At 48.1% G+C, this 70,447-nt stretch overlaps 2 protein-coding genes across 3 annotated transcripts in view; one reads left to right on the top strand and one right to left on the bottom strand.

The window, feature by feature from the left end:
- Hsph1 (heat shock protein family H (Hsp110) member 1) overlaps positions 1 to 10,954 on the top strand; it is an 18,955-nt gene extending 8,001 nt beyond the window's left edge. The window contains exons 9-18 of one of the 2 annotated variants that reach the window (XM_041678100.1): positions 801 to 907; positions 1,079 to 1,212; positions 3,078 to 3,286; positions 4,664 to 4,795; positions 7,036 to 7,173; positions 7,742 to 7,867; positions 8,675 to 8,782; positions 8,882 to 9,001; positions 9,188 to 9,349; positions 10,085 to 10,954. In XM_041678100.1, the coding sequence (XP_041534034.1) occupies positions 801 to 907; positions 1,079 to 1,212; positions 3,078 to 3,286; positions 4,664 to 4,795; positions 7,036 to 7,173; positions 7,742 to 7,867; positions 8,675 to 8,782; positions 8,882 to 9,001; positions 9,188 to 9,349; positions 10,085 to 10,288 (1,440 nt within the window). In that variant the 3' untranslated portion in view covers positions 10,289 to 10,954. The remainder of the gene's footprint in view (positions 1 to 800; positions 908 to 1,078; positions 1,213 to 3,077; positions 3,287 to 4,663; positions 4,796 to 7,035; positions 7,174 to 7,741; positions 7,868 to 8,674; positions 8,783 to 8,881; positions 9,002 to 9,187; positions 9,350 to 10,084) is intronic. The other variant, XM_041678101.1, reaches the window with a different exon arrangement.
- A 4,092-nt stretch (positions 10,955 to 15,046) lies between these two features.
- Positions 15,047 to 63,503, bottom strand: LOC121464663 (WD repeat-containing protein 49-like). The gene is made up of 21 exons (XM_041677687.1): positions 63,409 to 63,503; positions 62,701 to 62,833; positions 61,038 to 61,104; positions 60,290 to 60,533; positions 57,457 to 57,562; positions 49,110 to 49,261; positions 44,162 to 44,264; positions 42,321 to 42,427; positions 42,160 to 42,239; positions 41,382 to 41,436; positions 39,557 to 39,602; positions 38,056 to 38,115; positions 35,018 to 35,183; positions 28,751 to 28,846; positions 26,933 to 26,991; positions 26,610 to 26,751; positions 25,657 to 25,696; positions 24,812 to 24,900; positions 23,318 to 23,511; positions 20,172 to 20,269; positions 15,047 to 15,382 (listed from the first exon to the last, which is right to left on the bottom strand). The coding sequence occupies exons 1-21, from the start codon at positions 63,501 to 63,503 to the stop codon at positions 15,145 to 15,147; spliced, it is 2,370 nt and encodes a 789-aa protein (XP_041533621.1). The 3' UTR covers positions 15,047 to 15,144.
- Between the last annotated feature and the right edge of the window lie 6,944 nt (positions 63,504 to 70,447).

Here is a 70,447-nt window from a genome sequence, read left to right as displayed (position 1 = left end):
GTGAACGAAGGTCTCTAGAGAACTCACCTTGTATGACACAGAAGAGAGAGGGCAGCCTTGCCCGCTGTCTTGTCATGGCCTAGGCTGGCTTTGATTTATTAATGTTGGTTAATTGTACAGGATAGTGGGCTTCCTTACAATGTTGTCGCATGTCTATAGGTACATGTAGAGTGTTTGACCCCTGTTGCCCAAGCTAACCCCTTGCCATGGGTCATTTACTCCATAGTAGCCCTTTGCAGGGAGGAGTGTGCACCTTTGTCTCTGCTTCCCCCGGTAGGTGGAAATTAGAGCTCCTGAAAAGGAGCGCATTTCTGGCCTCTGCTTTGAGGGAGACCACTGATGAGATGTTCTCCTGGTGGGTGGGTGTGCTTTCTTCATTTGTTTAGTTAGTTTTGTGTGTCCTGTGTAGACAGGCTGTCCTGTCCCAGTTTTGACTTTACAGATTATATTGAGAATGCACACATTTTGAGTTTCATCCCTTTTGGTGCTTTGACATGTGAAAGCAATAAAGCAGAACTTGTGGGTGTCTGCATCTCAGAGAGAATCAGCTTGTAATTGAAAATGCCACCAGCAAGGCATTTCTGGGAAAGCCTGTGCTTTCAGTCTGTGGAACTTGGAATTAAGGATTTCTGGCCCCAAGATTCGTGATTTGTCCTTGTGTCTGGTGATTAGCGTACTGCTAGGATGACACATTCTGCAAGCAGTGTAGATCTGCCCATCCCAGTAGAACCGTCATAGTGAAAGGTGTATGGGAATACTGCGCTGATATTTCTAACCTTTAAATACCTTGTCTTTTCAAGTGTGCGATTCTCTCTCCGGCATTTAAAGTTCGAGAGTTCTCTGTCACAGATGCCGTTCCTTTTCCAATTTCTCTGGTCTGGAACCACGACTCAGAAGAGACCGAAGGGTATGTAGCCACAGATAGCTTTCCGATGCTGTCTTCAAATAAAAGTTGAGTGTCCAGGGAATTTTCGGGGGCCAAACCTATCCTCCTCTGCATTTGGTTACTGTGAACAACAGGCAGAATTAGTAAGGTTGTCAAGTTGAGCTGTGGATGTCTTTGCTGCCTTCCTCCTAGTGTTCATGAGGTGTTCAGTCGGAACCATGCTGCTCCTTTCTCCAAAGTTCTCACCTTCTTGAGAAGGGGACCTTTCGAGCTGGAAGCGTTCTATTCGGACCCTCAAGGAGTTCCATATCCAGAAGCCAAAATAGGTAAGCAAGTCATGTGTGCACCAGCCCTGGGACTTAGAGCTGCAGCTTGTCGTTAGCGTAGAAACTACTTCTACGCTGGAACTACTTCTGTAGAAGAGTCCTGAGGAGTCTTTCTTTCATTGGACGCTTTGACCTGGACTTGCTAGCCTAGCTGCTTTGTTGCGATAGAGTCTGTATTTGCAGAATACTGGCCACTGACCTTCCTGCAGGATTAAGTGTTGTTGGCGAGGTGTTACTTCAGATCCCACAGCAGGTCGGCACTTGGCAGGTCTTCTTGTATACTTCATCCTCTCTGAAGGGGCGTCTCTTCAGGTGCATTTTCCACTGGGAGGCTTGCCATTGTCCCTCTGCTTTTAGTGTTACTAACTTCATGTTTTTTATATTGGAAAAGCTGCTGCTATTGCCAGGCCTCTAAGAGAAAGCATTGGGAGGACTCGAGTCTGGCCAGCTGCCTTTTCTTCTGCAGACTAAGGTGTTGTGGCCTGTCACCTGTTCACAGTGTGGCAGGATAGCAGCTGGAGAAGCTGTTGACTGCAGGCCTGAAGTTGTCAGGGTTGGACTCTGCACATCTGTCCCCTTCCCAGAGATGAGCTGTTGCTTAAGTGTTGGTGTTCTGCTCACCGATGACCAGCTGTCCGTCAGGCGCACTTTCACATTCTGTACTCATGAGTGGCGTGCCCAGAAGGGTTTCTGTAAAGGACCATTTGGCAGTTACTTCCTGACTTAGTGGTTTGTGCCAGCCGCTGTGCTTGACTGGCCTAGAAGTTAAATCTAGCAGTGTGCTGTGCAGACGGCTCCTAGGTTAACGTTGCCTTCCACGTATCTCTTGAATATAACTGGTTCACTTGTGGAGACTGGGTCTGTCTCTAGTCCTGGTTATCCTGGTGCTTCCTATGTATTCCTGAGTGCTGGTACTAAAGGCATGTGCCATGCCCAGAAAAGTGCACGTTTTATTATTTGTATGAGAGTGCAGGTATGGAGGTCACGGGAATTTGGGGAGTTGGTTTTCTTCTTGTGATGTGGGTCTAGGTTTGAACTTGGGTCACCACGCTTGCACAGCAAGCCCTGAGCTGCCCTCGAGAGGCTGGTGACTTAGTGGGGGATAAGTGTCAACACTCAACTCTGCAGTAAGTGCTCATTCAAAGAGGCCCTCCAAAGCAGTGCCTCATCCTTCCTAACTCTGACCCTTTAATACAGCTTCTGACATTGTGCTGACCCCAGCCATAAAATTATTTTTGTTGTTACTTCATATCTGTAATTTTACTATTGTTGTGAACCATAATGTAAATATCTGTTTCCCAATATTTTTAGGCCACCCCTATGAAAGGGTTGTTTGACCCCAGAGGGAGTAGCAGTCTACAGGTTGAGAACGTTGCTCTAGACCAGTTCACAGCAGCATTCAGATGACATTCTCTGTGTTACTCTGCAAGGCTGTGGGACTACCCTAGCAGTGCAGGCTTTGATGTGTGCTGCTATTCATGTCCCCTGTGTAAAACATGACTTAAATTTTCATTATTCTATCAGAAGATTAGTATTTCCTTAAAAGACTAAAAATTTAGCATGTGCTTGGTCCTCATGATCTGGTGTGTGCTCATCCACCTGGAGATGAGGAGGAGGCAAAACTGTTTTGCAGGAGGAGTTCCTGCCCCTGGTGTCTGCCCAGTGGGTATTACCACAAGAGTGTGCTTCCTTCAGTTTAATGGCATGAGTTGTAATAGACTCCTAAGAGCCTGCTTAAGGGACTTGAAGTTGGTTGGGGTGGAGAAACAAACAGTTTCGGCTTGATCTCTTAGCCTTATGTTTTCTTGGCTGTCTTTGTAGATATAGAAGTTCATCTCTAAACTGGCAGTTTCTTTTTGCTCTAGGCCGTTTTGTTGTTCAGAATGTTTCTGCACAAAAAGATGGAGAAAAGTCTAAAGTGAAAGTCAAAGTGCGTGTGAACACACATGGCATCTTCACCATCTCCACGGCATCCATGGTGGAAAAGGTCCCAACTGAGGAGGACGACGGGTCTTCTGTCGAGGCAGACATGGAGTGTCCAAACCAGAAACCAGCAGAAAGCTCGGATGTGGATGTAAGTGGTTGGAGTGACTGTCAGTTCAGAAGTAAAATGGACTTCATTCTGAGCTATGGAGGGGGGGAGGTTAAATATGTTTTAGTAACAAAGCATTGATCAGAAGTTGTGTAATGATAATCGGTCCTGCCAGTTAATGGCAGGATATTAGAACATGCTACATTGTGACTGAAGTGCATGACCTCTTGGAGAAACTGGTCTATAACTGAGACAAGCTGCTTTTTCTTTTCTTGCTATGTTAAATCAGATGTTGACTGGCTAAAAACAACTATAAAAATTGAAATGGGAAATGGTTTTGTTTCGTTTTCATTGTATGGCAAAATTGGTGTTGGTATTCCAGGCCCCATTTTTATTAGCATGACTTTGTGGGTTGGGGGAGTCAAGAAGAACAATGTCACAGATAATGGTGGCGTTGAGACTGCTTAGCTTAGCCTTGCAGTTGATTTCTGGGAGCAAGGAGAAGTGGCTTACAAGAAGAGGCAGGCAGACAGTGCAGTGTTGGTGTAAGACTTTGGTATCCACTGGTCTCAAACACTGAAGGACTATTAGAATCACAGGAACCTTAGCTTGTTCTCATCTGGACACTGTCACAGAGTGAGTGTGGCTAGTGCTTCATCCTCTCGGGGTCATAGTGCCTTAGATGTGAGTAATGCCTTACCTCAGTGCTTGCCTTCAGTTCTAGAAGCTGTAGGTGGAAAATGTGGAAGACCTGAGAGGGTTGGGCAGGGAATAGAGTAGTTGAGCCTTGGTTCTCTAGCCATGGGGAAAGGTCATAGCAGCACAGACTTGCCAGGAACTGGGGGCTACCAAAGAGCTTCAGGGGTCATTTCCTTCCCCTTTTGTCTTGAAGCCGTATTTTTAGGCAGGGTTGCTAGTTGACGTGCACTAGTTATTCTTTGTTCTGAGATCCCTTGAGGTAAGATAGCTGAGTCCTGAAGCAGGGGTGAGAAGCCCTGGGATAAACCATAGTTGTCCTTTCTGTAACTCTTGAGTGATGCCATCGAGGTACGTGCTGCCGCTGCCGCTCGAGTTCAGACACTTGGTTTTGGAAAGAGCCTGGGCTAGTAGCCGGCCCATTTCCTGTGCTGACGAGAGTCAGATCTGTACAGAGCTGGAGAAAGGCTCTTCAGGGGACTCTGGATTGTCACCATCGGTCAGAGCCCCTGTGGATTATGTAACTGGTTATAACACTGTCATTCATAAAATTTCTTACAGGTTTGAAATGTTTCACGAACTTGTTTTATTTTTATCTAGTACCTTTTCTGCCCACCTACTAAAATTTCAGAAATTGAGAGTACTGTCTTTGGTGCCCTGTAACTTTCAATTCATACAGTACACCTGCTTTCTACATCCTTTGTGCCTGGGCTTTCATTTCAGAAAAATAGCCAGCAAGACAACAGTGAAGCTGGAACACAGCCCCAGGTACAAACTGATGCTCAGCAAACCTCACAGTCTCCCCCTTCACCTGAACTTACCTCAGAAGAAAACAAAATCCCAGATGCTGACAAAGTGAGTGACTCTTCCAGTTCCTTCCATTAGACAATGTTGCAGCATGTGATGGTTAACGGTGTAGACCTGGGGTTTCGAGAGGAGTCCAGGCGACTGCGGGCTGTAGGGTTTGTTCTCTGTTCGTTTTCTACACAGTACTTGGCTAAAGAGCCGCGAAAAGGAGTGCTCGGACTTACGCTGGGAACCAATGTTTTCCTTTAGATCTCAAAGCCTCTGATAATTCCACTCTAAGATGAGCCCAAACTAAAGCAAAAGTCTGCTGAAGGCAGAAGTACCTGCTGATGCCAGAAGCAGAAAGATGCATCCCAGCACTGCAAGAGTTACTAAAGAGTTGGTTGATTAATTAGCTAATTCATGGATTTTAGGAGTCTGGTCAGCTTTTTCTCCTTTCAACTTATTATCAATTTTGAGTTAATTTGATGGTCTGCTAATAATAGCTGGTTATATTTCCAAGTGATTGTTCCTTTATCTTGCTTCCAGAATTGGAAGCTAAATAAAACTAATGTGTCCCTTGAAAAATGGCAGCTTGTAATCAGACCTTTCAAACTAGTGATCCTGTTGGTAGTGAGGAGCCCTCATTGTTTCCAGCGCAAGCTGTGCTTTGGTGTTCACATCTCTGCAGGCTTCCTGTAAGTGATTAACTGTCCATTGCAGTCTGGTTTCCTCTCGCCTTCTGAGGATACCTTCCCCCACTCAGGCAAGTTTCAGAAGGGAAGGGCTGCTGGAGGCCACAAGAGATTCTTTACTGGGTTTTCGTTTGCCTCTGTCCTGATTAATCCTGCAACCCTTAGCATTAACTCTGGGTCCTGACGAGTTTTGAAAGCTGCTTTTGTTTTTCCCCCTTACTAGAAAAGAGTTGAGGTGGTAACAGTTATTTAAAAAACGGGTCCTCACGTTTCAATATCTTCCCCTTGATTTAGAGGTACATGTCAGCAGACTTGTGCAGATACCTCAGTGCCTTTCTAGAAAATGACATTGGGTTGGCTCTCAGCCCTTGAACATGTCTTGGAGGGTTTCTCATCTGGGTTGGAATGCCACTTTGTGGTTGTGTTGGTTTGGCCAGGGGTTGGTTGAATTTTGTGCTCCTTTTGTTTCTGTTAACTGCCGTAGACTACAGTTTAATCTGATCCTGGAATATCAATTGCACTTCTGTGTTTTGTCAGCGATAAGCAGTGGGTTGGTTTTTCTCTGTTGGGGTTCAGGGCATGATGCATTGGCACTGCAGGTCGACTGCATGGGCCACAACACTTAGCCGAGGTACGGTCTCTAGGGAACGTGTGTGTGCAGCCGTCAAGCAAGCCCTAAGGCTTGTAGCTCAGGTGCCCAGGACAGTGATGCAGTGGATTGGTAGTTCCACCTTGACATGTTAGCCTACGCGATCCTGCTAGGTTCTGCACACCTAGCTTAAGGCTACCCTGTCACTGCGTCTCCTCAGCAGTGAGTCATTTGGGGCAGAAAGCATGGTAAGAATCTGAGGGCAGGGAGTGGACGGTGTTTGGAAAATTGAAGGCTACCTCTAGAATTGTATTCCTGTCATGTAAGTAATCTAGAGTAAATACACTATGACTAGCTAGCCTTTCTCCAAAGCATTTGCTGGTAATGTTTGAGTTAATTTTCCTTTTAGTAGTCACATACACATAGTGACATATCTTCAGGTTAGGGTGTCAAACGCTTGTTTTTCCTTGCATAGTCCAAAGCCAGTTTTCTGTAGTGTTTTTATGTTTGTAAGACCCTTTCATCTCTTTGTGGCCCAAGCTGGCCTCAAAGACATAGCTACAGGCTCCTGAGTGCTGAGGTGACAGGTATGACCACTGTGCCTGGCTGTCCTGAGAGTTCCAAATGAGAAGTGACACGGCGGAAAGGCAGGTAGTACCTCTGCACGTGATACACAGACTTGTAGGGACGCTCTGGGCACTAATTCTGATAGGAACAGGTACTGTGCTGGGCTGGAGAGAGTAAGATAGTCATTCCAGCACTGACTGAAGCCTAGAATCTCCAGTGGTGTTCTGAGTGTATGTGACGATTTGGAGACTTACAGACTGGTCTAAATAGAGAAGGTGGTGGTGATGCAGGAAGATGGTGCACGTAGCTGCTGCCATAATCCGAAGTGGGCGGTGGGCGCAGATGCTCTTCTACACACCTCCAGCGTGAGAATTAGAGATCTGTACATGAAGCATCAGTCAATGTGGTAAGTGTTTGATTTCCAAGGATTAAGAGTTTTTATTTTTCTTACCCTCAAGGCAAATGAAAAGAAAGTTGATCAGCCTCCAGAAGCCAAAAAACCTAAAATAAAAGTGGTAAACGTTGAGCTGCCTGTAGAAGCCAACTTGGTCTGGCAGCTAGGGAGAGACCTTCTTAACATGTACATTGAGACTGAGGTAAGTGTTTTTATTGGGTGTTTCTGTTTGGTTGGTTGTGCATACTGCAAGGGATGAGTGACTAATTCCTCACCAGGACTGAAGTTTAACTGAGTTCCGAGAGCAGAGAGAGGCAAAGATGAAGGAAGCTACAGGGAGTTTGTTGGGTATGGATGCTGTGCAGGTCTGTGTTTGGTTGAGAATAGCTCTGTTCTTTGACATAATGGGAACAATCTGAGCACAGGCACTGTAGGAAGCAGGCCATAGAATTGCCCTCTTAAAGTACCTGTGCATCACAGATGTGCCTTCATAGTCTCAAAGTCAGGAAACTGAGGGGAATCGCTGCATTTAGAAATTGTAAAAAATACCCTTTTGTAAATTGAAGAGTATATTGAAAAACGGGATAGCCTAATGTTACATTAGAAAACAACCTCTCCATGTGTGTTTCTAAGTCGAAGGAACATGACATTTTGTAGAAATGTTTCATGAGGTGCAGATTAGAAAGAAAAGGTTTTATGTGGTCATCGTGCCAACACGTTGAGGTGTGGCTTGAGCCGCTGGGAGTTGGCTAACCTCTGCTTCCTGACAGGGGAAGATGATAATGCAGGACAAACTGGAGAAGGAGAGAAACGACGCTAAAAACGCAGTGGAGGAGTGTGTGTACGAGTTCAGGGACAAGCTGTCTGGACCCTATGAGAAATTCATATGCGAGCAGGTAGGCCCAGGATGTTTAACACTCACCCGTCTGTGCTTGTGGTCACTTGAGTGTTCCAAAAACAAAAGTTGGAGAGCAGAACTGAGCAGGCCCTGGACAGGGGCTCAGCTGCCCTGGGTGTCGCCTGTCACTCGAGTAGGTCTTCACCATGCAAACGTCTGCTCTTGTCAGACGCATGACATGAAGGCTGCGAAGATGAATAGGAACCCGTAGCTTCTATGTTGGTGTTCCCTGGGCAGCCGTCTGCTGCTGTCACCCGTGAGGCATGTTCAGCACTGTTAGTAAGCGTCACTGGCCTGTCGCCCTTTCTTTCCTAACTGAAGCTCTGGGTAGATCCAGAAGCACAGCTGCGTGTCAGGTGGAACTTGGGAAAAGACGGGCCGGGCCGGACTGGTGTGGGGACCATCATAAAGATGGTTACACTTGGGGTAGAACCCCCGCCCCAATCCTCGTCCTCTGAGCTGCCCTACAATGTGCTTTGATTACTATCTGTGCCAGGCATAATTGAGACAGTTGCTTTGGAGAGTAGGGACATAAATTGCTCTTCCGTGACCCAAGCATGACTCTGGAGCTGGGTTTCTCCGGTACAGCCTTGTGAAGCAGAAGTGTTGTTAAAATCATTGTAGTAAGACAGAAGCCCCAGTTGCCTGTGCCTCACGTGACACCATAGGACTCTAGTTAATGTGAGGGGAACCCAGTGTGTCCGGTCCCTCTTGGGTGAGCTGCTGGGGTCATTGCCTAAGATGCCTACTTGGGTTAAGAACCTCTGAGGTAAGACTGCCACTAACCTTTATCTTTCATGTAAAGGAACATGAGAAGTTCCTGAGGCTTCTCACAGAGACAGAAGACTGGCTGTATGAGGAAGGAGAGGACCAGGCCAAGCAAGCATATATTGACAAGCTGGAAGAGCTGATGGTAAGCTCTTTGCCCTGACAGGTGCAGCTTGCACTGTACACCGTAGAGGGTTACTGAAGTGTAAGGTTGGCAGTTGTTAACCCCTCTCCTACACTTTAGAAAATGGGTACTCCTGTTAAAGTCCGGTTTCAAGAAGCCGAGGAACGGCCGAAAGTATTGGAGGAGCTGGGGCAGCGGCTGCAGCACTATGCCAAGATTGCAGCGGACTTCAGAGGCAAGGTAGGCGCTGCTGTTACCCCATGAGTGACCTGGACTTGGCCAACACGTGACCTCAGCATCTCTAGCCTAATAAATGTTGAGTGAGGAGTATTGGCGTTTCACACCAAGGTGGATTTGAACTTAGGGAAAGTGGGGAGAGTAGATGTGTCTGTTCAGAACCCTCTAGTGTCTCTGTTTTCTGTCCAGGATGAGAAATACAACCACATTGATGAATCTGAAATGAAGAAGGTTGAGAAGTCTGTTAATGAGGTGATGGAGTGGATGAATAATGTCATGAATGCTCAGGCTAAAAGGAGTCTTGACCAGGACCCTGTTGTGCGCACTCAGGAGATAAGAGCGAAAGTCAAGGTGAGTGTGTCATCTTTTGTCTGGATGGTCAGCGTGACACATGGCGTTTCCCTATAAATCTTTGACCTCATCTGGATCGGTACTGGCTTCCCTAATGCATTATTGCCAGTACATAAATTTTCCCTAGTTGGCTGCATGCAGTGCATTGAACCCCTACATGTCCCAGCAGGTGCTGTTTGTCCTTCTTTTGAGGAAACAGACACCATTGAGAGCAGTCAGTCCTGCCCCCGTGGAGGGGAGACCAGCATGCTTCAGGTGTCAGCATTAATCCTGTGGGAGAAAAGGAAAATGGGCGAAGTGGGTCAGGATGCTCAGCTGTGCAGAGCAGCAGGTTGGGCATTGACCAGGGGCGCCTTTCACTGAGAAGAAAACAAAGGACTTGTCTGGATCACATGTGAGGAAGTCCAGGGAAAATCGGCTATTTTAGCTACTTTGAAGTTCTGAGCTATAGACCGCATCTTGAAGTGACTTAACCTCGAGTCCCTTCCATATTATGGAATTCATGATTCCCACATTTTATGTTGCAGCCATAAGGTAGCATTTATAGCTACCTAGCAAGTCCCCAAGAAACCCTAGGAGGTAGTCACTTTGATCAGGCTTGTCACTATGATTTGCACAGGTTTGATGAGACAAATGGAATTGGGTAAGAAAATCCTGAATCGGGAGTGTGGGGAAGTAGTTGAGTGAACTGGGTGGATCGGAGCTAAAATCATATGGCTAATTTTGTCTTCTTAGGAACTGAACAGCGTTTGTGAGCCTGTTGTAACTCAACCCAAACCAAAAATTGAATCACCTAAACTGGAGAGAACTCCCAATGGCCCAAATCTTGACAAGAAAGATGATTTAGAAGGCAAAGATAATTTTGGTGCTGAAGCCCCGCATCAGAATGGTGAATGCCACCCTAACGAAAAGAGCTCTGTCAACATGGACCTGGACTAGGCTCTGCGCCAGCTTCCCCTCCAAGTCATGAAATGTTTGCCATAGTATGTGACTCTGTACAACAGACTTGAGTATTTATATTTTCTTTCTTTTTTTTTAAGACTGTCTAGAAATTTTGTGTATTATATGGGGGAAAAGAAAAGCTTGAGTCTGTAGTCTTTGACCCTAAGGGAGAATGACCTTGGTGACAGAGTCCTGTAGCAGTGTGACCCACTGAACGCTGTGCAGTATTGCTGCTAGGACCGCTGAGGAGTTGAGTTTCTTTTGAGGAGACAGACTCTGCCTGCTTTTCAAGTGCTCTGTGATTGGAATCTCGGAGCAGTGCTTCTCACCAAGGTGGTTTTTTTTTTTTTCTTTTGCATTTTTCTCTCCATTTCCGCATGTGTGTGGCTGTGGGTGTTTATAAATGAGATTAAGTCTGATTTGTAAGGGCTTTCAAAAATTAAGTCTGCCCCATAGAGTGATTTTGCTTCCATTATTACACATTCAGCGAGTGCAACGCAGCTAGTGACCTGTAGCAGCATGCAGAGCAGGCTGTAACCATCACCACAGTGCACTGTCCCGTGGAGGTGCGACAGACACGGGAGATGTATGGATCATGTGATCATTGTGACCACCTCATGAGCTTTAGAATAAAGTTCACCCTGTGGTGTCATTTCTAAACGGCTCACTTTGTCACTGACTCAGAATGGTATTGGGGGACAAGTACATCTTAAAACATGGCACCTGCTGGAAACCCCACCCTGGAAGACCCTGCTGGCGTCCATGACCGTCCCCTTATTCTCTGATGACTGACCAGCTGTGGTCGGCTAGTCATTACCCACCCGGGGTCTCTCTACAACTATAAGCCCAAAAGGTTCCTGTAAGTGTTGCCCAATACTGAAAATTCACATCTACGGTGGATTCTGGTCTGAAGCCAGCTTCAAATATTTTAGCCAGATTCCACCTTGGGTGGGTTTGAGTGTTCTTTAGGTGTTCTGTGTCCTTCAAGGTTTTGCTACGTAGAGTTTTTTGAGTTTAGCGTGGCGTGGCTCCCTAAGGCAGGGAATCATGGTTGTCAGCAAGTGACAGAGGAAAATTCTTCACCTGGTGTCAACTGGTAAGCCCAGAAAAAGCAGATTTGGTCAGTATCGCCTTCAATGGCACACCTTCCAGCAAGGTCCTATCCTGTCTCCTCAGCCAGCGTGCCACAGCTAGAGACGTCACTCAAATGCAAGGCTGTGTATTTTGTGTGTCTGAATGAACTCTGGTCCTCTGCAAGAGCAGCAAATGGTCTTAATTGCTGAGCCGTCTCGCCAGCCCATAGGTTCTGTTTCTGTCACTTAGCATCTCCAACATCTGTACTCCAACTATTTGTTGCTTGTGGCTTGACACAATTCCTTTTGGATTCTGACAGCTTTCACACAATTGTAAGAAAACCTCCCTTAAATATCAAATTAGCGCTTATTATTACTGTAAGGCTCTTCTCATCTTTATATATGGGTAGTGAACACTGCAGTGGCCAGTCACTCTCAGGCTCAACACATCTTCCCATGCACTTCTCACAGGGGCCTCTTCGTCCTGACACAGTTGTATCATCGGGTCCCATTCTCACAAAATATCATTTACAACTATTCCTTGGATTTGAGATCCATTCAGAGGGTTAGCCCCATCAACCTAATATTTTGTGATCTAAGTTTTGCTTGAGAATTTTGAATGCTTTCCTCCTACCAGACTAGTGTTTAGCCAGGTGTGTGTGTGGGGGGGGGGAGTGGCTTTAAAAGAAATTAGCAGATGGATTACTTCAGAGCCACTGAGCAATTAAACGTAGCCCACTGAAAAAGTCAGACATATTATGTAGAAGGCTTTTGGCCACCTGACTGTTGAAGCTACTGGGGCAACCTGATTAAAGTCCTGTTTGCCTCTTTTGAATGGCACGTATCTCTAATCGAATGATTGCCGATCTTAACCGCCCTGAGAATAAAGCCTGTGGTGGACCCTCTCAGCGGCACACGCACTGACAGCAAAGTGTGTCCATTCTGCAGTCCTGAGCTGGTGTGTTTCTCGAGGGCCCCTAGCCGTTTGCGATTTGTGTGTAGGTTTGAAACCTGGCCCTCAGGGAGGAGGTGGCAGCTTACTCTACTGTGAAATGAAAGAAAACCCAGCCGAAAGCGTGTGGTCTGAAGAGTGGACCATGGTTCGGTCAGCAGGTGCGGATGCTCAGATGCGTTCCACAGGAACCCAGGAGGAACCTGGGTTACACAGACTCAAGTGGAGGAGTACGGCAGCCTTCGTTGTGGTAGGGTCATTATTTGTTGAGTGACTAATTGAATGAGTCTGTGCAAACAGCTTCAGAAGGCTAGTAGTGAGGATGTCAGAAGACAGCAAAGGACCGGCCAGACTAGAAGGGGGAGCAGCCTGTGAGGACACACAGGGCACGGGTCGGAAAGGCCATAGAACATGCCCTGATGATCTGCAGACGGTTGCAGTGTCGGGCACTGCTGCATTCCAAAAGCACACTGTACAGGCAGAATTCGGAAAGCAAGCGGTCACCCGGGTGCAGTAAATGACCTCCAGAGACCATGTGGAGCCTGGAGTGGGGATGGAAGGCTAGGTCTGATGATTTCTCTTAGCTCAATTTATCAAGGAATTGTACTTGCCTTTTGCCCATTGAATCAGCAAGACCTGGATGTCAGAGACATTAACACCGCAAACTCAAGGGGCCTTTGAGTGCCCTGTGTCTCTTTGTCCCTCTGGCTTCCCCCAGGTCTCACCTTCCGCTTGTTTCCTGCGTGGTACTTTCTGGAAGGATCAGTGTCAGCCAATAGCTGACGTCATCCCTGATGCATTTACTAAACAGCTGTCTCTTCACAAGCCATTTCAAACTCCATTCCTCAGAGAAACAGTAAAATTGTGTGATTAAGATAAGACCTAATGGGTTGGCCTGGAGAGATGGTTCAGCGGGTAAGGGCTGCTCTTCCAGAGGTCCTGAGTTCAATTCCCAGCAACCACATGGTGACTCACAACCGTCTGTAATGAGATCTGGTGGCCTCTTCAGTCTAATACTCTCTTCCATCATGCAGGCATACAAGCATGCACATACGTAAAATACATAAATAAATTTTAAAAAAGACCAAACTGAAGTCTGTGCCAGCCCAGCCACCAGTATGGTAGGTGGCATTTTGGTTGCTTCCAGGAGATGGGGAGGGCACAGCCAGGACTGGGGCCGCCTCTGGTGAGTAAGCGCACACCTGTGGGCCAAGGCTTTGCAGAATCGCTCTTGCTGTGGTACCATTTCCTTCCTGAGTTAGTACTGCCCCCTCCACCCCCGCTGCCCTGGTTTAAGAGAAGTGGCTGGGTACTCTTCTCTTACAATTGGTAACAAGAGGCCTGGGCTGGCTGAAGAGGGTCCTGAAAATGAAGAAGGGGATGAGGAGACATTAAGGCAGGGCTGAGGCTTTGGTGAGGAGGGCTGTAGTGCAGCCCAAATTCTATTTCCTTGGCATGGTGGCCCTGCCTGTCCCCACTTGCCCTCCTACCTCTCACATACGTATATCCTACCCCCCCCCCGCACATGCACACACACACACACACACACACACACACTAGTTTATGGATGTGTAGCTCCACACAAGATGGCCCAGGAGTGATCAGCATTATGGGAGAACAACCTTTACCTCTTTATCACCCCCCTTCTCAGGATCCCCTTTCCCAGCTGCCATCTCCTGTTCTGCCCCCCACCCCTTGTTCACAGTGATGTGTGTCTCTATGCCATCAGGCTGCATGCTCTTCTGTTTGTGTCCCCAGACACATACATTTGTGACATACACGTGAACTATGAACCGCTTGGGAGTAAAATGCAGTTGCACACTGGCCGCTCTCCTTGTGTCGGGGAAATCTGCCTTCCTTCTAGAAAGTATGGTATCTGTGTTAGGTTTCTGGGCCTGTCGCTGGTGCACAGTAGCCATAGGCTGCCTTCAAACACACGTTTATTCTCCCACAACTCTGGAGACCAGAAGTATGAGGCCAAGGTGTGGGCAGAACATGCTCCCGAGGTATCTCTGAGTATCCTGTCTGCCTCTTCCAGCCTCTGGGGGCCACCCTACCTCCCTTCTCCTCCTCTCCCACCTCTTTCCCATGTATCTCTTTTTGTCTTTTCTAAGGACCTCAGAAATATCCACAGTGACCTATCATGTCAGGACGAGGAGCATGATTTAGTCTGCAGAACTCTCACTGGTAGCCCAGGTGTGGTCAGGGTTGAAGAGGACAGAATAGCCCCCAGCGCCTTTGATCTGCCACCTGTACTGGTCCAAGGGACCCGTCCCCCCTCCCCCAGCTCTTAGGAGCCACACCTTGCCTGAGTATTGGGGTGGAGAAAAAGCCAAGCCCCTCTTGATAGAGCTCATCTCTTATAGCAATGGACTTCGGGAAGCCTCCATTTCCTCCTTGGTAAGGCGGCTGCTAACAGTGTCTATTCCTGGGAACTGTTAGGAATGGATGGGAGACCACATATCTGTCCGAAAGCAGGCCTCCCTGCAAAAAGCACACTAGCAAACTACCATCTGTTTCCCAGCAACTCCCTGCTCTGCCCTATCCTCGGCCTCCTCAGAGGTGGTCGGTGGGGGAGCTGTTTGGGGGCCACTGGCTGTGACCACCTGCTTTGTCTTTTCTCCACACAGTGAGACAATGACTTCCCAGAAAAACACTGTGATGACTTATTCTCTGAGATTTCAGCTCTAATTGCTTCGGGAGGAGCCCACCTGGGCTGAGATCACTTCTTCATTTTGTCCTTTATTGATCCCACAGGACAGAGCTTAATCTGTTAGACCTTTTCCATCACACAGGAAAGAACTGGCCAAGCAAGGAAGGCAGGGTCCTTAGCACTCAGGAAAGAATCTGCCCCAGGCTGAGTGTTCCTTCCTTTCCTGCAGCTCTGCTTTTCTCTCCTGGCCGCTGAAACTGTCAGTGAACATGTCGGAGCCAAGGAGGGACAGATCTGGCTTCTCCCCGAGGGCAGACACACAGGGGACCTCGTGGCACTGGAGGGCCTGGTAAATGCTGGGCCATTTGAGCTCGGGTACCTTCCAGCGAGGCTTTCTTTGTGCTGGTAGCAGTCTGGAGGAAAGAGGATAAGTGTGAGGATTCTTTGGGTGTCTGGAGACTGGCCACTACAAGAGCCCCCAGCTGAGCACGCCAGCATCCCTTCCCCTTGGCAGTTGGTCACCAGCTCTTTGCTTCTGGTCATTTCTAGTACCATGGAAGGCCAACTGCTCCCACCTGTTACGATTCTTCTCTGGTTTCAGCCGCTCCCCCACCCACCCTGACACCATTTCAGTCACACTGAACTCAAGTGCAGGACTTGTCCCTTGGCTCTTCCTTTAGGGCTTTGCGCCTTTATATTCTTATGGCTTCTCTTTTTAATTTCTTGAAAAATATTTTTGTTTTATGCATATGGGTGTTTTGCCTGCATGTGTGCCTGTGCACCATGTATGTGCAGTGCCTGTGGAGGCCAGGAGAGGGCGTCATATCCCTGGAACTGGAGTCACAGATAGCTGTGAGCTGCTGTGTGGGTGCTGGGAACTGAACCTGGGTCCTCTGGAAGAACAGCGAGTGCTTTTAGCCAGAGTCATCTTTCCGGTCCCCTGGTCCTTTATTTTTAATTGTGGTATAAAACACATTGTATAAGTTGGCCACCTGAACCAAATACACATTTAGTACATGCACACTGCTGTACGGTGGGCTACTGTCAGCATCCATTTCCAGAACTTTGTTTTTCTTTTAGTTTTCTAAGACAGGGTCCCTATACAGCCCAATGCTGGTCCCTGGCCTTTTAAACTCCCTATAGCTGAGGGTGACCTTGAACTCCCGATTTTCCTGCATCCACCTCCCAAGTGCCAGGACTGTATCTACGTTCCACCATATTTAGTTCCCAAACTCTTCCACCTTACAAAACGGAACACACACACATGAAACAACATCCCGCATCCTCTGGCCCGAACAGCAGCCGTTCTGCTCTGACTCTAACGAGTCTGATTGTTCTGCTTGCCCCGGGCCTAGGAATCAAGCAGTGTCTGTGATGTTGTGGCCGGCTGTTTCATTCAGCACAGTATCCTTAGGTTCATCCACGTGGTAACGCCTCTTCTCTTGTTAAGCTCCTTTCAAGTGGCCATATCCTAGTGTTCACGCTAATATCTCTTGGGCATCAGCATGAATTCTCTCTCTCCCAGCATCCCATGTACCAGTGCTCCCACAGTGCTTCACGCTCCTCCCATCATGCAAGAGCCAAACGACAAAGCCACGGAGGCTGGAGACCTGTCTTTCCCTCTTCAGGACAGACTCCTCTTTGCTTGTGGATGTGTCCCCTGTGTTGGAGTACAGTACAGTGTAGGCACAGAGGGGTGCCCAACAAATATGGTGAAGCCAATGTCTGACAGGCTTTCCTCAAAGGCGCTCAGGGATGACTTAATAAATACAAACCTGAATGCTCAGGGAAATGAGGGGTATGGAACTCTGCTTCCTGCAACACGGTTTGTGTCTGAGCTCTGCTGCCATCTTGGTCCCTTGTTCTCTGGCCTGCCCTATAGTCTGTCCAAAGCGAGTCTATTCCTCCCTGCACTCCGTGCGTGCACGTCCTCTCGGGCCATCTGGTCCTGGTACCATCCCTTTGGAAAGGGTTCCCAGTCATTGTCTCGTGCCTCGCCTCACACTGTTGAGCCCGGGAAGCACCCTCCCCCAGACATCTTCCCACCATTCTGTTTCAGCTTTAAAGGGACCCCAGGCAGAGGTTGCCCGAGTGCCACTGCTGGGACTGTGGTCTGTAGGCTATGGATGCTTGATTCGTAATCCTCCGCCACTTACCCAAGGCATCCCCATGTTTAGAGCAGGTGCGGTCTCTGTCTTGCCTTTTAAGGCTTGGTCTCAGAGGAGAGCTCTAGGGGAGCTGAAGAGCAGTGAGGAGGCCCTACCTGTGCCTGGCCAGCTACCAGTGATTTAACTTCAGCTAAAAAGCACAACCTCCCCAAGCCTCGGTTTCCTCTTCTGTGGAGATCACCAATTGGGTGTCCTCCAGGGAGGGATATCATGAGGGCTGAACAAAGTCCGTGTGGAATATTCCTTTACACTGTGTGAAGATGTGTCACTGTGAGTGGTTTGATAAAATGCTAAGTGGCCAATGGCTAGGCAGGATTTTCAGGGCAGAGAGAAGGCTGGTAAGAAGAAGGGCAGAGACGCCAGGAGTTGAGAGCCAGATTCAAAGGAAGCTCGGCAGGTCGGCGACGCCAGGAACGTAGAGCAAACAGCGTGGGGATCACAAAGTAAAGGAAACCGAGCCGTGTGAAAGAGCGTAGATGAAAAGATACGGGTTAATTTCAGTTAGAACAGCTAGTTAAATCAAGCCTAAGTGATCACCCAAGCTCTCACTTAACTAATAATAAGTCTCTGTGTTGTTTTTTCGAGAGCTGGCGACCCAAAGAAAAATCCATCTATAAGTCCTATTGAATTTAACGTCTGAGATGGCCTCGGGTGGGCAATCCTCCACACGTGGGCCTCATTAAGTCAGTTGTGAGAGGAGCACCTTGTCCTATGAGCTATAGATGAAGTCCTCTCACCCCACCCCCTGGAAAACTTGATTTGATTTCCAGGGAATCTGCTGTGTAGAGGATCACTGCAGTAGACGCTTGCTCAAAGGAAGTGGTGGTCTGAGCAACTTCATCAAGACCCGCCCTTCCAACACTCCCAGCCCTGTGAACGCTCCCATGTGCTAGTCCGCAACAGTAGCCTTCTGCCTGAATGGGGAGAGCCGTGTGCTTCGCACCCAGAGTGAGCTGTGTCTGTCTCTAAACCTGTCTATGCCTCTTGGACCCTGGTTATGATTATAAATGTATCTGAACAGAGTGAAAATTGTATTAATGGGAAAATAATGGGAAAAGCAAAGAAGTTTTTGTGAAAGCTGCAGAAGGGGCTTTGAAATGAGTAGCTGGAAGATGACGGAATCGAGGACAAACAGCTGTCAGAGTCTGGGGAAATTCTAGACATTGGGAAGGACACTGCAGCTCCATGCTTTGCAAACAACTCCACGTTCCAGCTTTGCTTTTGTAAAAGCAGAAATCGAAACTCATTCGTAATGCAGCGGGCATTCAAAGACTGGCGAATCAACGTACAGTCTTCACGTTGCAAGCTAAAGTAAAAGTTTGACAGAATGTGTGTTTCATTTCTAAAGCTTCCTGCCTTAAAAGGCATACATTTTGAAATGTGCCCAACAGCCACCAGTGTTGATGGGGTAGCCCCAGCCAACAAACTCAGCGCCCCCTTTTTTCCTCTACCACTTCCTCTCACTTCACATTCTGTTCTTTTATCCTTGCCATAAGCAAACACGGAGAAGCGAATTTAGAGCGAACTCTGCTTTGCCATTCTGTGCTGCTACTGTTTGAACCCAAGAGTCAGATAACACCCACCGTTGTGGCCTTTGGCTGCACTTGCTCTTGATGACATTGGGAACCTTTGCCCACCTCATCTCTCTACACCAGTGTCTCTGAGGAGAGAGGCAGCTGGAGGCAAAGAGGGAATGGAGATGTGAATAAAGATCGCCCTGCAGCTGCTGGCTCCCTGCTAACCCCATCAGTCAAGGGTGGAGAGGCTCATGGTGTCAGCGGACAGGGAAGGAACCTCCATTTCCAGTCTCCAGCCCCAACGCACCATCACGTCCACTGTCTTGGTATCCCCCATACTTTCTTGGGACATCACCAAGTATATAAACAGGAAGTTGAAATGACTTACAGTCACATGATCTACAGCCCAGGCCTTTGTGGTTTTCCCACGGGCTAGCTATTTGATCCAGTCAAACTTTGGATTCGTGGCTTCCAGACACATTCTGGCATGCTACGCATGGTGGGTGGAGCTTCCACGTGACAGTCCCTTTAATGCTGACAGCATCCAAAGCATTTTTACATTTTTAGCATCTGGGACAGAACTTAGTAGTTGTCTACCAAAATCCCCTTCTCACCCTTCGTGCCTTCTTTAGTCATCCGTGGCCTCTGTTGTGACTAGCCGTGGCTGTGTGACTAGGCTGCGCCTTAAGATGTAAGCAGAAACTCCTAGAATATTCCATAAGGAATGATCCGGCTGGAAAGTGGATGCCCTGGCCCCCCACTCTTATGCCTCTGTTTGCAGTTTTGCTGTATAGGTGGAAGTCAAGGGGTCCCTGGAGCTGTCTTCTCTATTGGCAAACTGTAGAGATGGAAACAGGCCTCCTAGGGAAGGAACTTGAACTCTTGACGACTGTCACACATGGTGAGGATGGGGTCATCACTCACCCAGGTTCTAAACCTGGATTCTACAGTGAGAGGACACCGAAGGGGCTGTTTCCCTGGGTCTGCTGGTGACTGGGACCTCGAGAAGAACGCCTCAGGGAGCCGGGGAGGAACGTCATTCACTCTGCTTCTCTCGAACCTGCCATAGTCCAGCACATGGGGACCTGGAGTGCATACAGGGCTTTGAGGTGGCCTGAGATTTGCAACTTTGGGAACTCTGGGGCCTTCCTCTTCACCCCATGTCCTTGGGGAGCCATAAGGCCATATAGGGCATCTGTGTGAGAGAGGATAAGGCTACAGTGCTCCTTGTGCTGCTGAGGCCAGCAACACCAGCTACAGAGCTGGCGGCAAAGATGGACGATGTGTGGGCCTTGGCCATGTGTGGCAGTCAGATAAGATAGGGATGGGGGCATTAAATCACATTGATAAGACACACAATGGGTGACGCTTCGGTAGTGATCTTGCAGACTGCGGGAGCTTAGGGACAAGGACCACATGCAGGGAACGGAGAGGGCTAGCAGGCCTCAGCCAGGAATGGCTGCTGCTGTATTCTTCCCAGGGTGGCTTCCTGGACCCGCCTGATTTTCCAGACTGACCTGCCATGGCAAAACGCAGACCAGCGATTTTTATCTTCTTTCGCCTCCGCTTTACCAGTGGGACCTCCTGGGGAGGGAAGGTTCTGGGTCTTTGCAGTCTGGAGGAAGAAGGCAGGGATGTGAGATGTGAGAACAGGAACCATGACCTCTCCAGTAACTGGGACTAAGAGTCACCTGTGTGGCACGTGGCTTTCCTGTGTTACAACAAGACTCGGGCTGGCTGAACTGTCCAGACGACAAGAGAACTTCCCGTGGAGCTTTAGTGCTGTGTCCTGGCACCAGTTAGCAGGCAGCATTTTCCTGTGAGCTCCTCTTCTCAGCATCTAAGCCAGTTCACTTTGACTGTGCTTGTCTGCTGTCTCTTGGCATCTTGGAAGTGGCACTACCCACCTTTACAGTCCAATGAACACATTAGGTTTTTCTTTAACAGAGATTTAGACAAGCACACAATTTTTTCTAAAGATTTATTTATTATGTATATAGTATTCTGTCTGCATGTCTGCTGCAGGCCAGAAGAGGGCACCAGATCTCATTACAGATGGTTGTGAGCCACCATGTGGTTACTAGGAATTGAACTCGGGACTTCTGGAAGAGCACTCAGTGCTCTTCCTCTGAGCCATATCTCCAGCCCCCAAGCACACAATTTTTAAGGCTGGAAAGAAACTTCTAGATCATCTAAACCCACCCTTCATTTTATAGCTCAGTAGAAGGGACTGCTGGAGATCACATGACTAAGGAATCAGTTTGAGATTCGAACTCAGGGATCCCTCTCTCAGGAACAGCAATAAAACCCCTTACTCTGCAATTTTACCCTTTCGATTTCTGGTCCAAATATACTGTACAAGGGCTCAGGGGTTTGTTTTCTGCTTTTTATCTAAGAAGTAACTTTGTAGTGTTTTGAATGATAAGTTTTGGGCATTTGAACACTTGGTTCTTGTCTTAGTTATAGCTTCTATTGCTGCAGTGAGACACTATGACCAAAAAGCAGTTGAGGAGGAAAGGGTTTATTTGGCTCACACTTCCATATTGCTGTTCATCATTAAAGGAAGTCAGGATAGGAACTCAAGTAGGGTAGGAACCTGGAGGCGAGAGCTGATGCAGAGGCTTTGAAGGGGTGCTGCTTACTGGCTTGCTCCTCATGGCTTGCTCAGCCTGTTTTCATACAGATCCCAGAACCACCAGCCCAGGGGTGGCACCACCCACAATGGGTTGGGCCCAATCAATCACTAACTGAGAAAATGGCCTATAGCTGCAATTATGGAGGCATTTTTTTTTTTAAATTGAGGGTCACTTCTTTCAGACGACTTTAGCTTGTGTCAAGTTCAAGTTGTTCTAAAGATAACCAGGACAGTCCACCATTGGTGTGCTGCTTAAGAAGCTTAGGAGCTACACCCTTGTTGAGGGAAGTGTGTCATTGGAGGTGGCATCTGAGAGTTTGAAGACTGGCATCATTTCTAGTGTACTCTCTTGGCTTGGGGAGCCTTGTGCCATTTCTAATGCTTTTTTTTGGGGGGGGGAGCTCGCATTGTACACCAGACCAGGGCTGGCCTCGAACTCACAGAGATCTGCCTGCCTCTGCCTCCCAAGTGCTGCGATTAAAGGCATGTGCCACCACACTCAGCTTCACTGCTCATTCTTGGTGCAGTGTTTAGGATGTGAGCACTCAATTCTGCTCTAGTTGTCATGTCATTGGCTGCTGTGTCTCCCTGGCATGATGAACTCTTATCCCTCTGGAACCAGCAGCCAAAAAAAAAAAAGCCTTCTGCAAGTTGCCTTGGCCATGCGTTTTTATCACAGCAGTGGAAAAGTAACTAATATGAACTTTTGACAGGTTTTCCAAGTACCTGCTGCAGTCCGACCGATCGGAATATTTTCTTAGACAAGATCAAGATCCCCCAGGAAGACTTTGCTTGCCCTGGAGAGCAAGCACACTGCTGATTATTCTGTCACACTGAGCACTGAACATCCTTCCGCTTCCGCCTCCTTCCTCCTCCATCCCTCTTCCTGCTGCCCCCTCTCTCCTTGCCTTCTCTGTCTCTTCTTCCCTCCTGTCCTCCAGGACCTCACCCTCATCTCCCACCACCGCCCTTGAATCTGAAGTTTGTCTTCTCTTTAGGTCTGCCTCTGAGCACAAGAACTGGCTGGGGCTTTGTCTCTTTTCTGCCTTTCTTTCTCTCTTTTTTTCTCTATTTCTCCTTTCTCTCTTTCCACCTCCTTCTGAGCTTTTGTTTTCTAAATTGTGGGCCTATCAGCATTAATGAAGACATTAGCATTCTCTATATTGAACACCAGCTGAAATGACTGTTTCTAAATCAGCCAACAATGCCAGCAGTCTCCCCAGACTGCCACGGTGTGGATAGCCTTGAGAAGGAGATCGGAGCAGCGCTCCAGGTGAGGCGGAGGCTGCTCCAGTGTGCTGGCCTGGATCCTTTGTTTCTATTTTGAACACCTCTGGGCCTCTAAGCTGGAGTCAGTGGCCGGGTTCTACTGGGGGATCTGTAGTCTGTGAGGCTGCCGAGGAAAAACCGAGTCCGTGATTCTGTCGGCAGAGTAGGTGTCCTGCTTTGAGCTGTGACAGAGCTGGCAAGCAATCGCTCATGGAATGACCTTCTTTTCAGTTTCTGAAAGGGCAGGCATTTCTTGGCAAGCCATGTATTTCATGGGAGCTCTAAATCAAGGCTGCATCAGCCAGGGCTCTCTCCGACCCTCTTGCTCTGAAGGTAACTCTCATAGGCTGGTAACTCACATAAAGATGGTCAGCGCTTCTTCTCAGTTATTAGGAGCCCCTGCTTTTGAACACATCTCAGCATAAAGTATGGGCTGTGCGTGCAGGGTCTGCCCTTCTCAGATGTGGCCCTAGGGTTGAGCATGCTGTTGTGTCTCCCGTGTTCCAAGGCCAGGGAAAGCTGCCTTTCTATAGGCAAAAAGAGGAAAGTGCTGGGAGAGCCTCTCCTTCATCCCACGGAGGGGTAGCATGTCCTCCTGGTCCGTATCAGTGCCATGGCCCAGGATGGAGGGGCACGCCCTCCTTCTCCTGTTGCCTTGGTTCACCAGATCATGCTTAGATTCTCTTAGCTTATGTGTACACCCCGCTGACCAGCTGAGAACCCACGAAGAGAACACAGATGGCTGGTTCAGGCACTAACCTCAGACAGGACCTTCTCTTTCATCACAATGTCCCGCTCCTGCTGTCCTCCCGAGCACCCGGTGGGAATATCTGTTTCCAGTACTGGGTGGGTGGGCATGCTTTGAGGGTCTGTCAAAATCTCAAAGGGGACTCTTGGGTGACTCCAGGAGGCAGGGGTGAAAACATCCCAGGGGCGACTCTGTCCAAAGGTCCCTGGAGAAATAAAGATAAAAGTAAACACCAAGCAAATGACAATGGGTACCCTGTCTCCTAACCAGAGCGGAGCTTACTGCTCATGTGGGTAGATTGCCTCAAGACTGGCAAGGCCACCTCAGTCCAGCTAAGCTATGCCCTGGCAGTTTCATAGGAAATAAACATAGGACAACTAAGCCTCCAAAGAGAATCCGAGAAAGCCTCCTGCCATGCAGGTGTGCAGTCTACTCGATAATGTACTAAGAACTTGAAAGATAAATTCAATCAGTCACAAACCTATTTACATAAACATAAGCTATGGGCTGAGACACCATACTCAGACAGACCACAGTCTCTCTAAGCGGCGGACTAGGCTATTCTTGGTACCATGGTCAATATATGCCAGGCATTTGCCCACCATATAGCCTGATGTCCCTGCCTAGATATGATTCTTATGAAAAAACATTTTCTTCCCAAAGTGATGGCATTCAGCCCACTGATTTTAATAAGTTCAAAGGTCTTTAATTTTTATTTTTCTAATTTTGGAGACAGGAAGCTAATGATACAGTATAGACCAAATCACATCACCCCAAAACGTGTATGTTGAAGCCCTAGCCCCCAAGGTGACTTCATTTGGAAACAGGGACACTGGTGAGGTAATTAACTTTAAATAAAGTCATAAGGCCTAATAGCATTAGTGTTCTTGTGGAAGCACAATTAATAAAAGCTCAGAGACTCATACTGGGGTTCAACCTGAAGACCCACCCAAGGAGCAAAGCAGCCAGTCACTGGCTCTTACGTCGACTGCAGTCTGAAAACGGCAATCCTGCCTCCAGGAATCTCAGAATGAGACTGTATCTGAGAGCTGCCTCTTTCCTATCTTATAATCCTCTCTGGGGCCGAGATTAAAGTGTGTGCCACCACTTTCTGATTTTTAAGGCAAGCTAGTGTCTACTGGGATTGAAGGTGTGTGTTATTGCTGCCTGGTCTGTAAGGCTGGCCAGTGTAGCTATTTTGCTTTTCTGATCCTCAGGCAAGTTTTACTTCTTAAAATACAAGTTAAATGCCACTACATCTTGTTGTCAGAGACAATAGGGAGCTGTCACCATCAAGTGTGGATCAAGAGACCAGTGCTCTGATGCCCAAGATTCCTCACCAGAACCTAGCCATGTGCAGACAACCATCCTGGACTTCAAAAGTCCAGAGCTGAGAGGAAGTAATGGGCTGCCCCGTCTAGGATACTCTGCTTATGGCAGCTTCAACAGAAGATCTGTGATTCCATGGCCCCTTTGGCTCCAAGCGAGCAGAGGCGGAACCTTACCTATGTATGCACCATCTTTGCTCCACAGGCGCACAGTGCAGTCAAGGGAGGAAGACAGTAAGATGCTATCATCCTCTATCAGCTCCAGACTAGCAAGATAAAGGGGGAGAAGAGGGTTGTCAAGGCTGCTCTGCAAGAGAGCGAGGGACGTTGGGTCCAATAGAATAGAAGAGAGAAGCCAGATTAACTTTTTATAATTATTTCTTTTTATCTCATGTGTTTTGGTGTTTGGCTTGCATGTATGTCTGTGTGATGGTGTTGGGTCTCCTGGAACTGGAGTTACAGACAGTTGTGAGCTGTCATGTGGGTGCTGGAAATTGAACCCGGCTCCTCTGAAAGAGCAACCAGTGCTCATAACCACTAAGCCATCTCCCCAGCCCCACCAGATTAATTTTTAAATGCCATTCTTTCCCCCACTTCCTCCCACACCATGTGCCCTCCAAAATCCTTAGTCCACTTCTAAGACATCAAGTGGGATCTGTATGGGAAATCACCTTGCAGGTGATCAGGTGGGTGGGAGAACAAGCGGTCAAAAAGAATGATCTAGCAGCTTTGGCCTCTCTCTAGGCACGGACTCCAAACCCACTAAGCTCATAAACTTGCAGTAGACTGCCAGGTCAGTACAGGGAGAACCGCCCATGAACAAGAAAAACAATGACTTGGAACCTCTTCCTTCGGCTCCATGTGGACCACATTCATCTCACTTCTTTGGGAGCAGAATGAAAATGCAGTTTCCTCCTTCAACAAGCTCACGGGGATTTTGAGAGGACAGCCTTGATCAAAACTTAAACAACTATTTCCCCTCCTATGGAGATTACTGAGCCCTTCAAAGGGATGGTACTCACGATGTCACCATGCTGACGTGAGCCCTCCAGGATGTCACCGCTAAGTGAAAACAAAGAAGACATCTGAGTAGGACCCCGCAGGAAGGAGTCCAGCATGGATGTGTGCCCAGAAGGAAGTGGCACCGATGGGCTGTTAGCAATCTTTCCGCGTTAGTGCAGACCAAGCGCCTACTATGTGCAAGCCCCCCCCCCGCCCCCCCACCCCCCCACCAGCTCTGAAAGTGTACGAATAGGACCAGCGTAACACACTAATGCCATGTTTTTCCTTGGTGATATTTATTTCGTGCGTGTATGTACATGGTGTGCTTGCATGTTTGCAAGAATGTGGGTACAGATGTGTGTGTGGTGTGTGCATACACGTGTACAGATGTGAAGACCCCAGGTTGATGTTGGGTATCTTGCTCTATTGCTCTTCATTTAACTGAGACAGGGTTCATTGATGAGTCTGATCTAGCTAGCTGGCTTGCCCCGGGGGTCCTCGGTCTCTGATTCCTGAGTGCTGGGACGACAGGTGGGCCATTATACCCACCATCCTCTTAGGAGAGAGGGGATGTGCGGGTGTGTGCACCTGGCTTTTAAATACAAACTGTGGTCCTCGTATAAGCATTCGGTGTCTCTGATAAGTAATGTGTTGTTGCGCAATCTTGCAAGCAAGTCTCTGTGCATGTTTGTCATTTCCTTCACTAGAAGCAGAAGTGCCATTTGCAGCACTAGACACGGGTGGTCAACACGCCCCGCAGTCACCCTCTGTTCAATGCTATCTGACGCCCCCTTCCCTGCATCCTTGCTGGCATCAAATGTTCTCAAGAAACTCTCTTTCTGCGAGTCTGCTTTCCAAGGGCTTTAAGAGTAATCCCTCCCCAACAGGGACAACTTAATTTCCCCATAAGACCATCACATAAAAACCAAAGCAATCTTATCTGAGGCTTAACATGAAGAAATTCACTGCCTACTCTTGGGAGCCTGCAGCTCTGGTCCCTGGAGGCCGTACTCCTGGATGTCATAGACATGCACAAAGCCCTGCTGGTCGGCCAGGTAGGTGAGGGTGTCTCCTGCCGTCACCACAATGCTGCTCACCTGGGTTTTCCCTTTGGACTGAGACACATCGAAGGCAAAGATAATAAGAGGGGAGAAATGTCAGGAGGATATCAAAGCGAAGCATTAGAACCCAGTCGACAATCCCGAATTATAGGCTAGCGTCAGGGAACGACAAACAGCAGCAGCAACAACAACAAACCCATAGCCTGGAAGTTACCCAGTTGTTCCCCCGACTTACCGGAGTGAAGTTTGCAATGAGGCCAGCCCCACTAAAGAGCTTCCAGAAAGTGACAGAACCTGAGTAGGAAGGAAGCTGTAAGGGGCGGGCTGCCCAGCCAGCCAAGGGTTCTGAGCAGACCCGGTTGCCGTGGAATATCTGTTTAGCCAGGCAAAGATGCTGCATTTGTTAACCACGTAAAGTTGTGCTGCGATTTCTTTCGTTACTTAAGTCAAATTAACCTGGGCTCAGAGAGGTGCCATTAGCAACTGGTTGGCAGGCAGTCGCAGGGAGGAGCTTAGCATGGGTTTTTTTAGGTTGGGGCGGTGTGGAAGGAGCGGTTCCAGGATGCCAGCAAAGGGAGGATGGTAGCCAGTTGCTATTTTAACTCTCTGAGCTCAGAGGTTTTCACCCTAGCCTTTGAATCTGAGTTTTATTAGAATGCTAGAGATTTGGTTAGTCTGAATCTGAGTTTCGTTAGAACGATAGAGATTTGGTTAGTTTGAATCTGAGTTTTATTAGAATGATAGCAATTTGGTTAGAACTACCTTTTGAGCCATCGTCTGGGGGAACAGAACTCCCCCAGGCTACATACAGCCTTAGCACAACAAGCCACTAGCAGTTTAAAGTGCGGCCACCACAGTGAAGGTAAAAGGCACCTGATGGTCTCACACGGGGGGGGGGGCACATCTCTTCCTTCTTTGGTTTATCAGGGAGGGGTTTAGATTTTGGTGATTCGGTGGTGTCTCCTCCACTAATCATAGTGGCCTCCTTGGCAGAGGAGGGTTCCATCTTTGGCTGGTAAGGATGGGATAGTATTTGCTGGGCTGGGAATTAGTGTGTGGGAGTGTGTTCACTATTTTAATTAGTTACATGTCAGAACGAACCTGGTCCGTGGCCACAGTTAGTGCCTGTGGTTTACGTGTGGGTTTAGGTAGCCAGGCTCTGTGAAGTGGGGGCCCCATGCAGACCATCTCCTCTTCTCTTAGGAGAGAGGGGGCTGCACTCCATAGGTAACACAGAAAGGATGAAGATGACTCAGGAAAGAGTCAGAGACAGCTGCCCCACCCCCAGCACCCTCTCTCTTCTCTGCAACAGCACCTGATGCCAAAAAGAGCTGCAGTGTGAGCTGGGAACAAGAGGCAGAGGTTGCCTCTCGCTGGTGACAAACAACCAAGCACCCGGGTACCAAATATGGACAGCCTAGACTTCCCCTGCTACCAGGACTGCATGGTCACTGCCTTTAACTTGTAATTTTACTAGAATCCTAGAGCGTTTAGGGGCTGGATTTGGGCCCACTTTTGTGACAGTTGAAGCTTGGAGGGCCTGTCCCTGGGTTAATGTCACTAGCTAGTGATGGCCCCTCCTGAGTCCTCACTTTCTTCCCCATAGACCGTGCCAGCTCCACCGCTGACCCTAACATCCAGCCAGCTCTTGACCCTTTGGTCTTTCTCTTTGGTTCCTCTGTGAGGTTACCTGTGGCTGCCTATTGCGGCTTCCTTTGCACTGTTGAGCTTCTCTGTTTAGCCTTATGGGTCTCACACTGTCCTTGGGATGCCTGAGGTCAGTTACCCTCGCAGGTGGCCCGGGACCTAGCAGGCAGTAAGAACAACAGGGCATGGAGACTTGATTTGAAGGAAGATGGGATGGGGCCTGGTTACATGGTTGCCCTCCTGTAGTGTCGACTGAGGTTGATGTGGGCTGGGGTTTTAGCCTGGGATTTGTTAGTAAAGCCAGCAATGAGATAGCAGAGGAAGCCCAAGGTGGACAGTGGCACTCAGGGACCTAACTCACTCATCCTGAACCAGGATGACCTTATCTCAGAAGTGAGAGGCTTACCTCCGGGCCCATTGCTGATGAGGGAAGCAGCTGTTGAGTCCAGCTTCCTTGCCCGAGTCTTTAGGAAGGCCAGTCGAGAGACACTTCTGTCTGGGCCTGGAAATGAAAGCTTATTTTTCTTTGGCTTGTTTCACAATCTCCCTGTCTTAACGTTCCCCCCTCCCATCTTAGCTCCCCCCATCGAGTATGTGAGTGTGCATGTGCACGCGCACACGTGTGTGCGTATGGGTTTCTCTCTTCCCTTCCCCGCTCCCCTTCCCCTCTCTCTGTCTCTTTCTCTCTGCCTTTTGCTCACTTGCTCACCCTCACTGACACATATATTCAGCTCTCTTGCACATAGCTACCCCTGCAGCATTTGGAAAGCAAACAGAGAAAGGTGGCCCTCTCGGCTATGAACCAGTCAGGAACAGAAGAAGGATAATGGCTCTGTCAGTCTGTGGGCACTCCAACCCTTCCTCCCCCAACCCCAGGACTTCTAGAGAAAGAGCAGGAAAGTGTCATGAGATACAAGAACAGGTTGAGAGCCTGGTATTGGCATAAGAACAGACAGTAGGACCAATGGAACCAAATAGAAGACCTGGATATCAATCCATACATCTTTAAAACCTGATCTTTGATAAAGAAGCAAAAAATATCAAATGGAAAAAAGAAAGCGTATTTAACAAGGGGTGCTGGCATAATTGGATATCAACATGTAGAAGAATGAAAATAGACCCATATCTATCACCATGCACAAAACTCAAGTCCAAAAGGTTCAAAGACCTCAACATAAAGCCAGCCACACTGAACCTTATAGAAGAGAAAGTGGAAAGTACACTTGAACACATTGGCACAAGGAACCACTTCCTATATATAACCCCAGCAGCACAGACACTAAGAAAAACAATTAATAAATGGGACCTCCTAGAACTGAAAAGCTTCTGTAAAGCAAAGGACACAGTCAATAAGACAAAACGACAGCCTACAGAATGGGAAAAGATCTTCACTAACCCCACATCAGACAGAGGTCTGATCTCCAAAATATACAAAGAGCTCAAGAAATTGGACACCAAAAGATCACATAATCCAATAAAAAAAAATGGAGTATAGACCTAAACAGAGAACTCTCAACAGAGGAATCTAAAATGGCTGAAAGACACTTAAGGAAATGTTCAACATCCTTAGTAATCAGAGAAATGCAAATCAAAACAACTCTGATATTCCATCTTACACCTGTAAGAATGGCCAAGATCAAAAACATTGATGACAACTTATGCTTGAGAGGTTGTGGGAAAAGGGAACACTTCTGCATTGCTGGTGGGAATGCAAGCTGGTACAAGCCCTTTGGATGTCAGTGTGGCGATTTCTCAGAAAATGAGGAAACAACCTTCCTCAAGACCCCACTTTTGGGTATATATCCAAAGGATGCTCAATCATGCCACAAGGACATATGCTCAACTATGTTCATAGCAGCTTTGTTTGTCATAGCCAGAACCTGGAAACAACCTAAATGCCCCTTGACCAAAGAATGAATGAGGAAAATGTGGTTCATTTATACAATGGAGTACTACACAGCAGAAAAAAATAATGACAGCTTGAATTTTGCAGGAAAATGGATGGAACTAGAAAACATTATTTTGAGTGAGGTAACCCAGACACAGAAAGACAATTATCACATGTATTTACTCATAGGTGTTTTTTAAACATAAAGCAAAGAAAGCCAGCCTACAAACCATAATCCCAGAGAATTTAGACAACAATGAGGACACTAAGAGAGACTTACATAGATCTAATCTACATGGGAAGTAGAAAGTAGAAAAAGACAAGATCTTCTGAGTAAATTGGGAGCATAGGGACCTTGGGGGAGGATTGAATGGGGGAGGGGAGAGGCAGGGAGGGGAGCAGAGAAAAATGTAGTGCTCAATAAATATCAATATCTATCTATCTATCTATCTATCTATCTATCTATCTATCTATCTGAACAGGCTGGGAGATCTGAGAAGCCCAGGCAAGTGCCCTGGGGTCAGGGTAGGCATTAGCCCAGGATGTCCAGCTACTCCCCCAAAGTGCCCTTGGCTGAGCAACTTTGAGGACACCTGTTGTTAAGCAGAGACCTTCACCTCACAGTGGGCTGTGTCAGGAGAACAGATTCACAGTTAAGCGAATGGGAAGATTTGTTCCTGACCTGGAGACCCCCATCCCTTCCTGTCTCTTTCCCACCTACATCTAAGCAGGTCTTAACAGCTACAGCCTTGTGCTGGATGTGGGACAAGCGGCAGCAGAGACCCAGAAGGAAACTAACAAAACCTCCCAAGAAATGAACAAAACCCTGTTGGTGCATGCAGGTGGGGACAGAGCTGGGGGAACTGTCTCCAGTGGGCTGTGTTGCCTCTGACCTTTGGAAGATGGCCTAGGCAGCAAAGACACTGTGGAGGGGACAGGTGCCAAACCAGGACTCAACAGACCCTACCAATTCCCAAATAAATCAGCCCAGGTCTACATTCCCAGAGCTCCCTCCTCTGCCAGGGTCTGCGGCTCTTTATCTCCAGTCCCCTGTGTCCCTTAGGATGAGAAGCTCAAATATTTGCCATTGAATAAAAATCTTAGGAATCCACCCAAATCTCTGCCTCCAAGAAACACAAATAAGATTGTGGAAAGAGAACCTGGGCAACACATGGTCCTTCCATGACCTTCTCTGAGCCAGGCCGGGATGGGGGCTCCAGGGAGGAAATGGGGAGCGACATATAAATAAGAGGCTGCTAGTCACCACATGCGTACAGCCCCCGATGTTCAATATAAGGGTATAGGAAGTGAGTCTTTGAGACGTCCAGAGGTGAAGTCCATTCGCCTGCCCACGTCCGTCCCAGGGATGGTGGCAGAGGAACACAGTGTGGTCAGGATGCCAGCCTTTTTCTTTCCCATGTGAAGTCCGGGGATGTGTTTCACCTCCTGGCACTTCAGCTGGGTCTATCTGCCACATGGAGACAACCTTCTCCTTCACAGGGTGGACCACACAAGACCCTTACATGGCCTTGCTGTGAAGGCTGAGGGATTAACGGCCCCAAAGTGCTGCTCTCCAAGTTGCTCTACCCACGGCAGCTGTTCATGACGATGACCGTTTAACTCTCAAGTGTTGGGGTCCCGCCGTTGAAAGCGGACAAATAAGCTTGTGGGAAACCAGCTGAAAACAGAGCTAACCGGTAGGTATTGATGGCCTCCCTAGAGCAAACTCCTCCATCTTAGAGGTGACAACTTTCCTAAACTTCGGCCTGGTTGGAATCCCCTGGTCTCTCTCACAATCAAATTCTTTTGGATGCGGAAGAGGAATTAACAGCTGAAACATTAGTGAGTGAGTTAGCCGATAATGATTTCATGTAGTCCAGCTTTGCCTTGACACCATTGCAAGAGGAGAACTACAGTTTACCATACAAGATGGCATTCTCCTCACCAATCCCATGTGAGAAAGACCACTGCGCTTTGGTGTGGTTGTTAAGAAGCTGCCAGGTTGCTCCTTCGTGGAAGGGTATGCCAGTGTGTGTGTGTGTGTGTGTGTGTGTGTGTGTGTGTGTGTGAGAGAGAGAGAGAGAGAGAGAGAGAGAAAGAGAGAGAGCGAGAGAGAGAGTACACGTGTGAAAGTATGTGAGAGTATGCATGTGCATGCATGTGTGTGAGTGTGTGTGTGTGAGAGAGAGTGTGTACACGTGTGAAAGTATGTGAGAGTATGCATGTGCATGCATGTGTGTGAGTGTGCGTGCATGCATGTGTGTGAGTGTGTGTGTGAGAGAGAGAGTGTGTACACGTGTGAAAGTATGTGAGAGTATGCATGTGCATGCATGTGTGTGAGTGTGCGTGCATGCATGTGTGTGAGTGTGTGTGTGAGAGAGAGAGAGTGTGTACACGTGTGAAAGTATGTGAGAGTATGCATGTGCATGCATTTGTGTGAGTGTGCGTGCATGCATGTGTGTGAGTGTGCGTGCATGCATGTGTATGAGTGTGCGTGCATGTGGGTGTCAATGTGAGCACGTGTGTGGGTGTGTGTCAGTACATGCACACGTGTGAGTGAGAGTGTTTGTGAGTGTATGTGTGTGTGTGTGCCTGTAAAAGCTTTGCCTTGCAGAAGTGTTACTGTGGCAATAGCTGGATTTGTATTTTTGTAACAGAAGGGATTCTCAAACAGCGACTGCTTACAGTTTACAGCCTCATGGTAACTTGGAGCAGTGATTGTTACTGTGAATAGGGCTTTTGCATCAGAATTGCTTCCTGAAACAGCATCACATCCTTGGTCAGTGACTTTAATTTCAGTTTAATGGCAAAGAAAAGAAACTCCTGGAATACAATGAATGTCATCTCTTTCCTCCCAGATGATTAACACCAACACCAACACAACACAACAAAACAACAGCAACAACAACAACAAACTCCAAAAGAATTGGGTTAAGTGGTTAGATGTTCTCAAGTTTTTGGTTTTTGGGCCATGGCTGTTCTGGAACTTGCTCTGAAGACCCCTGGCCTCGAACTCACAGAGGTCCATCTGCCTCTGCTCTCGAGTGCTGGGATTAAAAGTGTGCACCACCACCACCTGGCTGAGAATAATCTTTTTAAATACGTGGAGCGATGGGGATTAGGAGCTGACTTGGTGATGAGGGTGCAGATAAGAATTCCCTGTTGTCTAGGTGGCCAGAGGCTTTAGCGTCTTCTCTAGGTGGCGCTCAAGCCGACCACATGACTTGACCACTATTTTTAACTGGCTGTGTACCCACAGCTCATCTGACTTCAGACCAGGAGCTCCCTGACTTTACTTCTCAGAGTGTTCTGCTTCTTCGAGCAGTTCAGAAGTGTTTTCTGACTGAATGACTCAGAGACTTTCTCTTTCTTTCTTTCTTTCTTTCTTTCTTTCTTTCTTTTTTGCACTAGCTACTAAGTTACCAGATGCTTAAAGCAGGGATCTAATATTCACTCATGGGTTCTCTAAGGATCTGTGGGTTGGACCTCAGGAAATGAAAACCCTTCCTAATTCTATGTCCAAACAACGAACTTCCTGCATCTCCTCTCCCTGTGGCCCCACAGCAGACAACTGCTCCTGGTGGAAGACTTCCTCTGGGCTGTTAGGCTTCTTCCTGCCCTGCCCCACCTATCTGGCTATCGGTGATAGCCTGTTTCTGGCCCCGCCCTCATGGTAGTAAAACTGGTAGACAACCCAGTTTGTGCATTGTTCACCATGCATGGTTAACAATAGGTTCAGGACTCAGGAGAGGACTGTAATTTTTAGCACCAGACCAGGCACATGGCAGGTGTTCCTCATCATTGCTTTGATGAGTATAGAAAACAATGAAGCCATGATCGTTAGCAGACAGAGAGGAGCCTGAAGAAATGGAGCCAGGCTAGCCAGGTGGTGGTGGCACATGTTTAGTTCCAGCACTTGGGAGGCAGAGGCAGGCGGATCTCTGTGAGTTTGAGGCCAGTCTGGTCTACAGAGTGAATCCCAAGGACAGTCAGGGCTACACTGAGAAACCCTGTCTCAAACCAAATCAAAAAAAAAAAAAAACAAGGCCGGGCAGTGGTGGCTTACGCCTTTAATCCCAGCACTCGGGAGGCAGAGGCAGGCGGATCTCTGGGAGTTCGAGGCCAGCCTGGTCTACAAGAGCTAGTTCTGGGCCGGGCACCAAAGCTACAGAGAAACCCTGTCTCGAAAAACCAAAAAAAAAAAACAAAAAAAAAACAAAAACAAAAAAAAACAAAACCCAACAACAAAAAAAACAAACAAAAATGCCACCAGGCAAACAATCCAGCACATGCGGGTGAAGTTTTGCAATTGAATACTCAAGCAATAAGGTCGGATTGAGGTAAGAGATCTGTGGGTCAGGGGCCACCAGAGGAGGCAGAGGATGAGGACCATATGGAAGCCTGAAATGTTGAGGGGACGATCGGTGCCTGGGCTGGACGTGGGGAACAGGCTTACTAGCTGGATGGAAGAAGCATGTGTCAGGTAGATGATAACAGAGAGAAGGGGAGGAGGAGAAAGGATAGTGGCAGCAACGTGGGCGGGCTCAGTGGGAGCATCCGTCAGGTTGGGAACAGATAAACCAAACCTCAAAGAGAAGTGTCCAGAGATAGTGCCTGTACCTTTGAACTCTTAAACTTTCTCCCAGCTTTGGGAGGGAAACATGACTCAAGGCCAATCCCTTCCGAGCAGGAAGTGGCCCCCAAATGGAGACTCCTTCAGTTTGCTGAGTTCAAGCTGATGGTGCGGTCTGTGTACACAGGCTCTGGCGCCTGCCTCTTCCCTACCTTCTCTGTGGTCCTGGCCATCCACGGGACTGGGCGAGTTCAGCTTGCAGTACATGTGGCCTGAGACGACATTCCAAACTATTATCTCTCCATCATAACTGGAGGTGGCCAGAAGAAAAGGTGGGCACTGGGCCACACAAAGGATGTCCTCTTTGTGCCCGTGGTTCTAAGAAAGAAAGACAGATCTGAGAAACGAGATCCCATCTCACATAAGGCAACTTTCGGGAACTTAAAATCAGATGCACAGGGGTTCTCTGGGACCTCTGTCTCTTCCTGTCAGAAACTCTGTATGCCAATCACTGTGTTGCGTGTTTCCCTGTTTGGCCATCACCTGTAGGGCCCCAGTTTTCTAAGGGAAGTAGCATGTCCTTAGTTCATCATCCCACCAGCATGCAAGTCGTCCACAAGGTGTCTTCATTCAGGCTGCATGTGGACAAGAGAACCCAGCTAGGGGCTAAGGAGGTCTGGTTCCCGCCAGCCAGAAACCCACACGCCAGAGTAGAGAGGAGCCCAGGACTTCCACCCACCCTCCTGAGGTGAGACTGTCAACGGAAGTTGAGGCTATGGGCTTCTCTCAAAGGGAGGCGCTTGACACAGGTGCCTCTGCTCAAGACGAGAACCCCAAACTGGTGTGAGGAAACCAGTGCCGCAGGGTTCCCGGGCCCCTGGCCATGTATGCTTTCCATTTCCCAGTGTGGGAGCTCACTATGTCATGGTGATTGGTGGCACTCAGCCGTATCAAGATATCCTTCTATCTTTGTTCCTGTGTACTTCCCACAAGGTGTCCCTTGAGGACTTGGCTTGATGGCCTAAGAGACTCTGTCTGCTTGAACACAGATTATAATGTGAGACTCAGGAAACAGAAGACTAACAGCTATCTCCTTTCCATGATCCTCTACTGCCAGATTTCTACTCCTACCCTATCATCCCACAATGTGTGCTGAGCCCTTGGGTCTGGGCTTTTCCAGGTCCTGCCCCAACTGTAGAGAGGCTATTGGTGTCAGGTGAGCTCATGAGGATGTGGTTCCCATGTTGGGATTAGGGTCCATCTAAGAACAGGAAGAGGCACACAGCTCATGCTCTCTCTGCTGTCTGAGGACATAGCAAAGAGTTGCTGACAGCTGTTACTATCTATCTGTGAGCCAGAAAGAGAGCCCTCACCAGAATCTGACCAAGCAGGCACCCCGACCTCAGGACCAGCCCTCACCAGAACCTGACCATGCTGCCCCCCCCACCTCAGGACCAGAACCCAGGGAAATAGATTTCTGTTGTTTAAGCTTTGTAGCATGCACATTCTGTTGAGACATCTCATTAGCATATCTTCCCTCCCACTTCTAATGTGCTAGCCAATTAGACTCTCCACAGCCCTTCCAGACACCAAGCTTCTGTACTTCCATACTGCACTCAAGCATCTCCTCTCGGTCCTCATAAAGATTACCTTTCCCTTCTGAAAAAGCCCTTGCGATCTTTAATCTCCCAGATAACATCGCAGCAAAGCTAGTGGCTCTGGAAACGTGACCGTTTATCACTTATCGTCACTTTATTTGTTAGGTTCCATGCTTCCTCTCTCCTCCGTGCCTCACCTGTCTGGGAGCATCTCAAGAATCATCTTTGTCTCTTCTATGCCTGCCTACTAAGTGCATGAGCAGGCCAGTGCTCGGCAAATATGTGTGCAGGATGGAGGACTGGATACATGTGCACGTCACTGACCCACGTGTGACATCCAAATGCCATGGTGCCCTTGGGGAGCTGGCATATAACTTCATTACTTCCGCCATGCCCACTAAACTGTAAGCTCCATGAAGGTGAGGCCATGCTTGCTCACCATTGCAACTCCCAGAAATAACACTTGGCCCACAAGAGGCACTCAGTGGCTGCTGAATGAATGAAAACATTGTCACTGGGCAATTGTTATAAATTGGGCACTGGGTAAGGTTTTTCAGACCACGGAGGCTTAGTTACATGGATGTACTGGTTAGCTTTATGTCAATTTGACACACGCTAGATTCATCAGAGAGGAGCGAGCTTCAGTTGAAAAATAATGCCTCTAGTAAGATCAGGCAGTAGGCAAGCCTGTGGGGCATTTTTTCAATTAGTGATTGATGGGGAGGTCCCAACCCATTATGGGTGGTGCCATCCCTGAGCTGGTGGTCCTGGGTTCTATAAGGAAGCAGGCTGAGTAAGCCATATGAGTAAGCCAGTAAGCATCACTCTCCACGGCCCCTGCATCACCTCCTGTCACCAGGATCCTGCCTTGTTTGAGTTTCTGTCCTGACTTTCTCCACTGGTAAACAGGGATGTGGAAGTGCAAGCCAAATACACCCTCTTCTCCTCAAGTATCTTTGGTCAAAGTGTTTCATCACAGCATTAGTAACCCTGACTAAGACATTGAAGTATATATTCTAGTGGCATGTGCCCTCTGGAATATCTGTAGGGCACATAAGGTAGGTGGGGCAGTGGCAGACAGTTGGGCGGGGTGGCCTTGTTTTCTGTACGTTTGTCTTATTGCCTAGGCGCCCAGACAGTTTTGAAGGAAGCCATTCATCCCTGGGAAGCTGTAGGGCACCCAGAACGTTCTGATCTCTAACAAGCATTGCTAGCCATCCCCCAGCTCTGGGCCTCTAACCAGCCACAGCGAGTCAGGAATGTCATGACATCAGGAATAGAATTTGGCTCACTAGGAAGATGCAGGAAATAAATGCTTCTTTGGCAAAAACCCACACCCTCCCCACCTTGAGCTTCCTGCGCATGGGGACTCCCAGCGGGGCCTCATGGAGAGCAGCTTGGAACCTGGCCCTCTGGCTCCACGCCACAACTTGAACATGGGGGCCATCACCTTACCCAGAGAGGAGGCAGCTGCTTGGACCTCAGTGCACCTTGTTCTACAGGGTGGGAATCTTGCCATACATAGCAGAGGCTTCTGGGAAACTGAGCATGTGTGGTGGGTTCAGGAAATGCAGGGTAGCCCCTTGAGTGAAGGAGATCTCCACTGTGTGCTACTATGTGGACTGAGGGCCAAATAGTGGGCCGAGGCTCACCAGGTCATCCTGCCAGCGAGGTTGAGGCTTCCAGAAATGATGAAAATCACGAGGTGTGTCCTGTATCCAAAGCCAAACAGGACACATTGTGCAAGGCATAAAGTGAGCTGCCAACACACTCACAACTTTAGAGAGAAGGTGTTGGTACGTTTCATAACCCTACCCCTCACCCCACGGCTGATGCAGATTTTTGAAATGTCAAAGCAAATTCCCCAAGTGCCAGTGGGAAGAAAAAGCAATCCACTCCTGACGTCTGGGTGATTGCATTTCAGCAAATCATATGTCAACTGACAAGCTCTTCTTGGATCCACTGCATAACTTTGCCTTCATAATAAGACCCAGAGCCGTTTCACCGGCTAAACCCAAAGCCATCAGCCTCGAAAGCTGTAATACCAAAGGACAAATTCAGTGCTGAAACTTCCCAGGTATTCATCTCTCAAATCACTCTCAGGATGCAAGGTTCAGACTGTGAAATATAGTGAACTTTCAAATGAATAAGGAGCCCGGACAGCGTTTAAATGCATTCGGACATCCAGGACCGCCTAGGATAGCAAGCAGGGCAATAAAATGTCACAGGTAGATTTAAAACTTAGTTTGGGGCAGTACTTTAAATTTCGGTCTCTTAAGCCCCTCCCTAAAGAGGGTTTTCGTGTCTATAGAGATGCCTATGGGTGGTTTTTCATTTCCTCTTCCTGATTGGAGGGGCTCTAGGAAGCTTTAAAGACAGTCCTGGAGGAAAGAAGGATGGAAAGATGGAAAGAAGGAAGGAAGGAAGGAAGGAAGGAAGGAAGGAAGAAAAAGTCAGCCTTTCCCTAAGACCTGTGTCTTTGCAAGCCGGCTGGGAAACCCCTCAGACTGGGGAGGAGGGGCCGAGTAGGAGCTGTTGGTGGGGGAGATAGGAGAAAGGGTGAGTCATCCTTAGAACTCAAGACCTGTGAAGGATCTCCAGGCTCCCAGGAACCCCGAGATCCTGACAGCTTTCCTAGCTGGCACATTCTCTCAACGGGAACACTGGGAAGACTGTGTGTGTGTGTGTGTGTGTGTGTGTGTGTGTGTGTGTGTGTGTTTCAAAAGAAATGAAGGGAGGAAAGAATAAGGAGAAATAAGAGAGAATCCTGTGTGTGTCATTTGTTTTATACCAGGCAACAAAAGCATTCTCAAATCTCCTCTTAAATGGAGGCAGGGTGCTGGAGAAATGGCTCGGAGGTGAAGTTTTAAGAGCATTCCCTGGCTGCTCTTCCAGAGGACCTGAGTTCGGTTCTCAGCACTTAAGCCAGGGGACTCTGAACTGTCTCTATCTCCAGCTCTAAAGGGTCCAATGCTTCTGGCTTCTGTGGACACCTATATGTACATGCATATACCTACATGCGGGGACGCACACACATTATTAAAAATAATAAAAATACACTAAAAAATGAGAGGGAGGGAGGAGGGAAGAGATAGGAAAGTCAACTGGAGGGGATGGTTTTTGAACCATCTTCATTTGTTACATTTCACTTACAAAATACACATTTATTCTTCTGTCCCATCCAACAGCTACGGCACACCTAAGACAGCAACAAGATGTTACATTGTAACATTTCAACTTTCATGGGTTTACCTTTATATAGAATGAACTGTATGGTTTAACTCTGCCCTATCCACATGATAAATAAAAGGATATGAACTTTTCCAGTGTCTATGAAGAACCATGGGAAATGTAATTTGATAAATTAGGGTCCGTTGTTCGAGCATCAGGAGACAGAAACAGACCATCCCATCATTTCTGAGGTCTACAGATCCTCTGTGAGGAGCTGCCTTCCTGGGAATTACTTGATCTTTAGAGCATGTCTAAATCCCTGAGGCAAGCCTATTCACAGAAATGGTCTAAGGAGCCGGGCGGTGGTGGCGCACGCCTGTAATCCCAGCACTTGGGAGGCAGAGACAGGTGGATCTCTGTGAGTTCAAGGCCAGCCTGGTCTACCAAGGGAGTTCCAGGACAGGCTCCAAAGCTACAGAGAAACCCTGTCTCGAAAAACCAAAAAAAAAAAAAAAAGAAATGGTCTAAGGATTGCTTCACTCTCCTAGTGTTCAGAAAGGAATTACTGTGTTTTTATTCTTTGATTTATGGTGGTTGAAGTTACTTTTTTCCACTCCGATTTGTTACTTTGGATTTTTAAAAATTTTATTAGTATTGTTTTATCTTATGGATGTGGGGTGTTATGCTTGCATCTATGTATGTGCACCACATGTATCTCTGGTGCCAGTGGAGCCCAGAACTGGGGCCTCTGCAAGAACAGCCTTAACTGCTGAGCCTATGGCTCACACAGTGGTCATCACACGGTGACCATCACATGGTGGCCATCACATGGTGACCATCAGACAGTGACCATCAGACGGTGACATCACACAGTGGTCATCACATGGTGACCATCAGACAGTGACCATCAGACGGTGACCATCAGACAGTGACCATCACACGGTGACCATCACACGGTGGCCATCACACGGTGACCATCACATGGTGGCCATCACACGGTGGTCATCACACGGTGACCATCACATGGTGGCCATCACACGGTGGCCATCACACGGTGGCCATCACACGGTGACCATCACACGGTGACCATCACATGGTGGCCATCACACGGTGACCATCACATGGTGGCCATCACACGGTGACCATCACATGGTGGCCATCACACGGTGACCATCACATGGTGGCCATCACACGGTGACCATCACATGGTGGCTATCACACAGTGACCATCAGACAGAGGCCATCACTCAGTGATCATCACAGTTAAGAGCACCGACTGTTCTTGCCAAGGACCCAGTAGGTTCCCAGCACCCATATCAGGTGGGTCCCAAATGTCTGTAACTCCAGGGCCAGGGCATCCTTCTTAGGTCCTCTGGCCTCCATGGACACCTGCACATATGAGGTCCATATAAATTCATGCAGACATGCATACACATGCATAATATGTAAGTCTTCTAAAGAAGAACAAGAGGAGGGTTTTAGTTGGAGGAAGTAGGTCACAGGAAGGCTTTATCTTATGGTTGGTTTTGTGTCTGTCTCCCTTCTCTTCAGGGTTGCCATGAGGCGAGCATCCTTCCTTTACCATTGCTCTCTTACCAGGATGTTTTCACCTTGCTGCAGACCTTGGCTGATGACGGACTGAGACCCCAGGAACTGTGAGCCAAAATACACCCTCCCCCCCACCACACCTTATTGCAGGTATTTTTCACAGTGATAAAAAGCTGACTAATACAACTGTTTTGCCCCCAACTACAGTAGGAAAAAGAAGGGTCCTATCTAAACATAACTCAAGCTGAGTGAAACTCACCTAGTTTGGTTCACCTCCATGTAGGTACAGTCACAGACCTCACTTTGATGTCCATCTAGAAATACATTATCATCTTACGTCAAAAAATTTTCTGTGTTAAGTTCCATCTAATTTAGCTTTCGTATGTTGTCCTCCTGGTTCTGATGACCAGAACAGATGTCATCATTACTTTCTACGTTTCAGCCCAGGGTCAGGTGTCACCCAGATCATTAAAGCATCGTTCATCTGTGGCCACCCTCCCTCCTTGTCTGAGTCTGCCCTTGATTGGCTACAGGAAAAGGCCTGGCTTCTCCTTACAGGACCCCAAAGCACAGCACACTGAGTAAGTGAATAGGCAGGTGGTTACACGGAGGACGAAGCAGACTCGGGAACGAGACTCCGGAATTTAGCGTCCTCCTTCTTTCACCTTGACTTTATTTATGTATTCCCCTTTAATAGTTGAAGAATGTGCATCGTATCTGCTCTCTTAGCAGTTGACAGGCCAGAATCAGGGAATTTTTTTTAAATCAAGAATAAATATAGCAAATGAATGAATGAGTAGCCGTGGGGCAGTTCAGGAGATTTCTAAGAGACCGGCATTTAATGTCTGTGATTGTATCCCCATGAAACGCAAGCTCAGAAACATTAAATAACATGAACTACAGAGAGAGGTGAGGTGGAGATGCCACACACATTGTAGCCTCTATCTCACTGAATTCCCTTCCATTTATGGTAAATGCCCAGTTGTGCATCAATACATTATGGGGACCACCTGCTGGAGAACCCCAGCCTCACTTGCCGTGCTGAAGGGTGTGGAGACAATTTCCATTGTTGTAGCTCCATATTTTCAGACAGCCATCTCTGCCCCCAGTAACGAGCCTAGGAAAAGATTACCCCGCTAGGATGACATGATCCAGGTCACCTTGCTGAATGGCTCATGACACTAGAGAAAGGGCGTACCTTCTTCCGCTGGAGTCAAAAGTCAGACAGGTGACGCTGGCATCGCCATGACACCCAATAAACTCAGACACCTGTCTTCCTGTGTCAAAGTCCCACACTTTCACTACCTGTATAAAAAGTTGAAAGACAGATGGCTTAGAGGTAATGGCTATCAAATCAATGGAAATTTGCATGGAGAAGTCTGGCGACATAAATATCAACGTGGACCGCTTAGAGGAGCTGGAGAGATGGCTTAGACGGTGAGGGATTCCATTCCCAGCACCCACATGGCAGCTCACAACCATCTGTAACTCCGGTTCCCGGGGATCCAGCACCCTCTTCTGGCCTCTGCAGACAGTACGCACATGGGACACAGATATACATGCAGGCAAACACTCCAACATATTAAATAAAAATAAACACATCTTAAAAACAAATGTTTACCTAGAAAGTGTCTGTACTCCCAGACTGAGTGCATTCCTCTGCTAACACAGGCATAGTGACAGCCACGACTAGATTGCTTCAACAACGGAAATGTTTGGTTTCACAGTCAGCAGGTTCAAGTCCAGAGTGTTGGTAGGTGTCATACTGTTGACTGTCAGCTAGACACAATGTAGACTCCCCAGGGAAAGGAGTCTCAGTGAGGGAGTGTCAAGATTTAGGCTGGCCTGTGGGCAGGCTTGCAGGGATTTTCTTAAGCTTGGGTTAATTGAGGTAGGAAGAAAGCCCACCCTGAATGTGAGAGGCACGGGTTCTGAACCGAGTGAAGAGCCGGACTCATGTTCCTGGATATGGGAACAGTGTGGCCTAAGTTCACACTTCAGGACTGTGGGTGTGATTTACCTAAGTTCACACTTCTGGACTGTGGGTGTGATTTACCTAAGTTCACACTTCTGGACTGTGGAGGCAATAGGATCTGAGCTCACAGTTGTGGATGTGGATATGGTGTGACTTAAGTTCACACTTCTGGACTGTGGAGGCAGTGTGAACTGAGCTCACACTTGTGGATGTGAATATGGTGTGACCTAAGTTCACACTTCCGGACAGTGGGTAAGATATGACCTATGCTCACACTTCTGGACTGTGGAGGCAGTGTGAACTGAGCTCACACTTGTGGATGTGGATATGGTGTGACCTAAGTTCACACTTCTGGGCTGTGGAGGCAGTGTGACCTGCTCTCTGCAGCTTCTGCTGTGATGACTTCCTGGCAACAACAGACTGTAGCTGAAATATCACCCCCCACCCCGGTCCCTGAAGTTGCATTTGTCAGGGTATTTTATTGAAGCTACTGGAAAAGAACCTGTGAGAGCAGGGTTCATTTCCTGTGCCTTCTAAACTCCCAGTCCTCAGATCTCCCTCCCAATCAGGCACCACTGTTCTTGATTCTAGTCTCTTCCAGGCCCATCCTGAATGAGATGTCTTGGATGAAAGTCCTCCCCAGGGAGTCCAATATCCTCTGTCCTGATGGCTGAAGTCAGTCCCCACCCCAGGGATGGTTCCTCTGAGTAGGCTTAGAGCCTCTTCCCCAAGTCCTCTGAGCAGACAGTGGATTAGCGTTTCAACCAATCCGTGAGAAGTATTTGCTTTAGAACATACAAGATAATCCCGAGGATATAATACTCTCGGGATGGATGGTCCTCCCAAAGAACTCCTACTGGGATCCACTGGGGAGACAGCAGGCTCTTCCACTTGACTCTGAGCAAAGATTGTCCGAACAATCTGGGATCATTAACAGAGCAGAAGTGAATGTCCACCCCACTGTTGGTTTCTAGAAACACACCGCTCCGCTTTAATGGAAAGGTGGCGGGGCCAGGCAACCTCACAAGCGTGTCGTTGCTAAGACATCATGAGCGGGTACTTACGGATGCTTCACAGCAGCTGACCACGTGCCTGAAGGCGGGGTTGTACCTGCAGCACACCACAGGCTCTTGGTGGGAACGCACCAGGTGGGGCTCTGGGACAGATCTTGCTCATGAAAAAGAGAGACAAGGAAGAACTGAGTTGACTGCATGCCAGAGACACCCAGGAGCAGCTTGTCTACGGCTCCATTATACAGTGGCCATCAGGAGAGGCTTGGGGCTCAAAGGATGGATCTAGGGACCTGGGGAAAGTGCCTAACTGCTCAAAGTCCCACTCTCTAACTTGCAATGTAGGAATAGTAATGCTGCTTTAAAGTACAACAGGGTGTGCTGGCTGGTTCTTATGTCAGCTAGACACAGGCTAGAGTCATGAAAGAGCAAGGATATCTCAACTGAGAAACTGCCTCCGTAGATCAGGCTGTAGGCAAGCCTCTTGGGCATTTCCTTGGTGATCGATGGGGAAGGGACCAGGCCATTGTGGGGGAGACCATCCCTGGGAAAGTGGTCCTGGGTTCTCTAACAAAGTAGGCTGAGCAAGTACGATATGGGGAGCAAGCCAGTAAGCAGCCCCCTTCCGTGGCCTGCCTCTGCATCCGCTCCTCCCTTCAGGGTCCTACCCTGCTTGAGTTCCTGTTGATGATGAACAGTGACGTGGCAGTGTAAGACAAATAAACCCTTTCCTCCCCAAGCTGCTTTGGTCATGGAGTTTTGTCACAGCAATAGTAACCTAACTATGACACAGGGAATAGGAATAGGAAGAGAGACATAGCATCCTATTTAGAACAGCGCACATACGATAAGGCACTCTCAGAACACACGATTGACCCACGGTGAGCTTTAATGACTGCTAAAGAAGAAAACAGAGAGCATGCACTTCCAACCGAATGACTGATTGCTTGATTGAGACTGGTTCTCCTGTAGCTCAGGTTGACCTCAAACTCAAGATGCTTCTGATTCTGTCTCCTGAGCAATAATAGCGCCACAGGTGTGTGCCACCACATGGGGCTATGTGTCTCTTCTTAAGGACAGGAGTGTGACTAGATGACATATGGAATGCTCTGGAGTGCTGAGAATTTAGATTTCCTCCCAAACGCACATAAACAAATTAGCACACTATGAATCCTTGGGCCCAGAAAGCCCCGCTTCTTAATCACGGCAGTGATGAGGCCAATCAGGTCGCAGCTGGCCCTCTGCTGTGACTCTGCGGGTACTCAGGTGCGAAGGGCACGGCAGGGCAACCAGAGTCTGGTTCCGTACACTGCCTCTGGGAGGCCAGCACTCAAGAGCAACCCAGGCTCCGTGGCCTGATTTCCTCATCTGCAAAATACAATCTCGTCTGGAAATGTGAGGAACGGTTATGAGGGAATGGATATAAACGGCGGCAGGCAGTGGATGTGATACCGAACGTTAATTCCTTGTGTGGTCTCCCTGCCACCTCCCTCCTCTGCAGTGACTCTCCAGCGTCTAGGGCACGATGCTCAGACTACTCTCTAGGGAGAAGCAGCCTGTCCTGGGGCTTAGGAGGTGTGTGTGTGGCAGGCAGGGAGGGAGGGAAGGGGGTGTCTGGCCGAGACCATAGGAGGCAGGAAGTCCACAGAATAAAACAAAGGAAAAGAAGGGAAAACTCGGGGCCAGGCTGTTGGTCTGACCCCTTTCCCAGTTGCTGTGGGAGGTGCTTAGGCAAAGGAGGGTTAGGTAACCCTGGGTTGCACAGCTCCTGAGAGACAGCAGGCATGGGGCGGGCTAGGACAGGGACACAATCGGGCAGCTGCCTGTTAGCACTGGAGATTAAGTCAACCACGAAGCAGACTTCCCATCAGGGCATCGCATTCCAAAAGAAATCAACCAAGCGGGCTGTTTGTTCTACACAATTCTGTCATGCAGAACAATCAGCAATTTGATTGGCACAAGGTTCCCCTGGAAGCAGGCTGTCTTGGCATCCTGAGTGAAACACTCCAGACCGCTCGGGAGGCTGGCTGTCCCAACCATTTTGCCGTGGCTCTATTTGAGTTTTCTGAGCTGTTCTAGCTGGCTGCATGGCTTTACTGAGGTTAGAAAGAGAGCTGATGGCCAAGACCAAGGCCACTTGCGATGCCATGATATGTGCTTGCTTTTCCATGAACTTAGTTTAAATACTATTTTTAATTATGTGTATGTGGGTATCCGTGTGTGGGCTTATGTACATGAGTACAGGTGCCTATAGGGGCCAGAGGGGTAAGGTCCTCTAGAATTAGTGTTACAGGCAGTTGAGAACCACCCAGTGTGGGCACTAGAAATTGAACTTGAGTCTTTTGCAAGAGCAACGCATCCTCTTGACCACTGAGCCACCTCCAGCCCCTTGAAAAGGGCTCCCCACATTTGCAGTTTGTCCTTTGAGGTACAACACATGGATTAAGAACCCCCACCTCCATGCCTCTGTTCCATCAAGAGAAAGCAAAGGGAGGGCAAAAGTCTTGATTTGGGCACAGGAATCCAGTCACCACTGTGAGACATTATCTGAAATCCTCAGGCTGTGACAGTCACTGTAAGGATTTTCTGCAACCTGGTCTCGGGCAGTGAATTCTGGCTTTGGAGTCTCAGAACTGCTGAACGCTGAAAAAAGCAGGACAAAATGAAAACATGGCGGGGAGGCGGAGGGTGTGGTATGGAGCCAGAAGGAATAACGGGATTAAGAGTGGGCCATGTGGGGCTGGAGAGATGGCTCAGAGGTGAAAAGCACTGGCTGTTCTTCCAGATGACCTGGGTTTGATTCCCAGTGTCCACATAAACTTAACGAACGAAGCGTGAGCCACACTTACGCTAGGCCGACTGTGATGAAGGCCAAGCATGGATTACAGAGAACCTCACAGTACAGAAAGCATATGTCAAGCACCCCACCACTCACATAGGCAAGTCAGGGAGAACTCCTTCTCCACAGAAGGATGTGGCTTATTCCATAGCCTCTGGGGCTCGTAGGGCATGGAGGATGCTTCCTTGCAGGCTGTGGGAATGGGTATCAGGAAATGCATTTCCTTTTGTCTCTTTTAGATTAATTAATGAATTAATTAAATGTGTCTGAGTGTTCTGGCTGCATGTATGTATATGTACCACATGGGTGCCTCGTGTTTGCAGAAGAGGATCCCCTGGAACTGGAGTTACGGGTAGTCATGAGCCATGGAGGCACGATGCGGATGCTGGAAACTTATCCTGAGTCCTCTGCATGAGTAGCAAGTGCTCTTAACTGTTGAACCACCTCCCTAGCCCCTTGTGCTTTTTTGTTTGTTTGATTGATTTTTTTCATGCAAAATATTCAGATGTGATTCTCCCCTTCCCCAGCTCCCCCCAGCTCCTCCTAGCTCTTCCCCACCTCCCCATCCACCCAAATCCACATCCTTTCCTACCCTCTCATTAGAAAACAAACAGGCATCTAAGAAAATAAGTAAACAAACTTGAATGGGACAAAGCAAGCAAACAAACAAACAGAAAACAAACAGCCAAAAGAAAAGAACAAGAAGCAATATATAGATGTGGAGACAGACAAATCGGCACACATGGAAATCCCCTAGAGACACAATACACTCCATGAGAAGGAACCCATCCCTCACACTGCTAGATGACCAAGAAACTAGGGACCTAGGGGAAAGCAGATACCATGGCTCTGCTAAAGGAACATAGCAACAGAACGATTCCTAATGACATTCTGCAATGCTCGTAGATCAGAAGCTTCCTCCTGCAGCAGATGGGAATAAATATGGGGACCACAGCTGGCCAGTGTGCAGAGAGCGAGAGGCCCTGGAACACTCCTAAATGAGATGTCTCCATCAAATCCCTCCTCTCACAGCTCAAGGAGTCCTGTGGAAGAGGAACTGGAGGGGACAGAGAACCGGCAGGAAATAAGGCCTTCAAAGTGCACTAGGACTGACGCCTGTAGGACTCACAGAGACTGCGGCAGCCTGCACAGGACCTGACGGGATCCCAGCGCCAAGCCCACATCCTTAACCCAGGAGCTATCTCTGATTGATAACCAAATGAAAACTTGGTTTTCTCTAAAGGAGTTTCCCTTGGTATATAAACCACTGTTCAGGCCAGGTCCCGTCCATGTCCAGCAGAAGATGGCCAACCCAAAACAAACTCAGTGGCGTCTCTGTCCCACAATGTTTTGTCTGGGCATTTTTCTTTCTTTTTTTATTATCCTGCAGGTCTTTTGTTTTTATTTTATAGTTTCCATTTTTTTTTCTTTTTGTTTCTAGGGAATTTGTGTGAGCCAATCTGTGTGTCTCTATGTGTTTTTTCCTTGTTTTATTTTTTAATGTAGAGTTTCATCTCTCCTTTGCGTCGTCTCATCAGGGGGTGGGAGCGGGGAGAAGCCAGAAGGCTGCCCTCCCCCAGAGGCAAGTAGCCACTAGATTCTTTGTCAAGGAGGCAATGACTCTATAGCTGGGGGTTAGGGTGGAGTTTTGGGGTGTCAAGGAAACAAGAATACACATGGAATCCAGGAGACTCTACTCTCAAGGCAATACTGGCCCAGGTACCGGGGAAGGGACTCCTCAGAGGTCCCCATTCCAGCCCTGACTTGTCCGTTGGGTGTGTGCTCCCTATATGGCTGGCTTGTTTTATGAATAGGGGCTGGGCAGAAGTAACAGTACTGTGGGAATACCAGACCCCCGGATCTCTGTCTGCTCAGCTTCTGGCTTTTGCCCCCATCTAATGAATCTTTATGTCCTGTACACTTAAGGCTAGTGAGTAGGATAAGCCCAGGGCGAAGTCGCTTCTGGATAGTCCAGGTTACTCCAGTGTGGGCGTTCAAAGAGCTTCACCAAACATAAACTAAAAGCCAGAGGCCCAGGGCTGCAAGTTCAGAGCCTGGGACCTGAATGGTAGAGCATTGAGTAGAACATTGACCATGCCACTGGAATTCTAGCACCCTCTAGAACATTCTGCAAACAAAGCCCAGAGGACAGAGAGCTCATACCCCATTTTCAGATGAAGAAAAGCCAGGGCATCTGTGGCCACGCACAGGGTTCTAGGTCCAGGGAGGTAGAGGCAGGCCGAGAGTTCTCCCTTGATGCCACTGGCTTTGGAAGAGGCCGTAAAGCAGCAGCCATGGGTCTCCAGATCCCAGATCTGTGGAGGAGATAGGGGAGAGAAAGAGGTTTTCTTCTTTTCCTATCTAGGATCTCCCTGCGTAGCCCAGGCTGGCCTCGGACTCTAAACCCTGCGTGTGTCACACGCTCAGCTAGTGCTTCGCTTTGCACATCTGCTGTGCTTCCGCAGCTGTTGCCTGCTGTGGGGTCTGGCTTGACTCGGCCAAGCTGAACCTCTACCCCCATGTCCACCCCTGCCAAAAGTCGAAACGCTGGCAGGAGTCCGTCTCCACTGTTGTGGAGAAGACAGTGAGGCCTACAGCCCTGGTTCCCCCTCAATCACGGGAGTGTGAAAGGCAATCAGAGAGAAGGGACCATTGTGACCATGAGTTTCAAGGCTCTATTCTTCCCATAAGGACATGACCAGTCACTCCCTTCTCCATGGGTCTCCAGAGCCTTTCAGGAGGCTCTGATGCCATGGGTCTCATTTGTGGTACTGTAGTAATCAAACCTGTTCCCAGTTCTCTTTTCTTTTCTTTCTATATTCTTTCTTTCTTTCTTTCTTTCAAAAAGTGCATTGGTGTTTTGCCTATATGAGGGTGTCAGGTTCCCTGGAACTGGAGTTACAGGCAGTTGTGAGCTGCCATGTGGGTGCTGGGAATTGAAGAATTGAACCCAGGTCCTCTGGAAGAGCAGCCAGTGCTTCTAACCACTGAGCCATCTCTCCAGTCCTCTGTGCCCAGTTCTAAATACAAGAATACACCACCAACCCAGTCGTTGGGCAGATATTTGGAGGATACACGGAACAGACTCCTGTGTGGCTGTTGTTTGAGGACGCGACAGCCCAGAGTTCATTTACCTGTGCTGGAAACCAAGTGGTTCCCCCAGTGCCTGGGTAGCCTCACACAATTTCCTAACTCTTCCACTCAGTGTTGCTTGTAAAACAGAGAGACAAAATGCTGCCTGTTTTATAGTGTTGCTTAGAGAAATTAAGAAACTTGACTAAAGAACAGAGTGTTTAGAGAATTGAGTAAAATATTGTATTGGTATAACATGGTGAGAATAATACTGCTGCCAACCACTGTTATGCTTGTAAATTATGCCATGGTGCTGGCATTCTGTTAGCAGACTGTGAGATGGTGAGGGCTGCATGGCTGGGCCAAACACAAAACTGGGGAGACCATGACCATCAGAGAGGCAATGGTCACCCTGTGAGCTGACAGGCACCCACAGTGTGTCAACCGCTTTGAGTCCTGGTTTCCTTCACCTGTTGTTATGGGTAAATGGCTAATCTCCCTGCAAATGGCAAATAACCCCAGTTACTCAGGATGGGGCTCTAATTGGAAATGGGTTGTTGAGCTACAAGTAGTGGATGAGGATGAGGCCATCGGGGAGCAGGCTGGACTCCAATACAATGGGTGACTTTGCTAGAGCAGGAGAGTTAGAGAGAGACACACAATGGGACGACAGCACATGAAGATGATGGGAGAGATTGGGGCAGTACATCCACAACCAACGAATACCAGGACTGCCAGGAGGTAGTCAGGGGCCTGGGTCCAACCCACTTTCACAGGCCTCCAAAGGACCTAACCGTCCAACACATTGATCTTGGGCTCTTAGCCTCCAAACTAAAAGCTGTTGTAATCTGCTGGCTTGGCCTGTTACCTGGGTACCCTGTCCCTTTAAGAAACAAGCTTCACCCACTCCCAACATCCCCTGCCCTTCCACCAAGCAAGCAAGCAAGCAAGCAAGCAAGCAAGCAAGCAAGCAGATCTCCCATCTACTCTCCAACCCTCCCTCTCTTTCTGTCTGTCTGCCTGCCTGCCCTTCTTCTGGAGAGGCAGCTTCTGCCTTTCTCTCTTCTCTCCCCATTTCCCACTTATCTCCCTCCCTTAACGCTCCATAACCCACTAAATAAACTCTATACCCGCAACTCTCTCTGCATGGCGTATCTGTCCGTCTCCCACCTGCCGCAGTCTCCCACCCACCGGGGACCCACTGAGGCCTTGGGTCACCCGCCTCCGCCCCTGTGCAGTCTCCCACCTGCCAGGGGACCGCACACCCCCTTTTATAAATGATAGCATAAGCTGGTACATTTCTGTTATTTAACCCACTCTGCCTCTGGTGCTTTGCTATGGTTACCGTGTGAGTCAGCTTTTCCATCCCTATTATGAACACCTTCAAAACTAACCTTAGATAGAGGAAAGGTGCAACACGGGTTCTAATTGATCTTAATAATAAAAACTCAGAGTCAGATAGAGGGGTTAATGCTGAAAGATCAGAGGAGCAGAGCAGCAAACCTCTAGAGAGTTCTTACCTCTACCGATGCTCAGACAAAAGAGGCAATCCTGTCTCTACAAATCCTCAGACTGCTGCTGTCTCTATGAACCTCAAGACTGCATCTCAGACGGAATCTTCAGACTGAGCTTCTGCCTCCTCTCATGTTATAGTCCTCTCCCCTCCCAGCCATATTCCTCCTGTCTCCACCTCCCTAGTGCTGGGATTAAAGGCGTGTAACCCCAAGTGCTGGGATCACCTTTGTGCGGGCTTTATTTCTCGGTTAGACAGATTCAATTTCATGTAGCCCAGGGTGGCCTTGAACTCACAGAGTTCTGCCTCTGTCTTCCGAGTGTTGAGATTAAAGCTGTATGCCACCACTTCCTGGCCTCTTGGCTAACTAGTGGCTTAGCTTCGCACTCTGATCTTCAGGCAAGCTTTATTTGTTAGATCGTAAACAAAATATCACTACAGAAAGGTCTCTTTTGACACTTATGTCCAGAGAATCCAATACATAGTAATGGTGGCCTTGCTGCTTTTAGGCCTGCATCAAAGCAGTGCCTCATTGGCAGGGGCACGGGGGAGGGGGAAGGGCACAGAGACCTGCTCACCCTACGGCCAGGTAGCAAGAGAACAAGGAGGGGGACAAGGTCTCAGTGTCCCCTTCCAGACCAGGCTCCCAACAGCCTGAAGAGCTCCCACTAGGCCCCACTTCTTAGAGTTTCCACCACCTCCCAATAGTTCTGTGCAGGTAACTAGGCTTCTACATAAACATGTACGTATGTCTATGTATGTGCATGCTCCTGGGTTAGGGGCACCCCCTGGAGCTGAAGTTACAAGCCGTTGTAAGCTGCCTGATGTGAATGCTGAGAATTGAACTCAGATCCTCTGCATGAACAACACATGTTCCTAACCACTGAGCCATCTCTCCTGCCTCAAACTAGTGCTTTGTAAGCCAGCTTTGGGAGGCAGATGTTATCCGTCGGCTCCAAGCGAAGTTCTGAATTTACAGGCTAAGAAGTAGCCAAGATGGGAAAATCTAACAAGAGTGAGCTCAGGAGCCTGGGCAGGGCAGAGCTTTGTCTTCTTCTTGGCTCAGTTACCAAACACTAGCCCTTTGAAGTCTTTGTCTTGTAAGCTGCACCTCTAATCCTTTGCATTTGCACTCTGCTTATTTTCCATCCGCTCTTTGAGCTCCTAGCAAACTGGTTGAAACTGGTCGTGCCTGGATCCGTGTGGGTCTGTGACGCCCGTGAAGTCAGTGTGGGCCCCAGCATTGACACCCTGTGGAAAGGGCTATCCCAAGAGTCGCTGGCAGAAGGGGCAGCCCCTCCCCTCTCTCATCTAGCTGGCTGGAAAGTTGACCTGCACAGTTGTTACGAGCTCCCCTGTTGCCCGAAGACTTGGCTCAATGATCTCTTCTCACTTTCTGGCCCGAGGTGCCATGAGTTGAACATGCTTCCCAAAGTCTCTACTGCAAGCTCAGCCCCTAAGTTTATATGTTAACAGTATCTAAAGGTAGGCAACTGGGATTCAGTGAGATCATGAGGACAGGGCTCCCATGATGGAGTTAGTGGCTCCATGAGAAGAGAAAGGCAGAACTAGGGGGTATAGCTTGGTGGTACCTGCCTAGCATGTGCAGGACCATGGGCTCCCTGCTGGGCATCTAAACTGTATTGAAAAGTAAAGAGGGAGACCCAAGCTAGCACGTTTGCCCAGCCTGACCATGTGCTGTCTCTTACGATACCGACACAGCAAGAAGACCCCAATTAGAGGCCAGCATCTTGCTCTCGGGTTTCCTAGCCTTAGAACCATGAACTAAACTAACCTGGGCTCTTTGGTAAATTGGTTTGTCTCGGGTATTTTGTTATAGCACTAGGAAATGGTTCCCAAGGCGGACAAAGGGAATTCTGGAATCTGGGAAAAGTCATTTCAGGTAAGATGAAAAGTCATGAAGGAAAGGTGCGGAGACACTTATTCCGTAGACTTATAGACTGAGTCATCAAATTGGCATCGAATTCCCCAACTAAAAACAGCCACTGTGAGCACAGGTGACATTTGAAGGAGAACAGCTCTCTGCAGTAAGCAGGACCTCAGCATCTCCTGCTGCTCACCCGGTCACCCAGTGACGAGTTCTGCGGCCAACAAGTCCTCCATGGCGCACACCCTACTGACTTCCACCCATGTCTCCTCGGCTGACATCAGTCTCACAGAGTAAACCACGGTGCACTGAGCCCAGTCTATGCGTGGCTTTTCAGAAGGACAATTACTCTACATGGGGGGTCTTTCTCCCATCTTGGGAAGGAGTAAACAACTCCAGAACTAAGTCATTTCAGGAGGACTGAGTGCTTTGCCCCAAGTACCTGGCTTGTGATTTCTGAGTTTAAACGCCAGGCTGTCTCTGAAGCTTTCTGTCACCCGCCCTCTCCCAAATCCGCACATTTTCGTCCATTTGCAGAACTGTTGCTGGCAGGAGGGTGGCCAACTCCGACATGCGCCACTGCCCACTCGCCCATCACGGCCGTGAACTTGGCACAGACTGTGAGAAGAGTGGTTGAAGTTGCAGGCGGCAGGTCCCTCTTTATCCACCTGCCTCTTGACATTGGATGAAGAGGCGGGGCCCCTGACTGGAGAGATACCAGCCCTCAAATGGGAGCCGTTGCTTATAGAATTGCTGGTGCTGGGTTAAAACGGACAGAAAGAAACCTATTATCTTAGCCTGGAGAAAACCTGGGATGTGCTTAAGAGAGCTTTCGGTGTTATGTTAGCTAGGATGCCACGCTACCTTCCTTAGAAAAATTAACTTTCCCTGAATTCTAATTCCAGCTGATGAACGACAGCCCTGTTTGTGGCTCGTGACGTCACATGTATAGAGACTTCCAAGTGAAAAAGGCAATCTGAATCTGTCACTTTATTCCCCGTTAGAGAATGCCAGAAGCCAGCAGCCTCCTGAAATGTTTGTATGTCCCCATGATTTGGAGGAGTAAAATATTTGGGCTGAAAAATAATTCAAAGAATGATGACTATGTGCTCAGGCAGGCTGGGAATCGAGCTATTTGGCGCCTCGTTGATTAGCTGTTATTCGATAGGAATAGTGCAGTCTGAAATAACTCACGCACCATATTTCCAAGATGGGATTTCAATGTATTTTAAACACACATTGGGAAGCTATTCAATATGCCTGACTCATCACCGGCGAGATGCTAATCTTGTAATCACAAGTTGAGATTGGAAGAAAACGGAGAGGCGATGGGGAAAGAAAATAGGACGGAAGACATGTCCCCACATACAAAATTATGATTCTCCAAGAGCCGCAAAAGTCCACGGGGAGAGAGAAAAGCTCATTAAAAACCCGGAGTCCTCCACACGGGGACTTTGGATGAAGCCTTCAGGTGAAGTTGATTTCCAAAATAAATCAAACAGTGGTGTTCATAAATCTCCTCATTTTAATCAAGTTTGCTCAGAGAACTGAATTGCTTGCCATCGGGCCCCAGCGATAGCACTGGCTGTAGTCTCCACACCTCGTTGTGTAAAGACCCACTTCCTGTCTCTCTGCAGGATGGACCCTGCTCACTGTGTGGGGGCCATCTTGGACCACATCACTGGCCTGGCACATATCTTCGGAAGACTTTTGCTCTCTCTGCTCACTCTTCCTCTTCCTCTTGTTGTCCTCTTGTTCAGTCCAGAGCTGAAGAGTCTATCTAACCGCTAACAACACCCCATTTTATGTCACCAGTCCTGGCCACACCCCTAAGCTCGGGCTGGCCCTGTCCAACACAACCAAAGCAGTGCTCCTGGTCTTAAGGCCCCCTGTTTGCCACATTTCCTGTCTCTGAGTTTGGCTTAGATTCCAAATCTTGGTGTCACTCTTGAGTCCTCTCTGGCCTCACTCCCTTAAAAACTTCTTTATTGAAACGTGACTCGCATATCACAAAATTTACACTTTGAACGTTCAATTCAGGGGATTTCAGCACGGTCACCGAGTTTCAGAGCAATGACCAGGGCACAGCCAGGGCATCCCATCAGCCCCTTCAGGACCCCCATGCCCACTGTCAGCCATTCTGTATTCTGTCCACACTTCGGTTCCTGGTTTCTTCTGGACGTTTCATACAAAGGGAAGAAACAAGACAATACATGGCTTTGATGACTTTTACCTAACATCACGCCTCTCAGGTTCACCCAGGTCAGAACGTGGACAGGGATTCGTTCTTTTGCTCTCACACGCACTGCTTTTATTATTTTATTTTATTATCATTTATTAGTTGCTGGACACTTGAGTTGCATCTACCTTTTAACTATGACAAATAAAGCTATTATATGCACTGATAAGGACATTCTTGAGGAATGCATGCCTTTAATTCTCTTGGGGTGGGAGCTCTGAGTCATATGTTAACTATTTACCACTCAAGAACTGATAATTTTTTTTTTAAATGGCATTTTTTTTGATACCAATAGATAGAGGTTTCAATTTCTTCTCATTCTGTCAGTATACCATATCGTCCTCTGCTATTTTTTTTTTAATTTTACCTATCCTCATGAAGTGATATCTTATTGGAATTTTGGTTTTTATTTTCCTATAACTATGGTGCTGAGCACTGTATGCCATGATTGGCCACTTTTGAGGAAGTGTCTTCTCAAATCTTCTGTCCATGTTTCAATTGGCTATCAGTATTTTTGTTACTAGGCACTGAAAGTTCTTTATATTCTTGATGCAAATTCCTTATCAGCATGTGATTTGCAATATCCCCTCCATTGTGTAAGTTAATCTATTTCTCATATTAATGATGCCCTATGAAGTACAGATGTTTCTAATTTTGACAAAACCTAATCTAATTTCTTTTGTTTCTTGAACTCCTGGTGTCATTTCTTAGAAACTAATGCCTAACTCAAGGTCATGAAGCTATTCCTCTCTCTCTCTCTCTCTCTCTCTCTCTCTCTCTCTTCCTCCCTCCCTCCCTCCCTTCCTCCCCCCACTCTCCCTCTTCCTCTCTCTCCCCCTCCCTTTCTCTCTCTCTCTCTGAACAGGATCCCCCACCTCCTATAATTTAGTCCAAATTCCTACCCTGTGGCCCCCAACAGCCCAGTAGGCAGATGGGCTGTGAAGCCCAGTCTTATCCTCTGAAGAAACAAGAGCAATGATGGAGGAAAGGAGCCAGTCAGACTGTTTTTTGCATTAAAGTCAAAACAAAACAACAACAACAAATACTACCCAGCACACTGCAGAGGTCAGGGGATGACCAAGTCTTAGGCGTAGACAGGATGTTCAGTATATGAAGGCAAACAAAGCCAAACCATGATGTCACTGCCTCCATCTAGGTCAGAAATGTTTAAGTTCTGAGGCTCCTGGGTAGCATTTCAGGAAGGCACATGTCCAGCGTGTATTGCAAAATAAGAGCTAGCCACTGATGGCCAGGGCCGAATTCCCAGTTCTATTTATCTAGCTTCCAGACACCTGGGGAAATGATTGGGGCAAGGAGCTCCCTGGGCTGTGTACGGGCAGGGTCCACATGCTGGAAGGGCTACATATGGCCCCAAGCACCGACATGGAGAGTTTACGACAATCAACTGCTGTGCACGTGTGCACAGACTCAGACACAGACACACATCCACAAATACCCAAACACACACATGTACATGCATATATACACAGAAACATACACATGCACAGGGACACACACAGACACTTATGTCGGCACACAGAGACACACACATATATGCACACCGCTCCTGAAGCAAATGTACACATCGAAACCCTGCATGAACTTTGCCAAGGCAGAGCCCCTCACAATGCCAAAGATGGAGATGAGCAAATTGCTTGGGAGGTTAAGGCAGGGAGAGTTCCAGGCCATTCTGGACTACAGTGGGAGACCATATTTCAAAACTAAGCAAGCAAGCAAACAAACAAATGAATAAAGCCTGCCTGAAGGATGCATGCATCAAAGCGGGGGAGGGACAGACCTTGACAGTGTTGTCAGCGGACATGGAAAACACTTTGCTTTCTTCCAGAGATACGTGTACATATACCACAGGAGCCGTGTGGCCTCTCAGCACACCTGTTGGCTTTCTAGAAAGAAAAGAACAAATGAGCACAAAGCCACTCTCTCTGCTGTTTCTGTTCCTCTTTGTAAAATGCAACTCGACTTGGCCTGGATCTGGCAGTTCTATTCAGCCTGGAGGAGGCTTCTGCTTCCCTCTGATATTACACAAGTATATATTTTGTGTAATAAAAGGACTGAGGCAAAATAATAAACGGTTTTAGCAACAGACCTCGGGGTGAGCGGAAGCCTGGGGCTCTGCTTCTCCAGCTGTTAACAACAGCTGCATAAAAGGAACAGGCAAGGAAGGGTGTGAGGTGGGGCTGCCATGGATGCAGGGACACACAGGCACTTTCTACAGGCCCGCCCGAGGGAACAGCGTTCAAATCTGGGCTCTGCAATAGAAAGCTATTTTAAAGCGACCTTGCGGGACATCGTGGCTGGGTCCTCCGGGAGGGTCAAGAGATGGAGAGAAAAGAAGCCTGGCTGAGGCTAAGGCAGAGAGCACATACCTGCTTCTAACCGTAACAGAAGCAGGCAGAAACCTGCCTTTCATTTTTATTATGTCTCTTGCATTGCTCTCAGCCTTGTTATTGTTTTTTATCTTTGTTATTACCCCAGAGGGTGAGCATCTTGTCACCATTATACATGGGAAAATTGAGTCTGTTGCAGGTGGTTAAGAGAAGCTCCTGGCTGGGGAGTCACAGAGGCACAGCCAGATTCAATACGCTTACCCACTGTGCCTTACAGTCCTGGTTATTACCTGTGCCATGGATGGGAACCGGGTCACCTTGTGGGTCTCCACAGATGCCAAAGAGAGTGACCCAGACAGCAACCTGGGCATAGCCGATGTGATTTGTGCTTACCCGAACTCAAAGGTCAAGTAGCTACCCTATTTCCCACCCCCTGTTCGCAGCATGTCTCTGGGAAATGACAGGCCTGCCCGTGGAACTCTGACTCTGTCCTTCCTTCTCCGGGCTCCGGGAGCTTCATTGATCAGTGGACTCTATGCAAGGGCCAGCAAGGACAGATGCTGGATGGATTACAGAGTTACACTACACAGTAGATCTCAATATACAATCAAGAAGGTAGAACTGGAGAGATGGCTCAGTGGATACAGCACTTGCTGTGCAAGCAGCAGGCGTGACTAATGGAGTTCAGATCCCCAGAACCCACAGAAATGTTGGATGGAAGTGGCAGCCTGCTTGTAGTTCCAGCGCTAAGAAGGCAGAGACAGAGGATTTGACTGAGAGACTGTGCTGGGATGAAGAAGGTAGAGGGTGGCTGAAGAGAAGACCCATGTCTTGGCTTTCTGATGCTGTGATAAGCATTGGCAACCAAAAGCAACTTGGGGAGGAAAAGGTTTATTTGGGCTTACAGCTCCCAGGTCACGCACTCCATCACGGACGGAGGCATTTTCTTGATGGAGGTTCTTTTTCCTCAGCTGACTCTAGTTTATGTCGAGGTGACAAAAACCTAAGCCAGCACAAGTCTCAGTGTCAGCCTCAGGTGACCACACACACGTGCACGAGCACTCGCAAGAGACACGCCAACAAGCATACGCAGGAGCGCACACCGCACACATATGAAAATAATAAAGTAAATGAAAACCTGGAGTGTTTCTGGGGGCCTGCTCAGAAGGGCCTACTGTGTGCAGGGCAGGCCTGGTCCAGAGCATATGACAGTGTCTCACTGACGGGGAGATAGCCATGGACAGTCAGTAGACCCAGCTCCTTACAGACCAGCTGTGGCTTTCTGTCATGTCAATTTGTTCTCTTACGTTAACTCTGTATGGTTACAGAGGCATGATAGAGTTATTCAACCTCAAGGGACTAAAGCCCGTGCCCTCAGGAGGACACTGGGCCACTGCTGTGAGGCCACACGAAGCATGCACTTATCGCATGTAAAAACTCCAATTACTCTGCAGCTGATCGTGGTCCCTTAAAGGCAAGATGCTGTCAGACGGGGGGAATCACACTGAGATCCGGGTAAATGACATCCCGTAGTCTCTGTGTCATTGGAGAGTATTTACATTTGTTTTGTTTTGTTTTGTTTGAGACACAGTCTCTCTATGTAGTCCAGGCTGGCCTTAACCTTGAAGTCATGATTCACTTTCCGAAGTGCTGGCATTATATGAATGACCACTGTGTCCTGCTGGGATTTATATTTCACAACAGTTACAATGAAAAAGTTTTACATATTTTTTCGCATGGGCCTGGAGAGATGGCTCAGAGGTTAAGAGCATTGCCTGCTCTTCCAGAGGTCCTGAGTTCAATTCCCAGCAACCACATGGTGGTTCACAGCCATCTGTAATGATATCTTGTGCCCGCTTCTGGCCAACAAGCGTACAGACAGACAGAAACACTGTGTACAATAAATAAATCTTTAAAAAAAGTATTTTTTCGCGTGTGGATGTTTTACTTGCACGTGTATCTGTGCACCATGTATGTGAAGACCAGAAGAGGAAGCTGGATCCCATGGGACTTTTTAAAGAAGATTTTGAGCAATCATGTGTGTACTAGGAATAGAACCCAGGTCCTCTGGACAAGTAGCCAGTGCTCTTAACCACTGAGCCATCTTTCTAGCGCCTCTGTAGTGAACTTTTAGAGGCTTAGAAGCAGAAACGTCCCAGGCTCTGTGCGGAGAGACTAATTTTGGACAGGGACTTTTCAGAGATCCTCACATGGAACCCCCAGTCACATTCCCATTTACTTGGCGACACCAGGGGCGCTCCTGGTAGGGGAAAGACAACTTACCCAGGCAGATAAGGATTCCAGACCCTGACGAGTCGATCCATCCCTCCCGTCACCAGCAGGTTTTTTTCCCTACAGAAGGAGAACGCCTTGACTCCCTTATGGATGCTGAACACAGTGTGATCGTATTCTGCCCGCCTTTGGGGCACAGCAAGCGATGCTGAGCTTTTCCCCTTCTTGACAGTCTTTCCAACATTCCTTATTTCTTCTAGCTTTTTCTTCACGTTTGTCGCTCCCATAGCGAACCCTAAAAATATTCACAGGAAAACAAGACACAGTCTCTTAATGCAATCGCTCAATTCCCTGACTGCCTGCTGTTTTTGTTAAGGCCCCAGACTTGTTCTCCGTAACGACACTGGTATTTTCTTTCATCCCCAGGGTTAAATTCCAGACAGCCTGAAAATAAAGGTGACGCTGAGTAACAAAAGACTCTTCTCATTTTTCTAAAAGGGACATGAAACACAGCTGGGATGGCAGAGGTAGCATGAAGGCCATTTGCCTTCTAGGCTTTCATCGCCTGTGGCATGGCCTCGCCAGCGATGCTTTTATTTGAGTCTTTCAGAAACTCAGCGACGCAAGCACACCCATCCCCACCTCATCTTATCGAGAAAGCAGAGAACACCTGCCATTCAGAAAACATGAGAGATGGCTCAGCACCTAAGAGTCAGAGGACCAGAGTATGATTTCCAGCACCCACGTTGCCTTGGAGACCCCAAGATGTTGGGAGATGCCGGAGCCATGGGATACCTACCGACACGTGCTGCTAACAGGGAGTGGAACCAGCCCGAGCGAAAGAAGCGTGTTGCAGTCAAATAAAGCTGAAAGGAGTTGGAGAGCTGAAGAACGTTTTGACATCAGACATGGAGACGCAGAGTTTGGGGTTTATCCTGCTGGTTTTCGGTCTTGCTTTGGTCCAGAATTTCCTCTTTATGCTCTGCTCCCTACGTTTTGGAATGGTAATGTATATCCCGTGCCATTATATGTTGGAAGCATGTGATCTGTTTTTTGATTTTGATTTTTACAGGTGATCACAGTTAAGAGATAACATGAATCTCAGAAGAGACTTTGAACTTTAGACTTTTAAAAAAGTTTGAGACTCGCATAGACTATGGGAATTTTGAGGTCAAACTGAATGCGTTTTTGCATTATGATATGGCTATGTGCCTTTGGGGACCAAGGAGTGGAATATGGCAGTTTGAAAAAAAAATGGCTCCTAAAAGGAGTGGCACTCTTATGAGTTGTGGCCTTGTTGGAGGAAGTGTGTCACTGTGTGGTTGGGCTTTGAGCTATCTTTTGCTCAAGTTTCGCTCAGTGTGACAGTCTACTCTCCATATCCACATGGAGCAGAGCCTTCTCCGGCAGTGTCTGTCTACACACTGCCATGTCCCACTGTGACGATAAGGGACTGACCCTCTGAAACGTTAAACTGCCACCTCAATTAAATGTCTTCCTTTGTAAGAGTTGCTGTGGTCGGGGTGTCTTTCCGCAGCGATAGAAACCCTAACTGAGACAGTGGCTCACGATCATCTGGAGCTCCAGTTCCAGGACTCTGATGCCCTCTCCGACCTCCACAAGACATGAAAGAAACATGGTGCACATACAATAGGTAGACAAAACACCCACATACATAAAAACTAATTTAAAAAATCACAACAAAAATGGCAGAAGGAAGCACTGAGCTCAGGACGGTCTGAAGCTACACTGTAGTGCGCTGAGTGTCCATTGGCTCCATCAGGAAACCAGGCAATTGTTTCCTACACTGACTTGGACAGATACGTTCATCTGGATGATTGGTTGATATAAGAATCTCCTCAACAATAGGTTCCAAATGGTGACATCAATGTCCTCCTGTGGGTTTCCAGCCCGACTCTGACCTGAGGATGAAGAAAGAGGGTCCTCAATACACTTAGCAGGGTCCCTGCTTTCTGCAACCTGGATTCCCCTTCATCTCCGCTGTGTTCCACGTGACTCAGAAGACCTTTGGAGAAAGAAGGCTGGAGAATAACATTCAGCTCCCCACTCATTGCTGGTGACTCTGTTGGGCTAGGGTTAGGCTGTCTGTGTGTTGTGTCTGTTACTATGGCTTACAAGGTCAACACTTTCCCAAGAATCAGGAAGAAGGATGTGTCATTCTCAACGCTCCATCAGTCTAACACAGGGTCCGTCTTCAAGGGCATGGACCGCTCCTCTCAGCAGACCGTGCTCAGGTTCGACTCTGCCATAGGCTGAGTCCTCAGGAGAACAGGGAAGTCTCTGTGGCAGGAACCTGTCGTTTTCAACATTGCCGCTGTTCTGTCTCTTGGCATCTCTACTTTGGGGAAACATCCCCGAAAGGAGTTCAGAGATGTGTCTAAACATGTAGACAGGGCATCCTCCATTTTCCTCCTCACTTCTCTGGAGTTCTTTTATTTCACCTGGCCCAAAGCCTCAAAGTTGAGAACGCCAGCCATCCATTCTGGGAGTCCTGCGAGAGAACTCGGAGAAGCGCTGGGCAGCTTGTCTATGATCTTCTTATGATTCACGGCTGTCACCCAAGTCTGGGGCCACCTTTGGTGATAAATTAACAGAGAACTAAGATGAGGGTCATGTGTGTCCCTCCATAATAGTGAAAGCCTGCACTGGGTAGAGAAGCTGTCTACCCCTCCCCCCTTGTAAGATGGCAGAACTAACCAGAGGCTCTGGGTGAGCACTTTTAAGAGTCAAAGAGACACGGTGGTACCCGCCTCAAACAGCAGCTTGACAGGTTTGTTGCTCACCCTTCTTGTTTTGAAGCCAGTTCTGAAACTTCTGAGCAGGTGTGGCACTTTATTTGAATTTTATTTTATTTCCCAAGTAAAAAGAGAGTAATGCAAGATCATTTGCATGAACTCTAGCGACTCTCTTCCAATAGAGCCAGACAAGGATACCCGTTTAAGTGGTTGCCATGGGAACCAGAGAGCATAGCTCTTCTCCAAGGTCTGAAGGAAGGATGATGAAAAGTTTAAGTGGTCGCCATGGAAACCGAGAGCAGATCCAGTGCTGGTTCAGATCCCCGGCGCCTTAGCTGGCAGGCAAGTCTTCAGGGACCAGGGTGCTGGAGGAAGTGAGACTGATTTCCTCTATGATCTTCGCATCAGGCTGACCCCAGATGCTGCCACAGCCGCAGGCTCGTCGTGGCGCCAGCAGCCCGGTTAACGTGCTCCAGGTCAGCTTTTGCCTCCTCCCAGTCCAGCTGCATTTTGAGGCTTCTTTTACGTACCCTGCCCAGTGTTTCGCCCCTTGCTCTTCAAGACTTTCCTCACCACATCAGGTACCCCACGGATGTGGAGGTCACAAATCAGAGCCCTGATCCTGTTTGTGGGGGACAAGACACTCCTGAGCAATCCAGCCCTGAGTTGCCTGTGGCCTTAGCCAAGATATGCTTCCCTTTGCATATTCACTAACGATGGAAATGAGGCTAGGCATTCCTGCTTTAAATAAACAGCAAGATGGACAGCACTAGCAGCTTGACAGTTAATCGAGGTACTCACAGGCAGCACAGCGTTCCTTTCTCATAAGGTCCGTTTACCTGGGAGTACGCAGTTGACCATAAGGCAAGCTTCAACACCTCCCCCCAAGTATATAAAGGAAGGGCCTTCAGGCTCTGTCCAAGACCTCTTTGCCTAAAGGGGTAACAGGGAGTCTTAGGAATGGAAGGATTTCCTCCGTCATGAGGCTGTGACTGTCTGGCTGCTCCCAAGGAGCAAAAGCTGGTGCCAGGTGTGTGCGTGTGCACATCATACTCTCACACACAGTAGCCATCTGCAGGCACTGTGAAGTGCATGGATAGTCTGGAATTTGGGGAGGTGGGGTGCTGTAGGGACAATGACACGTGAGAAAAACATTAGATACGGCTGTTGCCTCAGTCCTCTGATTGCCCGGGTGCGTGACGCTTCAGAGCACGGGATGAGAGATAGACATGGTTTTGAATTCTGGCTTCGCAAATGCACCCACTTGACAAATATTTGCTAAGCACCTGTTTGTTAGAAGCTAGACGCCATCCTAAGCCTTTGGGTGCTAACGATGGATGATACAGTCGAGAAATCCCAGCACTAAGGGGAGATAGACTATCAAGAACACAAACAACATATCCAAAAGGGGCTGGATCCGTGTATGCAAACAAGGGAAGATGCTGTGGAATAATCAGTCCTCTTGTACACTGTAAAGATTCGTCACTCAAACTGGTTTAATAAAAGTCAGTAGCCAATCAGGAAGTATAGGTGGGGTGACCAAACTAAGGATGCTGGGTTGAAGAAGGGCAAGCCACGGGCGTCATTGAGAGATGCAGGGAGAAGCAAGATGGGAATACCTTACTGGAAAAAGGTTCCAAGCCATGTGGCAAAGCATAGATAAGAAATAGGGGTTAATTTAAATGTAAGAGTTAGCTAGTCATGAGCCTGAGCTATCAGCCAAGCACATATAAGTAATATTAAGTTTCTGTGTTTGTTATTTGGGAAGCAAAACACAGAAAAACTCCATCTACAGGAAGACCAAGGCAAGTGTAGTAGTTTGAATGTCATTGGCCCCCATAAGCTCCTAGGGAGTGGTGCTATTTGGAGCGGGTGTGGCCTTGTTGGAGGAAGTGTGTCACCGTGGGAGTGGAGCGTGAGGTTTCCTATACCCAAGATACTACCCAGTGTCTGAGTGCCCTTCCTGTTGCCTTCTGGTCAAGATGTAGCCAGCACCATATCTGCTGGCATGCCACCATATCCCCGCTGCCATGCTTCCTAATAGGATGATAATGGACTAGACCTCTGAAACCATACACGGCCACCTTAATTAAGTGTTTTCCTTTATAAGAGTTGCCAAGGTCATGGTGTCTCTTCACAGCAATAGAAACCCTAACTAAACCAGCAGGGAAGGCTGGGAGTAGGAGGATAGGCAGTTCCCATTTATGACAAAGTGGCAGAGAAGTGACAGATGAGCCAGGGGTTGAGAGACGTGGAATGAGCTAGGTGAGCATTTGTAGGAATTTCCTCTCCTAGGAAGAGGAAAACATAGTCCCAAACGCTGCCAAGAGAATCAGTGTGGCTGCAAGAGGGAGTGCAAGGGTGGACATAGACTAGAGGGTAAGGGTTTGGGTTCAGTCACACAGAGCCCTACAAACTTTGGCTTTCATTCTAAGTGAGATGGGGCCTCAGCAGTTACACTGATTAGTTTTGGCCAACTTGACACAAGCTATAGTCATTCAGAAAGAGGAAAATTCAGTCGTGAAAGTGCCCCTGCAAGATTGGCCTGTAGGCAGTTTCTTATTGATGATTGACGTAGAAGGGCCCAAGTGGCTGTGGGTGGTGCCACTCCTGGGCTGGTGGCCCTGGGTTCTATAAGAAAGCAGGCTGAGTAAGCCGAGGAGAACAAACTAGCAAGTAGCACCCCTCCATGGCCTCTGCTTCAGCTCCTGCCTCTAAGTTCCAGCCCTGCTTGAGTTCCTACTTTTACTTCTATCAGTGATGGACTGTAATCAGGATATGTAAGCCAAATAAATCCTTTCGTCGGCAAGTTACTTTTGGTCATGGCATTTCATCATAGAAATCACGAGAAAAGAACAAATCAAGGGACCTCAGGGGATGTGACAGCTTGTTTTGCCAGTGCCATCTTTCCCACCTTAGTTAGGGCAAAGCCCATCTTTCAAGATGCTCATGTCAACAAACAGTCACCCATGAGTCTTCTCTCTTACAGCCAACATCTGACCTGTTGACACTATGTGCCCAAGGCACCGGGAATGTGATCACCTTCCACCAACTGTGGACATCACAAACTGTTTACATCACAGTTTTGAAGGTTTAATGTCTAGGATCAGGTAGCCCATCCATTCAGCCTCTGGTGAGGGCTCTCTTAGGTGCTGATCTGGTTAGTTGTCTTTTTTTATAAATTTGTTTGTTTGTTTTTTTTATTCAACTTGACATGAGCTAGAATCATGTGGGAAGAGGCAGCTTCAACTGAGAATAACACCTCCATCAGATTGGCCTGGGGGTTAAAGGCTATGAGGCATTTTCCTGATTAATAATTGATGCGCAAGGGCCCAGTGTGCACTGTGGGCAGTGCCATCCTTGGGCAGGGGATCCTGGGTTGTAGGAGAAAGGTAGCCAAATGTCTTAGCTTGGGTTTCTAATTGCTGTAAAGAGACATTGTGACCATGGCAACTCTTACAAAGAAAACATTTAGCGGAAGTGGCTTTCCCACTTTCATTTCAGAGGTTTAGTCCATTGTCATCATGATGGAGAGCATGGGGGGTGCAGGCAGACGTGGTGCTGGAGCTGAGAGTGCTGCATTTTGCAGGCAACAGAAAGTCACACTGAGGGAAACTTGAGCAAAAGAGACCTCAAAGCCCACCCCCGCAGTGACACACTTCCTCCAACAAGGCCACACCTCCTAAGAGTACCACTCCCTTTAGGGGGTCATTTTCTTTCAAATCACCACACCGAATATGAGAATCTGAGCCTGAAGAGCAAGCCAGTAAGTAAGGCTTCTCCATGATTCTGTGTCAGTTGCTGCCTCTAGGCTCCTGTTTGAGTTCCTGTCCTATCACATGTCCCTTTGTGATGGACTGTTAGCTTTAAAGTGAAGTCCCCAAGTTGTTTTGGTCATGGTGTTTCATTACAGCAATAGAAATCTAACTACAGCAGGTACACTATAACATGAGGGATGCCTTGGTGATAGAAGTGTGTGTGTGTGTGTGTGTGTGTGTGTGTGTGTGTGTGTGTGAGAGAGAGAGAGAGAGAGAGAGAGAGAGAGAGAGAGGGGGGGGGGGAGGGGTGATGGTAGAGGACTAGGAACATGAGAAAATAAGGATAAGGAGCTTGATCAGGAGGAGAGGCTAATCTCTCTCTCTCTCTCTCTCTCTCTCTCTCTCTCTCTCTCTCTCATACACCACACACCCACTACTCTGGAACTGTCCACGGTCTCAGAAGAACTACATTAATCCCTTCCAAATATGATATCCCTGATGACCTCACCACCTTCCATTTGATCCCACTTCAAAGAATCTACAATCTCTTAATGCGACCGCTTTGGTGACCCTGTCTCCAGCACAGGAACCTTGGGGAGACACATTCAAATGAAATCTGAACCACATCATTTATTTAACTATAGATAAGCGAGGCCCGACGTCACTGCAGTATTAGCAGCAGAGTCAGGGCCAGGACTCACTGATCCTTCTTCTGGAACAATTGCTTTTGATCTTCCCTGATGAACACTGCGCTCTGAGCTGCTGCAGCCTCCAAAGCTTAAGTCTCGGGTTCTTAGAATTCGGACCCACCAGCATTCTAGAAAACAAGCTTTTCTAGTTCCAAGAAAAACCAATCGAAGTTCCCAAGAAAATCAACCACGGCACAGTTCTTTCTAACCCTCTGAAGATTTAGATGTCAGGGGATCGGAAATCTACAACAAGGAGAAACTTCCTGGAGAGGACGCGAACCCTCAGTCTATGAATCAGGGAGCTGGAGGAGGCATCTGATGGTTTCGATCAAGAAAGCAGCAAGAGGGTGTTCACAGGAGGCCAAGGCCCCGCCACAAGTCTTATTGATTTTTCACAATTCACCGTGGCAAGTGGAATTAGCTTTCTGAGGGAGTCCATTTTCCCAAAGGCTCACAAATGCTCAGGTCTAATAGACTGGCATCACGTGGGTGGCTCGGCTGAGTTGCTGCAACGGTTTGAAGTATTCTATGCATTGCAAATGGGTTGCATGGTGAGTTCACTCTAAGCCCTTCTGGTTGGGGGGGGCAGGTTTCAGGTGGAATAAGGAGGGGGAGGGGAAGGGAAGAAGGAATTCTAAGAACTTCTTCCTCTGACCAACTGAGCCAAAATCTCTGAGAGTAAAGCGCAGGTAACCCGATTTTATGAAGTCGCCCAGAGTACCCACCTGAAACTGGGGACCATTGACCAGTGTAAAACTTTGTCTAAACCTTGAAAGTGATCCTGATCAGTAGCGACGTGAAAAGATAAACGTGACCCCAGTGTCACTGAATAACTGGAAGGGATTTTCCAATATGGTGTAAAGAACGTTACAAAATAATTGTGCAGCAAAAATGTGAGAACGGAGGATGTCTGCAAGGGATACGGTATTAAAAGGTCAGTACATCACCAGGGCCAAAGAGTAAATGCTTCCTGTATTTGGACATGCCTGAAAGTCACCACTTGATTTAGTAGCAGATCCATGCCATAGCTCTAGGGTGGGACCTCCACGCTAGTCAGCTTCCCTTTCCTGGGACACACAACTTCAGGGAGGAAGACTCACTTTGGCTTACTTTCAGGGCTTTCAGTTGGCCGCATGGCTTCTGGGCTGTGTGGCAGCAGTGTGGTGGGAACATGGTGGAGCAAGGAGCTTCGCCTCCTGCTGGTGAGGAAGCAAAGGGAGAAAAGGATGGCGCCAGGGAGAAAATGAATAAACCTGCTCAATGAAAGATATACCCTTAGAATGGCCGCTGCAAGAATGGTTGAGGAAAAGGTTTATTGCGGGTATGAGGGAGAGCACAGCCAGAGGAATCTGGAATGATCCAGACTGAACTGGGCCATAAGAGGAGAGAGAAGGAGGGGGAAGGAGGAGGAAGAGAGGTGAGAGGAGGAAGCCAAGGAGCCACGAGACCAAGAAAGCACATAGTCAAAATGGCTGGATTATGTAAGAAAGAAAGACTGGGAGAAGAGAAACAGAAGCCCAGCCTTTAGGAGGGAGAGGTTTAGGGTAGGGGGCTGGGTAAAAAATTCTGGGAGGAGCCACGGGTACTGAGTAAGCCTGGTCTGAGGTTTATTTTATTTTTGTTATGTTTTGGGTTTTTTTTTTTTTTGAGACCTAACATTTTTAAGGGGGTGCCTTCTACCTCCACGTTCCTACCTTGAGTTCTAAGGTTGGCTTCCCTTCACAGTGGAAGGCATTCTGTAAAGTGAAAGAAGCCCTTTCCTCCCCAAGATGCTCTTGGTCAGTCCTTGCTCACAGAAATAGAGAAGCAAAGGACACACAGAGAGTGTGTTTGGCCTTCTGTTAGTTGTGTGACTGTACAATGGTCATTTCCCCCACTTCCCCCCATTAGTAAATCTCTCCTCCACACCCCACTTCTGGAAAGTGCACACTAGTGAGTGAGCTCCTCTAGTTTAAACAGGTGTGGTCAGGTTTGTTATGATTTGCTGGCCTGGTGTGTCACCTGAGTACCCTGTCCCTTTAAGAGACAAGCCCCGCCCTCCCCCAAACCCTCCCCTTTTGCTGCCTTCTCCAGCCATTGCTCTCTCTATCCCTCTCTCTCCCCCAAGAGGTAACTTCTGCTCTCTCTCTCTCTCTCTCTCTCTCTCTCCCTCTCTCCCTCTCTCTCCTCTCTCTCTCTTCCTCCCTCCCTCCCTCCCTCCTCCCTCCCTGTCTTCCTCTCTCTCTCTCTCTCTCTCTCTCTCTCTCTCTCTCCCTCTCCTTCTCCCTCTCCCTTTTCCCCTTCCCTCCATAACCCACTAAATAAACTATACCCACTTTCTCTGCATGGTGGCATCTACTGGTCTCTCACCTGTCGCTGCTCCTCGTGGGACCAGCTGCCCCCACCACCTTGGTTTTGTTTGCAGTTTGAATGCACAGTAGTGTGGCGGCTGAAGTTAGGTTAAGTTTTGATGCCTGCGCTGAAGAGGTCTACCCAAGCCACCCTCCAAACTCTCCTTTTTGCTTAGCTCGCTTTGCATTTTATTTCCTGTGATGTAGAAAAAAGCAAGTTGTGCAGGGACTCACTTATAAAATAATTCAAGTAGTGAATGCATACAGATACTAAGGAAGTGGACTGGACACACTTAAGGTGTTTAGTGCTGACCTTGACATTTAAGGAAGTGTTCCAGCTAGAGGAAGCTCCAGGGTCAGGCAGAGGGACAGTACTCAAGACACAGTCACTCAAACAACTATATTATTAGTTCAAATCTAGAGCAATGCGACCTCTTGATGTCCACCCCAATGTCAGGGTGCATAGTCTGTCTCAGGTTGGCCCATGCCTCCACAGCAGAGTATACCACTCCACAGAATCACATGGAATATTCCTTTACACTGTGTGCATATATGCCTCCGTGGTGGGTTTAATAAAGAAGCTGAGTGGCCAATAGCTGAACAGAATAGGGTTATGCTGGAAAGCCAAATTGAGAATGCTGGGAGGAAGAAGGGCAGAGTCTGAGGAGTTGCCAGC

Source organism: Microtus oregoni, unplaced genomic scaffold (assembly GCF_018167655.1).
Source record: "Microtus oregoni isolate MIOR12 unplaced genomic scaffold, Mior012 000029F_ref0000214, whole genome shotgun sequence".
Classification (NCBI taxonomy): domain Eukaryota; kingdom Metazoa; phylum Chordata; class Mammalia; order Rodentia; family Cricetidae; genus Microtus; species Microtus oregoni.
This window is presented reverse-complemented; position numbering and strand designations above follow the sequence as displayed.

Bases quoted from the DNA above. Each gene is read 5' to 3' on its own strand.
- LOC121464663 (XM_041677687.1), bottom strand. From the start codon at position 63,503: ATGCAGCTGGACTGGGAGGAGGCAAAAGCTGACCTGGAGCACGTTAAC. The intron at 23,512-24,811 runs GTAAGGTTCCGC...TTATTTCTCCAG, and splicing joins CAAAGATGGTGCATACATAG to GGACCTTTGGACAGAGTCGC. The intron at 15,383-20,171 runs GTCAGTCTGGAA...TCTTTCCTCCAG, and splicing joins TCTGCGTTTTGCCATGGCAG to ACTGCTACCAGCACAAAGAA.